The sequence below is a fragment of the Larimichthys crocea genome, chromosome I (assembly GCF_000972845.2).
Source record: "Larimichthys crocea isolate SSNF chromosome I, L_crocea_2.0, whole genome shotgun sequence".
Classification (NCBI taxonomy): Eukaryota; Metazoa; Chordata; class Actinopteri; family Sciaenidae; genus Larimichthys; species Larimichthys crocea.
In genome coordinates this window covers 28,131,281-28,200,312 of record NC_040011.1, presented here as the reverse complement: position 1 = coordinate 28,200,312, position 69,032 = coordinate 28,131,281, and the positions used below count along the sequence as shown (strand labels likewise).

Genomic DNA, 69,032 nt, shown 5'->3' with positions numbered 1-69,032 from the left:
CAAGCAGCGATGGTTGGGCCCTCGCACATGTTGAAATGTGCATAATATCGGTCTTAATCACCACAAGAAGTTTCAGACAGCTCTGAGAAGGTGCTTCCTGCCGATTTCTTCTTTGAATCTTTTTATGGATCGCCACGCCCACACAGTTTCCCAAAAATTCATAATTTTGATAACTCTTACTCAGGATGTCTATATGAACACACCTACCAAGTTTGAAGTCAATTGGAATAAATCCCTAGGAGGAGTTCGTTCAAACATGACCCCTTCTCAACCAACCAGAAACACCAAAAATGGTGATTTTCTTTCTTAAATATCTTGTTTCCTGTTCATTGTAGCCCATTGCTCCAAGAGACTTTTTTGTAGGTCTTGCCATGTTCCACAATTCGTCTGAGGTTTCATAACTGTGTCCGAAACTGTGGCGGGGCTGCCTCAAAGAAAAGTTCAAGGGGGCGCTATAGAGCTAGAGATATTATGCAATTTTTTCATTGTTGACTTTGAGATTTTAATAACTTTTCATTGTCGAGGCCTTAAGAACACACACGGCAAGTTTCAAACACATATAGGATGAAAGCCCTAAGAGGAGTTCGTTCAAATACGACCCCTGGAAATGACCCCAAAAACACGAAACGGACAAATTTGGAACATAATGGACGCCGTATGCTTCGCTGTAGCCAAGAGAATTTTTTGTGTGTCTCGGTATGTTACATACTCCCTCCAAATTTCGTACACCTGGATGAAACCGTGGCGAGGGGCCCCTCCGAAAACATACATCTAGGTACGTCCATGTGCGAGACCCCTGAAATCCGTAATTTTACACCCGACTTTGGGGGGGTAGGCAAATTTTCGTGAGTTTTCAAGTACATATAGGCCGTCTAAAATGCGATTTACTTGTAAACATTTGAAATCCAATAGGGCCTCGCACAGCGTGCCGTGCTTGGGCCCTAATAATAGCCAGCAATCCAATGGTATTATGTAAACACCCCCACCTGAATTCTGTCACGTTAACACACACTCCTCGCTCAAGTGCACACTCATGTGGGGTAAGCTCATCTTGTCTCTCGCTCTTTATTAATACAGGATTATATTTATTCTCAATCCCAAACTCACACCACAATCCACAGGCTCCTCTTAAAAGTACACGCACTGTCTGTCAAGGACTGTCAAATGTAGCAAGGCAGTCAGGTAAGCTGTGTGCCAACAACAGGAGGCAGAGGAGTTTCATTCTTTTTGAATGTCCATGGAGGCCTGCTGTTCATCCGGTTGCTGACAAGGACTTTACCAGACAGCAGGTGGATTACAATCAGACAAGAATAGAGTTTTGTATATCCAGTCTCATGAAGGTAAGACAAGAATTAAACTATGATAGCATTTAGAGCAAGAGGATAACAAGTGATAACAATCTGCGTAAGAAATGGTTTGTATTGATCAGCCATATGAGTTGTCATAGATAGATTATATCTAATTCATGTTTGACTTGAACAGACTTTATTCTGATGAGAGTCATTATGCTGGAAGTCTTAAAATAAAGCATTGGACAGCGACAATTTGAGTTTTATTCTTGAAGAATAGTACAGGGCTCACAGAGTCATCAGAGTCTGTAGGCAATGCACTGACATAGTAGGATAAGAACGTACTTAAACAGTATTTCAGCGGTTTCAGAGTAAGGAGGCTTAAATCCTCTAAACATGTACATTAGCTATGATTAGGTCCCTACATGTGGCATTATTTTCATCCAAAATGTCAAACAGATCTCAGACTGACTGCTTTGTCTTTATTCCCCTATATAATCCCCTATTTTTTTCTTCTTTAAACCATGACATAACTCTAATACTCTAATAATCCTTCTCTCCCAGATGTTTCCTTGGTCCGCTGTGTTCTCCATTGAGCCTAAAGTTCCTGGCCAACGTAGCAGTGAGGAATTGGTCACCAACACTCTGATGCTGGAGCTGGGGGCAATGGTGAAGCGCACTGAACGCATCCGCTTAGAGCGGGAGACAGAGGGTTGGCGCCGCCGTCGCAGCTCCACCTCCACAGCTGATTACAGCTGGCTGGCCAACACCCCGACAACACAGCCCTACGAGCTGACACCCAAGGACCTGCTGGAACTGCAGGAGCTCTGTACCAAGATCCCTCCTGCACAGTGTGGCCCTTTGATTGTCAGGTGAGTTTCCAATATTCAACAACTTTGTACCACTGCATGTTCACCATTGTCCTGTTTGGCAAGGATTGTGGTAGTGTCCTACCAGGGGCATAGCTACAGAAAACAGTATCCACATGGTGGCTTCATGGCTGCTGTCTTTTATGCCTGTTGGACTTTGTTTTTGTTTAATTTATCCTGTAAATGTGTGTGTTATTATAGATCGGGTTGCTCCAGATAATCAGTTATTCCTCCCACTGCAGGTTCAGGAGGTTGGTGTCACAGATGGAGCCTGAGGTTCACGAGGTCCCCCGACTGTTTCGCACTGTGCTACATGACTGCGTGGACGAGATCAATGGAAATGATGAAGTACAGCACGCCGTCTTTGAGAAGCAGGAACGCAGCAAGAGCCTCTCTTTTGATGTTTTCCGTACCAAGCTCCGCACGGGTCACTTCTTCAAAGGCATGAGAGGCTCCAGAGGAAACCTGCAGCAGGAGGTGGATTGGTCGGATGAGGAGGAGGATGGAGAAGGGGAGGAGGAGGCCATCAAGGCCAGGGCGAGGAAAGGAAGGAGCAGGAGTATGCCAGAGATCAGCCCTATGGAGCAGAGTGCCCATGGGTGAGAGAAGGGATGGGGGGGGGAGTCAGGGGAAAGACAATACAGAAAGGATGGTGGGAGGGAGAAGAGGAGCACCTGTAAAGGAGTTCTGGTAGGGGGAGCAGGGTCAGTTTATTGTAAATATGGGGAGGAGGGAAGAATGGGATGTTGAGGAAAGAGGGAAGGTAGCGTTCAGTGAAAAAAGTGGACAGAATAGATGTGAACAAAGGAGGAGAAGAGTCTAGAAACATGTTTAATTGTAAATAACTAGTCCATCACAAAAAACATTATTGGTTTGGTTTTAAGGTTCTGACACATGTGGTTAGCACAGGTATAAAAAAAGACTATGGGTCTGCAGCCATGCTATCATTTGTCGAGATCTAACTCAAAACCACAGATGTCAACCTGCGTGCATCATCTGGGGACCATGAATGCCTGTATAAAATATGAAGTTTCAGTCGGGACTAAAATGGTGGACCTACCAGCTGTTCAGCCATCCACAGAGCTAAACTGCCAGCAGCACTAAAATGTGCTGCACGGGATTTCATTGAAAATGTCTTGCGTTGCTAACTCTTACATGCTTCAGGTGTAGCCTTAAAACCAAACAGCTTATGGAAAGAAAGAACAGGTCTTTATGAATCATACACGTGTCATAAACTGTCTCTGAAAACATGTTATGCAACACACAGGACAGCTGTCTTCTGCAGGGTTCAAGGCCATTCATCTGTATATTCAGCTGTCACAGTTCACAGAATCATCTGTAATCCTTCTTTTTTTTTTAATATAAGTACAGTTGTGTAACATTTGAGACTAAATGGGACTTGTGGATTTTGGTCCATTGTTATCTGTTAAGTGTACATTTTTAAGTCTAGTAGCCTTGAAGAGTTTCTACAAAAGGATTAAAAAGATACCTGAACCGTTACTTTACTTTTTTATGTATGTAAATATTTCTGGGGGCCTGTACTGTGATAAATAAATAAATAAATACCCTATTTGTGGTGTAAACGGGCTAAATATAGCACACAAAACTGCTTAACTCTGTTGACTCGTCTTAGCCTCCTGGCCCAGCATGGCTAATTATATCACTGGTTAATCCTCTTAACCCAAGAAAGGCTCAGCCATGAATGCCAGCACCCTATTATTATTTTATTAATATGCACTTTCTTATCAATACATCATTATCACTATTTGCACTTTATACAGTGAATTCAAGGCATTTGGCTAAAAAAAAAAAAAAAACAGACAAGAAAGGAAAAAAATAGGAAGAATGCTTCATTTCTTCTTAAAAAGCTGTGGTCATTTAAATAACATGGTGCGTTAGAGAGGTAAAGAGGGAAAGCAACTACAACAGTGACATCCAACCAGACACTTCAGGGATTCTGGCTGATTGGGTCACTTTATCAGTGGGCCTTCACAACCAGCTTCACCCCTTCATAAGCACTGATGTCAAACCTGAATTCAGATACTTGACTTATATGCTGAAGCCTCTCTGCAGCACTGAATGTGCAAGGTTCGCACCTCTTTTTTTTTGTTTTTAACCATTTAACCTTGTCGCACAGCCGGCGACCAAACAGTTTCATTTAAAACAGCCTTGTTACATAACTTATCAACATTTCGTGCAGCTCATACCAGCAAAGTTCCCTTCGGTCGTCTGTAACAGCACTCTTGTGCCTTCAGGACACAAAATGCTGGACTCAGTGTCTCTGTATTGTGTCACAGTTCTACAAGAGTACCCATTTGGCAAATAAACTTTGAAAGCAAAATAAAACAAATGAATATAAAAAATATTTCACATCATTACTGAATGGTGGTAAGTGGAGATTTGCTGATAAACAGGTGACACCGTCATGCTCTTCAATAAAAAAAGACAGTGAACTAAGAAGAAAAAGTATCTCACGATAAACTCCAGTTCTGTAGTTTGGCTTAGAAACAATAACAACCTGTGGTTTCAGGGGCTAAACAAGAAAAACCAAATGAAAACTAAAAAGACAGTTTGCAGAATCAAACCATTAAATTATAGCCATTTTGATTAAATGTTTATGAATAATTGGTCAAAGTACAATACAGAGCATTTTTATGCTCTCTCTCTCTATACAAACTGGGGTTTTAGATAATTTAATCTTTTATTTGAACAGAGTTCGACATCTTCATTCTTCACTGAACTGTCGAATTAAGATCAAGAGTCTGTGGCTTAAGAACGACTGAAAAGTCTGCATTAATCGTAAAGTCTCCCAAGTCTCCATCAAACTGTCACTTTGACAGAGAAGTCTGTCCTTCAAACATGTTGTCTGGACACGTCGTCTCAGTCCAGCTTTCCCCTCCTTCCATGTGCTTTTTCACCCTTCGCCCAGCCACTCCTCCTTTCATTAAGCGAAGAAGACGACAAAGATGATGAAAAACACGATGAGGACGAGGAAGATTTTGATCATCAACCAGCGGTTGGAGGACACTGATTGGAAGTATTTGAGGATCTCTGTGTGGGCGGCCTCCACGTTCAGCTGGGTGTCCTCTACGTTAGCATCGATCCTGTGAGAGAAGTGAGACAGAACGTTTAGAGACAGATGCAAATTATGTTCTTTGATCTATAATCAATTTTCTGTTCGATATTTTGGGAAATATGATAGTTGGACGAGAGGATCGATGCCAGTTAGCTTAGCTTAGCTTAGTAAGACTAGTAACAGAGGGAAAGAGATGCTGCATCTGGCCAAGAATTCATTTCAGCATGCAACTCCCCATAAACCCACAGCTATTTAGTCTTTACATGTAGGTTTTTGTACAACAAATGATAATAAGTTCATTAGTACCTTAGGATAGCCTTGAGTGTGGTCTTTTTTAGCCTCTGTGCCAATCTAAGCCAACCTGGCTTGAGCTTTATCTTAAAATGTTAGACTATGCCTAGCAAACATCTCGTCATCTTTCTCATTTCATCGACCCTCCAACCACCATTCCTGGCTAATCTTACCTTTGGATGGTCTCTTCTTGCTCCTTGACCATGTGTGCCAGCTGCTGGAATATAGAGCCCAGTTCCACGATGGTGCTCTCAATATTCTGCATGGTGTCTGCACGGCTCTGGATGTACGAGTCCTGTGAAGGCACAGCCAGAAAGAAGGGTTTTAAAAAAAGGGTCATGTTCACAGTGCATACTTATGGATGCCAAACTGTGCACCAAGAAGCTAGAAAATTGGACGTACACTTCATCCCTCTATCTATCTATGTGACTTTCACAAATATACACCAACCTGCTCATCAATAAGCTGGAGCTGCATGGGATTGGTCTGAGAGTCCATATCGATGGCTACATCCCCCATACTCCTGGATTCATCCTGCATCAGGACTGAGCTCTCTGAGGGGAGACAACAAGCAAAACACACACACACACACAGATTGAACAAGATCAGACAGAACTCAAAAAGGTAGAGGGGAAAAGCAGAAAGAACAGCGGGCACATACAGTAACTAGTTATACCCGCTGGGAGAGTCAAACGTTCCAGGGAAATACCTTTTAAATTTGAGGTTGTATTGCCCTGGTAGTCATAGCGTGGCTCACGAGCTGCATGCGGCTCCTGGGCCCCTTTTTTGCGGCTCCCTAAAATATTTTTTAATTTTTGCATTATAGATGACCAGATACAGTAATAATCATTCACAAGGGTTTCGAGCAGTTACCTATTACAACAGCTGTTCGAAATATACACTGCCAGTCCAAATGTCTCTGAGGGTCTATGAAATTTCAACCACTTTGCTCAGTTTTAATAAGCTAATATTAAAACATAAAATAACAGGTGTACATAAACCTTTATAACTAAAGAACGACTGCTTTATTGTTGTAATAAAACATTATAAGCTCGTCTCTTCTTTGTCATAATCAAAATTTTCCTACTCCAAAGATGACCTTCAGTTTTGATTAGAGTTGTATAATTTAAAGACAGTTATACATATAGTTTATTACAGATGCCTAATTATAGCGATAATTAAATTAATTTAAAATTAGATATGGTAATAAAAATAAAAATATAATATACATTTTAATTCACATATCAATTCATTATCTATATTTTACTGCACAATATCAGCGGTGAGCACCAGATTTAAGCGAAAAGGCTGAAATATAGGCTCTTCATAAACATTTGACTGGCAGTATAAACGCCTGCTCAGGAGGCAGGCTGTTCCCTGTGCTAATTATTGGGTCTCTGGTAAGAAGCCTGTTTAGCAAGATATTTAGCTATTCGTTTATCAAAATGGTAACATGAGCAGGAGCCAGGCATGTCGAATATTGTCTCAAAGCCAAAACAAATAAACAATTAAAAGGTGTGTTCACTCTATTAAACTTTTTAAAGCTGCACAAGTTTATGTCAGATGAACGGAGGAAGAGCAAGATATCTTTAAAGTAGTCGGGATGACAGGATGCAACTCGAGTTTGTGCTGCACAATGAGACCAAATGAAACCCTTACCCTTTTCTGCAAAACAGGAGATTATTTTTAGGTCGTGATTTGAATATAATACCGTCGCTTGTTGGAACTGAGAAAGTTCAAACCCAGTGAACCCAATCAGCACAAAATGTGGTCAAGAAATAACTAAAAATTTTAAAAAATAGAGTGAACACGCCCTTATGAAGCTACAAAAGCATGTTGTGTTTACCTGTTGATGCCATTACTTTAACGCGAGACCCTTGCAAGAAAAGTCATAGTGTGTACAAGTGTGAAGCTAAGATGTGGATAGACTTACTGAAGTTGTTGGCCATCAGAGGAGAAGACGAGACAGGAGGCTGGGAGAACTGCTCTCTCCTGCTGCGCTGCTGCTTCAGGTTCTGCAGGAAAAGACAAATGATGGAGAGATTGAACGGGACTGAGAAGAAACCAGTGCCTCGTTTTTTTTAGTATTTTCTGCCTTTGAATGATAAAGTATATCAAATATTTCTCACCTCTGTTCTGACTTCTAGGACTGATTTAAAATCATTGGACATGGAAGCCAGTTTGGACTGTGGTAAACAAATGACACAGCAAAGTTAAACAGTGCAGTGTGATTCAGCTGTTTGTTACAGAGCACCAACATGTGAACAAAAACATCTGGTTAACAAAAGGTTATTTGTAACTTTACAATGAGATGGCTTCTTCTATCTTACTGTACATGAACAAAAGCAAAACTTGATTCAAAAGAAAACAAAATGTTGACATAAAGAATATTTAGACAAACTTTAGTTTAACCGTGTTTCTTTTTTCTTTTTGATAAAACTAAGCACAGTTTACTAAGTTTTAAATAATCCCATTCACATAATATATAATGAATCACACTGAGTATACCTGTAATGACACCACTATAGTGTTAGAGTGTGTTTGGATATGTCGGCCGCCTGGAGCTCCACGAGACCTCACCAAGTCCTGCAGCTGTGCTATCTGTTTGTTTAGACTGTTGATGTCCTAAAAAACATGAGGTAAACAGAGTATATATATTATTATGCATTTATGGGATATACAGAGCTGCTCCATTATGTTAATAATGTATAGTATGTCTGCAAGAAACACATTTCATGGTATGTTCAGCTCACTTGTTTAATGATGTACGTTAGCTCCTCGATCTCCACTGCCTTGTCGTCAAATAGAGATTTTCTTTTTGCCACTAAAACATCAAAACGACAACATGAGGAATCAGCACTGAACATTATGACACACAAACACAAGAGAAGATTTTTTTTTTGGGAACATTTTAAATAATACTGCCAAAATAACATTAAAAGACACTTACAAATGGTGAGCTTTTCCAGTTTGGCGAATGTATTGCTCAGGTCTTTTCCAATTCTCCTACAAGGAAACAATGTCATTGTCATTGACATATCTGTCAGAATACTGGAAGCACGCTTATTTACATTCCTACTGGGAGTTAGATTAGATCCGTTTCATCCCTGTGCTATGCTAGAAACTTTCCACAGACCAACCTCTCCACATCAGTCTCCTCATTTAACTCACAATGACGCTATTAACATTATAAAAAAAACGAACTTTGCGTACAATAAGGACGTGGATGATAAAGTGTGAATACAAACAACGCAACACCCAAAATCAACAGGCACATTCTGCAAATATTTATGAGCTGTTGAAACGAGAGAAAAACAAACCATCAGGAACTTACTTGGCCATGACTGTGAAGTCACTGCGCTGCCTGAGGGCGCTGAGAGCTGGTTTACTGGGCTGGACTCCATTCTGCCAGGAGGAGGTGACGAGTAGAGAGAATGAAATGTGTCACTATGAGCACTTGTGATTATAGTCCATCTGATACTGGATTATTGAAGACGATTGTTTTCGAGACTGAAGTCACATTTGTCAGCAGTTGGTGGATTTACAGTAAAATCAGGTCTCACCACAGTCAAAAGACGACAACAATGATGCTGATTTTGTAACTTTACATATTTTTTTGCCAGTTAACTTCTCTGTTGAACCAAAACTAAACACAGAGAAAGAAGTAAATAAGGAACCAAAACCAAAACTAACATTTATCAGCTAATCAGAGACTACAATACAAACACAACATTGTACTTGCTATAAAACTGCTTAATTATACATGAATTTATCCTGTTATTATTGTGCTGTGCCAACATACCGGTCTGCCCTGGAGAGATTTACAGGCTGACTGGAACTCGAGGGTCCGGTCACGGCACGTCATCCTGCCGCCGGTTGTAGGTCACCAGCCCGCTGTAGACCAGAGACCACCCGGGACTTGTGGGGTTTGTGGTGGATAAACAGGAAGACCTCCCGGTGCGTGGACAAACTCACATCCAAGGTGGAGTATCCGTCACGGGCATGTGTACACGCATGTCTGCGGCGATGAGAAGACGGGTCAAAACAATGTCAAGGTTCACGTGTTTACATTGATATTGTTATTTAAGTAATAAAAACAAATTTTTGATCAGGCCGGTTAGACAGAAAACAGCCAACCGGTACCGTTAGCCAACAGCAACACGACCTGGAGACCGGTTAAACCACAACAACCCGGCAACATGACGACTAACTGCCACAGCTGACAAATAACAGGCGGGTAAATATATATATCACCAGGTAACGATGGTTGTCTCATGTGTGGACCGGTTCCGTGTGTACAGGCCCATCACGACACAGCTGATCACGGCCTGACCGGCTAACCGCTACCGAAAGCTAACCGGGCTTTCATTCGGCACCGTCCGCTTCACCTCGGTTAAACTCGACATAAACCAAACACCCGACGTTTAATCTCGTTTAAAACACACGATAGGATAGTTCCCGACTTACTTGAATCGACATTACTTCATATTTCGAAGAGCCCTCGATGTTTCTGGTGGAAACTAATCAGCCCAGGAGTTAAAGTTCCGATCCGGGTCATTTCCGGCACTGACGTCACTGCCACGTCTACTTTAGCCGTGGTGGAAAATCCCTGCAGGCGCCGCGCGGCGCCGCCAGGGGTCGCCACGTCTCCTGTTTACGGTCACACAGAACAACGACACACATGTAGTTCATGTGACATGAACAAGAAAATACAAAGCAACAACCTGACACAGAGATTCCCATAGACCACTGCTTCCTAGCCTGGATGGGGTCATAAGGAACATCAACACACATTTTCCTATTTTAACCTGTTTTTAATGTTGTATTCTTGTAATTTGATATACTTTTATGGTTCTTTTTTGTTTGTTTTTGTTATTTGCTGTCTACTTTTATTTATTGTAAGGTGTCCTTGGGTGACAGAAAGGCACCTATGAAATAAAATGTATTATTATTATTATTATTATTATTACTTATTATTATTATTATTGCCAAAGCTTCACAGTGTCCTGTGAGGCCTTCTTGATTGTTTTTTACTGGTTTTAGGGCTTTAACAGACAATACTACATCATACTGTCTTGTATTTTTATATTGTCATGTTTTAAATGACTATTGCTATTACCATGATCTTAAATCTATCCTGTATACCACTTTGTAAATTCTCTTTTTTTCAACTTAAATGTATTATTCCAACAAAAAATGACCAGAAATGGCAAAAAGGTTTATTATATTGTTAAATAAAATGTTTTAAAGTGATGTTATGTAATATGCTAAATCATAATATTAAGATAAAAATGAGTCACTTCAGACTGATGCAAGCAAAACGTGATGTGTCATTAGTGATGTTATGCAGATCAAAGAGAAATGAACCATTAAATTGGAGGGAGCAGATGGAGAATGTGATTGTCTGCTACATCAGGTGAGTCGACCTGCAGGTATGGTATGGACAGAGAGATAACATCCAGCTCGCTCTCTGATCTCCTCTCACTCCTACTGGTACCCGCATCCTCCGTCTGACAGGATTGAGCATGCCCAGACCACAACTATGCCCTCGCCTATCTACCTGCTAGACCCCCAACCACAAAAAACCCAACCCTCCACCCTCCCCCTATGCCCTGAACCACCCTTCACCCTTCATCGACCTCATCTACACCACCCTTCACCTTTAATACCTCACTATAGTCCAAAACACTCCCCTTTCACACTTTATTTTATGTTTTAATCTGTTCAAATCTGAACAAAACAAGTCACATTTTGTCTTGTCAGGACAGAAGTGAATCTCTTATCTCTGTCCTTCTTCTATGAATTACATTTAATTGTTAAATTATATTCCAGTCTATCGTATATATTCTTAAATTGTTCTTATTTTTAGCCATGCTAGCACAGCCATGTTGGCAGTCCTGCCTATGCTGCCTGCCGGCTAATCTAAAAATCGTCAAAGACGTGGATCATCAGTGGAGCTGAGGCTGGCTGAATGATACCTGGGTGCTCAAACAAGCTATCTGTAACTGCACCTACCTGTCAATCAAAGCATTCATGCTGTTAATTCTGTATAACTTTAAGCCTTGACATAATTTGAACGAGTCAGTTATATATAAATTCACCCTCAGTACAGTTGTCATGAACGGGGAAATTAGCTATAGAGACCAAAACTGTTCTTTGTACCAGGCTGTAAACATGTTTATTTCTGCTGTGAAGTTGGACATTTGAACACGGGGGCTTATGGAGACGTTTGTGGACGTTTAAGGAACTGCAGTTTTTGGCAGTTCTGCATTCATGGAGGTTGCCGCTTGGTGCCACCATGAGGTTAACATTTGTGGCTGTGAAATGTCACAGACTGTGGTGCAAACATTATCTTACCTGAGGATGAATCACTTTATCATCCTCAGACATCATCAGGTCAAAATATTTATTGTCCTGTACTTTGGTTTATGACCAAACTAATCCCTCAGCTGTTCACTGTTCACTAGTCACTGCTGATGTTGGCACGCTAACCCACTAAACTATGATTAATCGCCAGCATGTTAGCTCACAGCACCTCTGTGCATTAGTGCATCCTAGCAATGTCAATGATTAGCTTTAAGTCATGTAGTATCGTTTATGTCAGGGCTTTTACATACTCAATCATTACACTTATAGATATTGTACAACAACCTCTGGCAAACTAGACTTGATTATGTTCATGCCAGTTGAGCAAAACATTTGGATTTAGATAAACATTAAGGTTGTCATGTTCACACTAAACTGCCAACCCACTGACTTTGCAGATAGGCTACTGTTTCCCATGTAACATGAACTGTAAATCTTTTATCAAGGTTGATGTCCTTCAGTGGACTGAGACAGACAAGGCCTGTGGATCCATGTTTCTGTTGGAGATAACGCTGCTTGTTTGTCCTGTAAAATAAAAAAATAAAGTTCTTTGTGTTCACAGAGACTCACTTTCCTGTCAGTTTAACAGAGAACCAGCAAACACACATGCCTTTTCTTTACACTGCACATACTGAACACGACCTCTCTCAGTCTTTTATCTCTGTCTCTCTCTCTCACACACACACACACACACGTACACACACATAGGAGTGCTGATATCATCTAACAAAACACACTTACAGGCCAGATAGCGTCCAGTACCTGCTTCAACACAGCTGCTGCTACAAAAGCAGGGAGGAAACCATGGCTGGAGTTATTAGAAAAACACGACTATGGACGCACAGAAAGCAAGGTGGAAAAATACAGGAAGTCCTGATACAAGTGCAAAGACTGAGAGAGAGAGAGACAGGGAGAGAGAGATGGATGAAGTGAGAGGTGTAGAGGGATGGAGGGAGAGTTGAAAGCACACATAGAAAGTCAAATTAATGCATGAAATTGTCAAAATGTGAGCAGAGACAGTGTTTCTGCCTCTCCATTATCATTATTCACCACTACGATGACACATTTTTAGGGGTTTCTGTCAAGTGTAGAGATTTTGGAGTAAAGGCATCTTCTCTGTATTGAGATGAATGACTCACTGTGTTCCCTTCTCTCTCTCTCTCTGTCTCTGTCTCCCTAATCTTGCAGCTATATTTAGTCCTGGCATAATGCCCTTCCAGACAGATAAGTTGGCAGCAGCATCCTCTCCTCTCTCATTATGTCCTGTCCTTCTTCACACTCTGTAAAGGCTAATGATGGCCAATTTAAAATGCTGCTAAACATGCCATCAATCATCGGTAATATTGTCAGGGAAGCTTGTCTATTTACAGCCAGTAACTGTGATACAAAGAGGCTGGCATTAACCTATTAACCTTCCTTTGGTTTAAGTCTGTAATGTGGGATGATAGTGAGGACTGAGCATCACATTGCCAGCAAGTTTCATCATCACTTTCATCATCCTTGTCGTCATATTAGTCGTCATCGATGCCAGGAGGATTAAAGGCACAGTGCTCGGCAAAGGAGTGCAGACAGGTACACTGTGCACAGAATATACAGTTCATGTCTCCTCTCCCAGGCTCTGAGATGCTCACACTTGCATCACACTGTAACTTTTTGTTAAACAGCAGCCATTGTGGCTGCAATTTTTCAATTTGTCGTCATGTCAAGAGGAAGTTTTCTTCCATCCTTGTGTTTTCCTGTTGTTTCTCCTCCTTTTGTGCTTCTGTCTACTAGCTTGTCTGTCTGTCGGTGTGTGTTGCTGGTTGTGGTCCTCCTGTTTCCCTCTCACCTGCCTAATCACCTCAACATCAGTGCCTCATCAACCAATCAGCACCTGGTGCAGTAAAGACCAGTTCAACCATCCAGATTGTTCAGTCTCCCTCATGGTAACACCACTATGGCCAACTCTGGATTTTTGTAACTTTTTGACTTGAACTAGTACAATAAACACAGGTGTTACCAATAATACTAACTAGGGTTCAGTTCCATTGGCTCCCCCACCTGCACCACACATTCCCTTAGTGTCATTATCAAACTGTTCTAATGTGATTCAGTCTCTGGTTGTTGTTGTTAGTATATTGAGTCCTTGAGTCCATTCATTTATGTTAAAACTTGCCAACATTAGCTAACATCTGCATCACAGGCTAACGGTCATAGCAGACCAAGTAAGGCTGTAGTAGAAAACGTGTGATTGTACTGAACTGAGGAAACGTGTATTTTATTGCTCCTGAATCCAACTGTTCATTTGTGAAACGATGACTTTTGTGTTTCCATAAATTACAAATTGTTGCTTTAATGAATTAATTGACACATGAATTAAAACCCTATGCTGTAAAAATATTCATCACCAGTAAAAAAAAATGTACTTTGTGAACAGCTTTTTATGTTGTAGCTGCTCAAAGTGGAGTAGGTTTTAACTATTTTACATGCAGCTGGGCAGGTTAATCTATAGAAAGACATAACATTTTATTTGTGAGTGATGATGCGTGGGCTGGATGAGAGTGACTGAATGTACTCCAGGTTTAATGTGTGCTTTCACTTGACGTATTTTGTTTGAGGTGATCTGCAGTTTAGCATTTGTTTTACATAGCTTTATGTTTTATGTATTGCATGCTTCACCTGACAAATTTAAAGTCAAGGCTGAAGATGAAGTAGAACTGGTCATGTATTTTATTTGCAACTAACTAACTAACTAACTAATAAATAACTAATAAAAAGTACAATAATTGCCTCTGTAATGTAATAGACATATAAAGTATCGAGTAAAGTACAAGTGCCTCATAAAAGAGCTTAGTAATTTTCCATCACACAATGTGGGGCTGCACACCTTTGTACTCGACGAGCTTCTGACTCAGCAGTCCAAATAAGAGGAGGAGAGGGAACAATATTATGTCTCATAACACCACCTCACATCACACACACACTTTCTCTGTACCCAACTCCCAGGGTGTCACTGTAATCAAAAGCTGTTTACCTTTCATTACGCTCAAATGAGCGATTAAAACAAAAGAGATGAGGTCAAAACGTGGGCATGGCAGTGTGGATAAACAGCGACAGGAAGAAAACGAAAGGTTTATACGAAAAATAAGACATTTCCTTTAATAACATCTGTAACATCACGGTTGTATCCTGGTGTCATTTTCAATATATTTGACGATGCAGTATACACTTTTATGTGGACATTGAATCGATTAATTGGCATTTATATACTAATACAACATAAAATGGCATTTGTTTCTACAAAGACATCATAATAGGGCACAAATGGTGTAGCAGCAAAAAAAGAGTGTAGGTTTTTTTTTAATCTTTATACATAGGCTACAGTAGTACAAGGTATTTGCAGAGAAGAGATTCATTGCAAAGTACAGCTAAAATGAAGTTACTAATACGTCTCTAAAGTATGCACAAGGTCACGGCTGGATATTAGAGATAATAAAATGTTATATAGTTTAGTTAAGGGTCTCTATAGGCTGAGACACTGGAGGCAAGAACAGGGCTACCTTTACAGTACGATGTAGACTGTGCAGATACAAAGCACATTGATGTTTGATACTGACACAGGACCAGGACATTTGAATAGGATATTAATATGTCCAAGCTTTATTATCTTAGAGTTGTTATGCTGAAATGATACTGATGATGTTATTGTCAGTATTAGTACTTTAAAATTAAATAAAAACACAATTTGGTCACAAGAAGTAACAACCGGAGCCTCGTAGGCTCTCAAATAGTTAGCTCAGCACCCCAACTCTTTTAGGGTGGAATGTCTTTGATAAGTCGTACAAGTCTACACGAGTGGAGCTTTTCAGTTCAAGAGTTCATTTGCTCCTTCAGCTCTGCCTTCAACAGAAGTTATTATTTTTCCAGTGGACTAATGTACATTATGTGCTTTGCAATCTCAAACACAAGTGCAATCTGTACTGAGGTTCAGGCACGCTTAGGTTTCCCAAAACATTTGTTTGCTTGTTAACAAAATTACTAAGAAATAGAGGCTTAGAAACAACTGGGAAAAATTAATACATGAGCAGATTGAATTTTAAAAATGGTTATTCGCTTTCTTGCTTCGAGTTATATGAAAAAATTGACACCACTCTCATGTATGTCCAATATGTATGTATGTCCAGTTAGCTTAGCTTAGCATAAAGACTGTAAACAAAGGGAAACTGTTAGCGTGGCTCTGTCCAAAAGTAACAAAATCAGCCTATGAGCACTTCTAAATCTCACTATATCTGGCATATTAAAACCATATAAAAGCCAAAGTGTAAAACTGACACCTTCCTGTGCTTTGCAGTTTATGTGCCGGACTATATCTTGGCTGAAAGCAGTGACTTCCTGGAGTGTCTGCCTGTTGTAAAAATTCAGAGCCAACAAATAGTTTGGCACATAACCCATGCAAAACCACAACTTATCATTTTCACACTACAAATTAAACAAAAGATGTGAATTAGTGAGTTTTAGAGAGCCTTAGAAGCGGTTTCCCCTTGTTTACAGTGTTTATGCTAAGCTAAGATAACTAATGGCTGGCTTCATCTTCATGTTTACTGTACAAACACGACAGCTGTATCAATTTTCTCTGACTCTCAGCAAGAAAGCAAGTAAGTGTATTTCCCAAAATGTCAAACTATTTCTTTACAGCCAGACATTGTTACGACTACTACTGAGGTTACAAACGCTTTGAGAAACCATCTCCTGTTCCACATTATCACACAGTGTCTAGGTCTGTACTCAGAGGAGACCAGTTTATTCTTCTCATATGAAAAATGCTTCCCTTCAGATTATTAAAACGCACACAGAAAAACTCCTATAGGTTCCTCTAAACCTGTGATGATCACTACAGATCTGCTGCAGCTCCACACCTCTACACTGCTATGCTTATTGCTAAATGTAAATAAATCACATTATTATCACAAAAGAGGTCTGAAATAACACAGAGAAAGTAACAACAATGCTCTAATACTTGGTCATTAATATGTTATGATATAGAGGTAGTGATTGAAGCATTGATTGACAGTAATAACAAACACTGAACAATGGACTCGAGCGTGAAAAAAACAACCACCTCATCTCGTATAAAGAGAGTATAAATACAGAGCTTATCACACCGGCCACTGAAACAAAGTTCTTTTGCTCAAGGCTGACACACAAACAATTCAGACTCTGGACTGCAGGGAGCGTACGAATATGAATCGTGGAGCTGAGACGTCACTGGTTAAATGTTCTCAGTAAAATTTAGCTCAGGACAAAAGATCTCCATGACCTGCCATTATGGGGCCTCTGAGCTCTGGCTTTAGCCCGTCATGCTGACTGACAAGCTGCTCAAGACATCATCCATTCTGAGACCGTCTCAGTTCAAATCGCTGTTCCCACCCAGCAGTCATGAACTAACATGGAGTTAAACCGTGAGATTCAGTCAGAATATAAACAAGTTATGTTCCACATGAATAATACTCTTTCCATCCCGGCTCTAACGTGCAACAAAAACAGCTATGTTTTCATTTCACTGCACTGGGAACAGCTCTTTGCTTGGTTTCTGTGTGCTGCAGACAACACTGCCCCACTGATTGTTTGAATTACACATTATAATGTATATAGTCTCCCTGCAGCTTGTGTGAGCCGTCTCTGTTTAAATTCAACACATTTGGGTATCGGTTTAAATGCCGAGTGTGTTTATAGCCGGCCACCCAGCGTGACTCTTTATGTAGACGGATTAAAGATGAACAGAAACAAAACAAAGACACACTCTGCAATATAGAATATCTTTTCAATCAACGCGACAGAATTATAATAAAATATAAAACAGAGGCATATAATACATTATCAAATGAAGACTTTGCAGTAAATTGCAAATATAAAGAACTGACATATATCTGCACACTTGGTGTGCCACCAACAAAAGCTTATGGCTACCTGCATTCATTTCACATTACATGTGTGTGTACATATACATGTATGTGTGCTTGCTATAGCACAGAGGGACGGTGTGTGTGTGTGTGTGTGTGTGTGTGTGTGTGTGTGTCTGCATTTGCAGTGTTGTCTGTGTTCCTGGTATTATATGTGTGAATGTTTGTGTGTGTGAAGCAGTGGACAGCCGCCAGGCCTCATTATTGTCATTCTCCTCACTGCCTAAAAGAGAGGCAAAGAGAGGCAAAGTGGCTGCTTTGAATCGAGGAGCCGAGGAAAGATGGAGACAAAAGGCCCAAATTAAACAAATGCTGGAAAGAGGCTTGGAGAGCCAGCCCGTGGTCATGCGCTTTGAATGAGAACAGCTGCAGGGATAACCCATCTGGGTCTTTCAGAGGGGAGACCACACAGATACACTGCATCCCAGCATTCAGCTCAACTATAGGTCCATGCACACCGGGGTGCCAGTTCATGTGCATGTCCTGTGTTCTCCTGGTATGTCTGAGTGTGGATGTGGCCATGTATAATCTATTGCAGTTGTTTTTTTTAAATCCTCTGCACAAAAATCGGCCTTGATGTCACCCTGGAATCTGCCTCCATGTGCAGTTTGCTGCGTGGAAAACAAAATCACGACATCCACTGAAGCGTCAACGTGTAGGACACCTGCGTAAGACTGATCCACTTCATGTCTGTTATTCTTGTTGTATTTATAAGTTCGGCTGCGGTCCAAAAGAACTTCTCTGAGTCTAAACCACAGCAAAGCACGTCTTTCAAAGTCACCGTCATGCTGCCATTTTTCATCCCTCCACTCATGGGATGTGTGTTGTGACTCTACATGTCTGTACATGCATGTGAACTGACAGAAGCTTTGCCACAGAAGCAAGGAGGCGGTAAGATGTTTAACTGCACACACATACACACACACATGTAGATCTATATTCCGGCTGTAATGCTGCACTTGTTGCTAGACTAGAAGAGCGCTGCTACAGATTCTTGTGTGTGCTTCTGCTAATGTTTCCTTCAGCCTGAGGTACTGGATGTCCAAGCGTCTGTTCCATGTTCCATGGCACTGATGCTGAGAGTGGGCGATGAATCAGCAGGGATTGGTGGAAACAAGGAGGTGAAAAGAAAGTGGGTGGACACATCAAGTCCTCATGACATCACACCTGGAACAATAAACAAGAGAGAGAAGGTTTGGCATTGAGTCTGAAAGATGGTGGTCTGATTCTCACACATATGATGGAGTATACAATTTGTATGGACCCATATGGGCATGGACCCATATTGAGGGCAATTTGGGGTTCATTGTCTTTCCCAAAGACACTTAAACATGAGTTACAGCCTTTCTCAGCAAAGCTCTCTCACTGCATCAAAAGCTTAAACCACTGATCACCTTGCCTAACTTGCAGAATCTCTAAAACCTGCAGAGGAAATTGTTACATTTTGTGACAGGTGTTGGGTTAACCATTACAGAGGAGCAATGGGAAGATGCTCTGGTCTGTTTATATTAGGCACAGCCTGATGCATTTCAAGATGCTTCATTGATTACATTTTTTAAAAAGTTAAAGCTAAAATGTATCCTCATTTAAATTCCCAAATTCTTACATTTTTGTGGCTCTATTTTTAAATACCCTAGACCCGTGTCTGTGGTCTGACCTGCAGCGGTGAGGGTTGAGCCTGCGATCTTTCCGGCTGCAGCTCTCAGCTTTGATGGTGCAGTGGCACTGACAAGACGTTACATCCAATGCCCACTTCCTCCCTCTGCAGGGGCGACAACGATGCCTCGGAGATGGCGACGGAGAGGGAGATGGCGAGGGAGAGGAAGAGACACTGGTGGGAAGAGGTGATGGTGGAGGAGGTGATGGTGGAGGAAGAGTTGTAGGAAGAAGAGTTGTAGGAGCATGGGTCCTGGATGGAAGAAGGGTGTAAAGAACCGTGTGGTTAGCTGCAGAATTTAATCATTAAGCCAATAACAAGAGCTTACAGCAAGTTTTAAATTTATATAAAAGTTTCATGACAAGCTGTCTAATAACTATTGAGAAACGCCATTTAATAACTGCAGATGTCCAATCTTATGGCGGTGCTGCCAAAAAAGAGGTCAGGGAATCATCTAAGGTGTAGACTTCCTATTAAGTTGACCTTAAATATTTAATAAATTTCATGTTGAGATAGAGTCCATGTTGAGATATTTCAGTTTGGACAGAGTGGTGTCTGCTGTATCTGGAGCTATTCTGCTACTGATCCTAATCCACGTCACACGCACAGCTAAAAACAAAATGCAAGTCTTGTTTAAACATGCACAGTCTGAAACGAGCTCACACAATGCAGTGTGTGTGGGAGATGTGTGACTAACGTGGGATACTGTTTCCTTTGCTGCTAACAAACTTTCTGCTCTTTTCCGCTTACTGGTCGGTCTGTCTTTCTGTCCGTTACCATGGCTATGAGGCCTTCATTTTCTGCTCTAAACGCTCGGTACTTTCTGAGTCTGAGAAAGTTCCCTGCGTCAGTTGGTCCATTAACTAGTCCTGCCTCAGTCTTCCCGGGAGGCTGGCAGTCTTAATGAAGTTACTTAATGAGGCAGAGAGGGGCCATCTTTATTCAGATCCCGATGACCACGCCTGCCGCTGGCATGGGCAGAGGAGGTAGCATTTGGAAGCAAATTACAAAGATTTCACCCCTGCCAGAGTCTGAATAAAGCTTGTTCTGAGTGATGAATGGGTGCTGAGGAACATCACACCCAAACTGAGCCACCTCTGGCCCCCTGAAGGCCGGAAATGATTGACAGCAAAGTGGAGGGGAAGCAGATGAAGTCATGGTACGTGAAGCAGAAAGACACACATGCCCTCAGCTCACCTGTTCCTCTCTGATCACAGTGTAACCAGCTCATAGTTTCAAAATGTTGCTTTTGTCCTTGAATATTTCTAACTGATGTTCTTCATAGAGTCCTAAATTATATAATTAATACATCTGATCACAGTAAATATGAACAGTGGCTGTTGCTACACACTGTGTTGTTCCTATTATAAAGCCTACTAGTCTTTTATGCTTAGTGTAACACAGAGGTTAGAGTGAACTTGATTTCCTGTGCGTGTGTTCGTGTGTGTGTGTGTGTGTGTGTGTGTGTGTGTGTGTGTGTGTGTGTGGGGTTAGTGAGTAAGACCTTGACTGCTGTGGCTGTAAAACAAATTGTCCTTCAGTAATAATGCAGACCAGATAACCAATTTTTTCCCCCCCTAATCAAAACATTCACACTGACACTGGTGTAAAATTAAAGCCATAAATGAGTTATAAAATCAAATATGTGTACTGATTATTCAACATACGCAGCTCCAAAGGCTCCAGTTGTCTTGTGTCTGGACTTTCCCCTCTCTTTTTTCTTGTCTTTTCTCGCTGGCTTCAGATTGGGCCTGGACAGATCAGACAAAACAAAATGTCACACACATTAAAACCAAATTAAAACGAGCCTCCCTGCACCTCCGGAGTGAATGAACATGTCTCACTTGAGTGTTGGCTAAAAATGTTAGTAGTTAGTTAGATAGTTTCTGATTTAAATCAGACTTTTTGCAAATTTTACTCAGACTAACTTCTTGTTTAGCTGCTTTTAACATTTAAAAAGTTAGCTTCTATTGTAGAAAAACAACTTGTTATCTGCACATTATTATTGGAAAATGTTTAAACACTACCCCAGCCTAAGTCCTGATATATCTCAAAATGTTGTTTTCACAAAAAGCTTAGCTTTTAACTAATGTCCTAGAACAAACATTTAGGCCTTGAAAAAATATAATAAATCTCCTTTTCAAAACAGGAAGCTCACATCGGAGTCTGAGCGAAGTGAGCTTCACATACTCTGCGTTCTCTTGTTTATAATATCCAACATCATCTTTGATATTTGTCTGTTAGCAGGATTTTATTTTGCAACTTCATCCAACTTAGATTATTTTTAACTTGTTATATTATACAGTGACATAAGTACAGTGAGTTTTTAATATTTCTCTCATAAGATATACTTATTAATAGTTTAGTTTCAACATCAGGGAGATTATCATTTAAAGTATCAGAGACCGAAAGGTAACAAGAAAATTCACTAATTTAGAACAATACATTTATTTTTAAATACTTTTGATACCTGAATGTATTTTAAAGGTTGTAGGACCAGTATATTTAGCCCTGTACTCTTGTTTTTATACTTTACTTGAGTATTTTAGTTACACATTACTTTATCAGTACTTCACAGGGAGTAGTATTGCTACATTTACTCAAGAAAAATCTGCTTTTCCACCACTGTGTAGAACAGATCACTGACCAGAAGGCTCCAATAAATGTCAATAATTATAATCACATTGCCTTGTTGAAAAATCAACAAAAAGAGGGTAAAACATTGAGATTCGTGCAGGCTATCAGGAGAGAGACACTCCCTAAAAAAATCATAGAAGCTTATTAGCTTTGTATTTTGGGACATTTTGAGTCCTCTATAGAGACACTGTCTGATTTGTTTTAATATATTCTGGTGCCCTGAACAGCAAAGTGCATCTGCCCACAGCTTTACTTTTTGTCTGTCTGAGTTAACTTCCCTCCCTCTCTGTTCAAATCCCATCTGCTGCAAACCATGTTAAACAATATCAAATTATGTGGGAAGCGCTAACCATCTTAGCTCTGAAATTATTAACAGACTGTGCTTCTGCTGCTGCTGCTGCTGCTGCTGCTGTTGTTGTCTTTGGGGCTCTAATTTACTATCAGGGATGCGTGACTCTGCTCCGTCAGTCTGTGAGAGAGCACATGGCAGGGGAGATAAAAATCATCACTATGGTGACAACAGGATGCGGGCCGTCCCAGGGGATGCTGGGAGAGAGTCACACAGATGCTAACTCACTGAGTGGCACACACACGTAAACACACAGAAACAAATATTCACACACAAAAACTTTCACATACATTTATACTAAAACATAAAGAAAGTACACATGTGCACATAGGGATTAAGGAAAACAGTCTTATAGAAACATGAGCTCTGAGCTGGGTAAAAGGAAATGCACACACACACACATACATTGGAATCCTTTATTTATGTCCACGTCCTAACAGGAAGCACGGGGACATAAACATTAAAGATGCAATCATGTGATTGTCTGGTTGGACCTGCCAGTATGAAGTACACAAACAAACATCCAACAGAAATTTTTTCACAGTTTACAGCTGTGAGTCTCAGCCCCGCCAACAAAACGTGAACAGAAGGTCTCTTCACTTTCAGCTGGGCTAAAGTCAGACATTTTGAACGGGCTGTAACAGTTTTCCATCATGTGTCAAGTCCACTAAAACTTCAAACTTGTTTGGTTTGAAACAGACCGGCACAATAAACAACTTTTCACCTTGAATGTTTTTGTGTATCTGGTTTGATTCCACCTTTACCACATTACCATGTTTCCCGACATTTAAAACTATCTCAAAAAGACATAAAGTTACATACACTCCTGCTGCTATAAGGTCATACACACGTGCTAAACTACACTCCTCCTCATCACTGCTCTGTATTAAATCTGATGGGACACTGGCTCATATGTTCTGGTTCTGTACCAGCCTTTCATTGTTACTCTGATGTTTACCAGCATGATCCTCTTCCTGACCTAGAAACAGCCATTTTAGGCTGGTCTCGACAGTCACTGGAGAGCTTTATCGATCCAGTATGGCATGGTCATTACAAAAAAAAAAAAGTAATCCTTAAGGTCTGGAATAAAGAGCTCACCCCTTGTTTTGAAGTTCTCTAGCACTTTATACATGGAGAAAAATATGATTTGTTGGAGGAAGGCAAACAGGTTTAAACAGATATGGCAGCCATTTCTTGATTACATCTCAGCACAGAGGGGACCCTCATGACTCCTCAACAACTTTTTTTTTTCAGTGAAATATTTCTTTATTGCATACTGTAATTATACATTTTGTAACTGTATAAATTGATGACCATAGACACCTATGCAGGAGAGTACACAGTTTTGCTAGTGAGGGTTTTTGTTTGTTTTGTCTTTTAATGTTCATTTGTTAATGTTCTGTCTTTTTGTCCCATCCTGTGTGTTGGTGAGGCGATGTGGTGGCTGCTGTGCCACCTATTTTTATTTTTTTTAAAGTTAGATTTGTTGTTGTCAGGTAATGCAGCTGCAACAAACATATCTCTGTTGATGTTGTATTAAAGGCACTTCACAGTCGTCTGCAGAAAAGCCTTGTATCTGACCTGTATAACCTAAATTGTACTTGGTATCCTGCTAGTTTTATGTTGGGCTTTTGCTGTTTAAATGCACCATTTATAGAAGGGTGAGCAAGATGACTGTCAGGAAAGCAAACACTGGCATGTTTCATGGGTTCATTTAATCATTTCTTGCATTTAAAAAGTGAGACGTGGGCTTGAGATGTTGAATAAACCAAAACGACAAGGTGTTTGAAAGTGTGCAGTAAATATGAGGAAAAAGTTGTCGATAAGTGTAACATTTATGGCCACTTGGGGTTCATCTGAACTGTTTTTAACTGAAACTCTCTGAACCTCCTCCTCATCAGTAACATCAGCAGCAGAATTATAAGAGCATCATTAGAGGACATGGCTGCACAGACAGGGTTTTATAAAGTCATTAGAGACGCTGGAACATGAGATTTTACGACAGCAGCTCACTCACACGCAATTAAACATGAACAGACGAGAAGAAGAAGTGAAATGTTACCTTGTAGTTGGTGTTAAATGTTCTTTTAATCTGCACACAGATAAAATAGATGGTGTCAGTATAAAAGTGCATAAACTACAAGGATACTGCACATAAACAGACATTCAAAGTGTGTTTTATTACCTGCACTCACACTGGCTGTGCTCGACGAAGGGCAGCTCAATGAGCTCATGTTTCATGAAGGAGGTTCTCATCAGCTGCACACAGATCAGAATAAATTAAACTGCAAACATCCTCTCAGTGTTTTCATTAATAATCTACTGTTCTAGGCAGGTAGGGATTTAGTGCTTGTCTCGGTGTATACCTCCATGGTCAGTGTGTGTGTGAGTGAAGGAACACACTCCAGGGCCTCGTCTGCACAGCAGCCACCACATCGCCTCACCGACACACAGGATGGGACAAAGAGATGGTGCGTCTCCTCTGGCAACTCCCGCCACACCTCCACCAGAGTGTCTCGAGGCTCACAGCCACTCCTCGAATAAACCTCTAACCACCGCCGCACTGGTGGAGACAAATCACTACAGTCACAATGATTTCATTTATGAAGGCCAGGACAGAGAAGGACTCTTTGTAGGAACAAGGGACGTACCTTCTCGACCTTCTCTGGATTTTGGGGAGTCTGCCGGCCGCCAGTGAGCAAGCTGGAGGGAGAAATAAAAACTTATTGTGAAAAGTGTTTCACTGTTTCAATAAATTTAGAGTTTCCAGGTCAGGTTGACCCGTTAGAAAGCATTCAGCACATCAGGGTCAAGATGAGTTGTAGCAAAAACTCGACACAAAAATGTGGGAAAGTGGAAGAAACAGTCAAAATGTGGGCAAAAACAACACTTTACTATCCTTAAAATAGGCTTAATGTGTTTGAAGCTTATTCCTGTGATTTATACTATGAACATATGCAATATATAATCATGTCAGCCTAAAAAAACAAAATGAATTTATCAAATATTTTGAAATGGAAACACCTAGCATGAAAAACATGAAAAACTGAAATTGATCGATGAAAAAAAGAGATGAAATTTAAACTAAAGTAAGATTTTAGTCACGAATAAGTCATATTAGGAAGTGAGTAAAGATGATAGGCACATGAAATACAAAGATTGCCATCACATGTATATTTCTTAATGAATTAAGTTTACAAATGTGTCAGACAGTGTAATGTGTGCAAAGTGTGCATATATCTGCTGTTATTGAGCTAATGCACACAACCTCTCGTTTGACACGGTTGTAAACCTGTAAAGAAAAAAAAACTGCTGATGCATGTCGGCAGATCAAAGTATTTCCTGTTAATGAACACCACAGTACTTCACATCTGCCATCTGAACATGAAAAGCTCATTAATACATGGTGAAAGTGAAAACTGCTTTAGATGACAACTAAATCAAACATGCCTCAGTTTAGGCTCTGTTATAAATTACAGTATTTAATGTGCAGACGTCACTGAAAATGTCTATGACTGCGTGTCTCTGTCCTTGAGGTGTACCTGCTACCTTTGCCCTCAAGACTATCACCTGATTATGACATTTGAGACACTTTCAGTAGTAACGCAGTGGTAGATAGTGAGAATATCAGCCACTGTTACGGTCAGGGTGTTGAAGGGATTTGAAGAGCTGAAGGGAGCAGTTTTGTAAATATAATATTTTCTTTCAGTTGTTTTTCGTGTTGTCCAGATGCAGTTTACTCTCACATAAAGCTCCTTGTGGTCACCTCTAGGAGGGAAAAAAACATCACAGGGGGAGAGAAACTAAACACATTTCTTCAAGTACTCAAGTGCAGTTTTAAGTGCTTGACTAAACACCTTATACTACCACTTAACAAAATTTTAAAGGGAAACACATAATAACCTCATATACCGTATTAACCCAGTGGTTGCCAACCTGTTTGCTTGTGACCCCCTTCAAAATAAAAGCAGCGAGTAACTAGGGCCTCTGACATGTTTCAGATGTTTATGAGTCATTGTCTCTTCTCAGATGGTTTCATTAAAGACTGCAGGAATATTTCACAAGTAACAGCACAAATCTCACAAGCCCTCAGATTTATTTGGTAACCATTTGGAGGGGCCTGAGCTCCATGTTGGGAACCACTGACTAATGTACTGAGTGCAGATAAAGCAAATTTGCTTTGAGCAGCTCTGACAATAAAAATTGGTGCTGACACATGGACATAATGTTTAATATTATATCTGTCACAGTGGACATTTACTTTTGAAATTTTTAATTATGCTTAAGTAGGATTTTGAATATAGGACTTGTTGTATTTTACCTACCACAGAAAGAGAAACTCAGCTTTATAGCTTCACACACTGCTGTTATTGGACTTCTGTGTGTGTGTGAAGACCAAGGCCACTTGTAAGGGAATGTAGACTTTGTCCAGTTGCCCCTTTTAACTGCTCCACCCCCTTCTACCCACCCACCCACCCACTCTCTCTCTCACACACACACACACACACACACACACACACACACACACACACACACACACACACACAGGTTTGGCCCACATTGATTGTGAGCTAAGCTGGGACTGAGGCCATTTTGTGACTGGCAGGATGTGAGCTTAAGTAAGTGTGTCTTTGCTGTATCAGTTTTTGAGACAAGGATAAGATTACATCCTTTTGGCAGCCATATCTGCAAGGAGCTGGCTCAGACACACTCACATCACAGTGCCATCTGCACTGGTATTGATATCTGTCTACTGTCTAACTCCCAGCCAGTCCCAGAGCACACTATACAGATGGACCAAGTGTATGTGTGTCCTACACACCATCTCTCACACACTGAGCTACATCACAAGAGGAAGAAACAGGATGACCCCTTTTCCAGATAAAGCTGTCAGAGAAGCAGGCAGCATGAAAGCAAAGAGCCTCAGGTGAGAGACAACAGCTGTGAGCAGGTGATGAGGCCTGTTGGTGTGTCATGTAGTGTCTGGGATGATACATCACTAAAACACACAGACAGAGCTGCACAAAGTCAGGGCTGGATCCCACACCCTTGCAGAGCACTGCCTGTTCCTGATATAAGTCTCCAGACATAAATAAAAAAACACAGCACTTGCAAGTTTCCCCATGTTCATGTGTCTGCTGCTGCCGCTGCCACTGGGTGTGTGCGTGAGAAATGAGCACATATGTCACATCGAGTACATTTTATCATTTCTTATGAATGATGACCCTGTTTAAAAATAACACAAAGCAAAACTCCAAGAACCTAAAGGATTACTGGTACCACTTTGTAACAAGGCACCCTTTATAACCATGTATAAGTGTTTGTTCATGGCTTTAGAGCTGAAATGATTGGTCGAATGTCCTATTAGTCAGTTTACAAAAGTCATCTATCAACCATATATATCAATCATTGTCCTTTTCCAGCTTGCTAGCTGGATATCTAATTGAATATCTATATCTATCTATGATGTCTGTAATTGAAAACAGAACCCACAAATTATAATAATGATTAGTTCTTGATTAATGTTTGATAACTCATTTACTAGTGCTTATACGCCATTAATAACAACAATGACAGCCTTCTTCTTTTTAGCTAGCACTTTAGTTCATCGTGGACTCAGTTGAAGGAATAATTCAAAACATTTTGGGTAATGCAGTCGAGGTAGATGAGAAGATTGATACCCATGATCTCGAATATGTCCTGCAAATGTGAAGCGACTGCCTGCAGCCGGTTAGCATAGCTTAGCACACAAGCTAAAAAACCAGCTAGCTGGGCTCTGTCATCCTCAAAATGATGTCTTTGAGCAACTCTAAAGCTCTATGATTAAAACGTTATACTGTATTTTCCTAAACCTCATGAAAAGGTGTGTGTAAAAAATCACAATTCAACATTTTATGGTGATTATCGTTAACATAGCCAGCTTGCTAGCATTTCTTAGAGAGCTATAGTTGCCAAGCAACCATCGTAGACTCCAGGAAGAAGACTAGCTTTGAAGCCAGTTGGACATAGTGACGTCCATCACGTGATGCACTTCCCCCTGTAAACTTATATTGTGAAAGAAGTGGCTTTAAAACAGTGGATAGAGTTTTTTCAGTGTGCAATGACTCATTTGATCCATTCAGTCTGATAACATTTGTAAAGTCTAGAAGAGCTGCATGATTAAATCCTGTTATGCCCATCCAAGTTAGCGGAGGGTTAACCCAGAATGTGAAAGATTCAGGTACTTTTATATCCAGAAATCAAACTTTTTTTTTGGCCAACTGAGCAGTTTCCATAAGAATGGACGCCATGCCTCTAACACTATATCCAGATTTTGTTAGTACTCTAAATTAAGCTTACCAGAGTGCTTTCTTCTAATCAAACTTATAACAAACATTAAGAATAAGCCATACTTCCCAAAGTGACAAACTCTTCCTTTAATTTCAGTATTATTAATGAAGACAAAGTGCCATGTTAGATAAGGATTTTGCACAACCTGGCAACCCAAAAGTTGTTCATAAAAATGGCTTATATAAAGCTTTGGTAAATTATTTATTACAGCTTATTAAGTCTGTACAAGGTGCCTTACTATCAGAAATCTTGATAGTGAGTTAAGTCAATAAACACCACAATGTCACTATAAAGTCACTGTTAAGCAACCACAAACAAACCATAACATCATACAGGGATTTTATAGTGAATTTTCCTGTCAGTGGACCTGAGGTGACAGGTGTCATTGACCTAGGGGATAACTTCCACAAAGCTTAAAGTCCCACATGTTCTCATTTAACAGAGCTATTATGCTAATGAGCACCAATATAAGCTTTATAAGCTCATAGCTGATGGCAGGCTGGCCACTTTCAGACATGCAGTCTTTTGAGGTTAAATACATACCTTGGCATGGGAAGTCGGTATTCTGGTGAGCAGCAGGAATTGAAACATTCCTAGAATAACTTGAAGCATAATCCCCATTGTGCAGGAGTCCGAAGGGGCACGCAAAAAATATTTTTGGACCAATCCAAAAAAAAAAAGAAAAAGAAAAAAGAAATGAAAATAAAGGTGGCTTGTAGGAGCAAAACGTCCGATTAAAGACGCAGGAAATCACGCTTTCATTCTCCAGTCTCTCCTTCCTGAAAGGACACCCAGGGTGGCATCCTCAGGGCTGGAATAAAAACTTTATCTTGTTGTGTTTGAGACTAAATTATATGTCTGAACTATAGATTCCAACCTGAACTCTAATGATAGTTTGATATTTTTTTCAATTATTGAGACACTGGAGCAGGCTCAAAATTAAAACAACGCTCCCTCCAGTACAGACAGAAAATATACCACTCTCAAGTAATAATTTAATATCTAAGCGTGGTTTCATAACCTTAAACTGTGAGTGATGCCTCCCTGTATTATTTCAGGGCATCGTCAGTCTGTTGGTCCTGATCCCATGAAACCGGTCTCAGGGTCCGGCGAGGTTGACGTGACTGGAGGAACATCCAGATTCCCGCTGAAACGTGGTGCGATCATAAAATCCTCAGTGTGGCTGAAAATAAAAAGAAATCACATCATCCGGTTATAAGACGTTTTATCCGGCAAGGATCCGACGTGCAGAGGGGGACAGTGCCGCATATTCCGCTCCCTTGCTCGGTCACAGTCTCACACTGTCGCTCCCCATGAAAATGTGACGTTTCCCCTTCAGGCGCATCTTCCCGTTTTTTTATTTTTATTTTTATCCCTTTATAAATAAGACTACAATAACATCCTCCACTGACATGGCAGCACAGCTCCAACAGAGCTGGTAGAGCAGCAGTCTGCAGGCAGAGAGGTCTGGAAAGGTATGGTGATTGGTTTTCTCCTTTGCCCTTGAGAGCGTAACCATTGCGCTGCCAACTTTTTCCAAACAGGACAGGCGCACTGAATACAGGTGCTGCCTCTATATTGGTCCCAAAGTGGATGGTCGAGAGCATCCTGGGACCTTTTTACAGGTGGGGAACTGGATTGTAACAGCCACTGAGGACACTGAAGCATGTCCTGGATATTATTTCTGGAAATCTAGGCATTAGTTTGAATTCTACTGCTGATTTTTGCACTCAAAGAGGTAAAATAATCGGCAGATTTTTTGATGAATCAACAAAACAGAACATGAATCTGCAAGCTTTGATAATAGATTAACCATTCAAGTCGCCTTTTAAGAAAAAAAATGCAAAAACTTGCTGCACACATGCTCAGTTTTTCTCAGTATCTTTTTTTTTATTATTATTGATTTGGATGCAATTTCTTAGGAAGTTGTCTGGAAAGGTGGTACAAAATCTAAAAGAATGTGTTTGTCCACAGACTGTTCTAGAAAACATAAACACACTGTGTGTTACACAACACTTTAAAGGTGACACAAGACTATATATTGTATGATCGTGTGTATGTTGTATGTTAGAAGCCATGTAATGTGATTCAAAATGTATTGGAGCATATCAAAGCTCACTTTATATGCTCCATTATATTTCATAATCAAACATAACATTTAATCTTAGTTTGGGAAATAATGTCAAAGAGTTGTACGGATGGAAACCCTCAAAAAGATCTACAGAGCCAAAATGGCAGCAGTGGTCCTTTGACGCTCACAGCACTGAAAATTTGTGTGAAGGCCTTAAACTTGGGCCTAAGAAGTGTTGCAGGTCCTGGATCAGGCTCCATGCCGCTGATATAACAGTATAGATGCGCAGGGAAATCCCACTCAGAAGGTGGAGACTGTAGTAAGACTATTGTAAGTTATGGCGCCGGCATGAACTAAGATGGCGTCCGGATGTGCGAATCTGGCGATTAGAAAATCCAAATATATAGGAACCAAAGTAAAAAGTACTGGTACCATTGTTTCTAGGAGTGGGAGTAGAACAGGCCAGCTGGTGTATTAAAAAAAAGTTGAGTCGCCTTGTCTTCAGTTTGGCTCCAGAGCCAACTCTGGTTTATCTCTTGAAAAAGAATGAGCTCTATCACCTAAACTCTGCTCCTCCTCAGAGGATTATTTTTTTATGACTCTTTAAATCTTTTTTGGGACCTTTCAAAACCTCTGTAACACATCCTTACTTTATCCTTGACACAGACCTCTAATCTCCAACAAGACAAGCAAATAATTCAGTTATATGGAAAATAAAGCCTCATGAATCTTGTCTCTGTCAACTTTCTTCATTCAGCTCAAACTGAAGCAGCTCAATGGAATTCAGCCATTGTTCATTTTATTATTTACACTTTTCCCCACTTTGACTTCTTCTTCTGTCTGTCTGTCTGTCCTGTCTGGAAACATCCTAGGAGATAAACCCATGAAATGAAGTGCATGAAAAACCAAAATGATAAAGAATGTGCAAAGGTCAGAGTCAATATTTTATTGAAAAATATGAGTGTGTATATAATGATCATATAGAAATCAGAGGGCCTGATTTGACTTTCCCTCTGCAGCTCATTGAACTGAAGATAAAAGTCAATTAAAACTGTCTCCACAGCTGGTTTTCTTGTGTTCTTGTGTACTGCCTCTCTCATGAGGGCTGTCTTCCATTAGTGTGTGTGCATCTGTGTTTTAGGCATGCCGACACCAGAATCTCAGTCATTATGGTGTGTTTGGGTTATGACACACCACATGAGGGTAAGGGTGTCTATAAGCTATGCAGAGATGTGTTATCTCCTGCTGAAGTCTCAAAGTCTCAGGACAGTGGCAGTGAAGGAAAGAGAAAAAAACAAACTAAATCAACCCTCTTTTCCATGATGTCACCATCATGTGCACCCTGGATGTTTTTCTGAATTGTTTCATAACTTTCATGTGAATGTAAATATGCAAATAAACTATGTTGCTATGTGCTGTGTCTGTAAAGTCACATCTGGAGCTCCAAATGAGATTACAGGTTCAAATTCACTCTTTGGCCAATGAGATAATGGAAAATAATCTACCGAATTCTGAAGTAGGGCAGATAAATAATTAGCTAATTATAACAATACTGAAGTGTCTGTGCGGTTGCTCATTAAAAGGCAACCGTCATACATCTGGATGTCTGAGCCTCTAGGCCAGCGAGTGGAAATTACTGTAGCAAAATGCTTTATAAACTTTTAATGTGATTTCTTTATAAAATAATCTTCAGTTGAATGTAAGAAAAACTATAGAAGGAAGTCTGAATGTTTGAAATGGTGTATCTGTCGTCTCTTCTTTATCACAAAACCAGAACCAAAGCGTATGTGAACGAGAGACAAAACAAACGGGAAGTAATGATTGATGAGGACAAGCTGATCTTTTAATCATTTCCCTTTGACATCCCTTCAGGGACAGAGGAAAGGCAGGCAAAAGTAGAAAAACAATCTCTAAAATCCTAAAAAACCGAAAGGTAATATGGTAAATGTTGATTCTGGAGGAACTTTCAACCATAAATATGAATAATTTTTCTCTTAAACTCCCACATTTGTGGAAGTGTCACTCTTTTAAAGTCATAATAAAGATTTATATACATTTCAAGTGAATTAACCTTTTATTTCACGTTGGCTCTAAATGCCAGTGCAGCCGCTCTACAGTAACACTCACACTCAACGGAGAGAACGATGAGCACTTGGACCACTACTGTGAAACCATTATTACCGAAGCTCTCTCCTCAATCATCTCCCCGAACAGGCTGATGAAACCTGAGAACGTTAGAGAGTTCATGTGTGCAAAATGATTATAATAAATATAAAAGCTTCTTTTGACTTCAAACATACTGACATTACAACCGTCTGTCTTTTGGCAGCAATTCACTGATCTGTGAGCCCCTCATGTTGTGTGACACTAACACAGAAATGAGGCTGAGGACAGTTCTTAAGAGGCATTTTCATCAAGTTTCATCACTTCAAATATTCTACCAACTATAAACCAGTCCAGTCTGTACACAGTCCAGCTTGCTCATGAAGAAACACTATGTGTATGACCAGATGAAACCGTCCCTCATAACACCCATGCATCTTCAAGTGAGCACAAACGTCAACAAAAAAACTTAAAAATCCTAAAACTTGTACCACATTCAGTCTGCCGCCATCCACTTGCCGGCAGTTCAAACTCTCCTACTTGTCCTCTCCATCGCTGCGCAATTTGTATTTCTCCAAAAACTCAGCGCGCTTCTGCCGCAGGATTTCTGTCTGTTTCTTAAAACCGTTGGCCCTGGAAAACAATCCAAAAAGATTTAATACTACAAACCAAATGTGCCATCGGACTGAAGAAAAACACATGTTAATTCACAGCTGCACTCACCTGGCCCTCTCTTTGGATTCGTTGTAAATTTCTGCGATAGCTTTGTCTTTTTTGTCCATGAAGTTATTGTGAACGTCTTCCAGTTTTCTGAAAGAGTCGAGGAAACGTTTGAGTTAAGACACCCTTCACAGAATAAGTTTGCTTAACCTAAAAACTCGCTGCTCAGCAGGCGCTCTGAATGCCCGGCTGTATTTATGAGTTTGTGCAGCTGTTAAAACAGCTCTGCAGATCACAAAGATGTGAATCCCCATTAACACAAGTGGCACAGAGTCCGTGTGTGAAAACAAAGCCAAGGACACAAGTCATGAGGTGGTGGCAGGACACATGGCACAGAGACACGTCCACAAACAATTCCATTCACCCCGATGTGAGTGTACCGCAAAAAGAAACATGAACTCGGGAGACAAGATAGCTGCAGAGGGAACACAGTTAAAACCAATCGAGACTTTAGTTGATTAAAAAAACGACAGTCAGAAACATGCTGTTTTTCTTACCTGAAGAAAATTACATGCACCCCGATGCTGAGCACCATGCCGATGACGCAGTATCCCACCAAGCGGAATTCCCTTTTCCTTCTCCTCTGCTTCTCCTCTGGCGTGATCTCCTGTCCATAAGGCTGTCGAAACTGCTCCCAGTAACGCATACTCTCCTGAGTATCCGTGCTGATGGTAAAGTAGTTGAAGAAGGATCATGAGATATGGTCCGAAAACTAGTTAATCCTTTGTGTAGACACAACATTGAAAGCACAAGTTTCTAGATTTGTGCACAAGGTTGAACAGAACTTGAAACATCAAACTATGCAGTGGCTGCATCAAAGATTGTTTTTCTGCCAATAATTGCAGGGGAAATTTTCCTTCTTTGGGAAAGTACAGAGGTGAATTTTTTACTTTTTACTTGGCATTCAGCATTACAGCACTGCTTTCAGTTAATAAATCTTTACAGGAATATCATGCCCAATGATAGTGTTACAGCAAGAAGACACTATACCTAATCCTAACTTGGATTACAACTATGAACATCAGACAATTGTCTTTTTTTAAAGAGTCTGACGGAAGGTCAAGTTACGAAAGACAAAACAGATTGTGTGAATCTTCACCTGGCTCTGTAGTTGGTGTGACTGGAGGTAGATCTGAAGGCCTGGCCTCCACTGTATGGATGTCTAATTTTGACATCGTACTCCTTCCTGCTCAGGTCCTTGCTCAGCACTCGATAGGCCTCGTTTAGTTCCACAAACTGACCGTGCAGTGTTGGGTTGGATGGATCGCTGTCTGGGTGCAGCTGCATGAGGAGTGGGTCAATTATAGTAACGCACACAACACACAAAATATAGTTTCTCTGTTCAAAAAAATGCATAAATCTGTATAGCCTGCACAGAACCATGAGTTTTTCTCTACAGGGTGAGTAGTGTCATTCCTCAATCATACCAGAACCACAAGGTAAATACACATGCACATCCTTCTTTACACTAAGAGCCACAAAATGAAAACAAACAGTCAGGACGCCCACTGTGGGAACAGTTTAAAAAATACAAAGTAGGCTGTGAAAGGCTGCCCTCATGTGGTCAGACATTTCTCAGTAAATGCACAGTTTGGTAACAAATTAGGACCCTACCTTCTTAGATTTGTCAAAAAATGCATTTTTAATTTCATCCATGCTGGCATCGGACTTGACTCCCAAGAGATCGTAGTAGTTCACAGCTTTTCTGTGGTGACAAAGCAAAGGAGTCAAAACCAAACAGGCACACAGACCTGTACAAAGCAGAGTACATAAACATGATCACCAAGTTGTTTTGAGATATTCTGATTAAATTCAACACACACACACACACACACACACACACACACACACACACTAAACACATAAGTATACCTGTGTGCATAACTTTGGGAGAGCAGGCGCAGCCCACTCTTGCAGCACCAAAGACAACTTTGACATAGACGCAACTGAGCCTCCAACTGCATGATGGCAAATTTCTGTGCAGAGAAGACAGATGTCAACATCAGCAATGATACAAAGACAGACGATTACAGGAGAAGCGCAGGAAGACATCTGAAATCTGAAATTTACATTCAATATAACCAAGTGTTTCTCACACTTTTCACACTGCATACCACCTTAGAAAATATTGGGCTTTCAAAGTACCATCATAATGACTGATGTTAATATAAAGCAGCGTAGACCGACCCGTTTCAGCTGAGAAGATTGTTTATTGTTGAAACCGGTTCAAGAACCAGAGCTCATTTAGTCCTGATCCACACTTCTATTCCTGAGTCTATTTCCTGAGTCTTTGAACTACTTATTTCACTGCTTACTATTTATTTTTTTGTCACATTTGAGCTCATGTATGTGCACAACCGACAAGAGTGTGACTACGTAGCAGGATGATGACCAAACATTTCAGGAAATGCAAAACTTACTTTAAATTACATTCAAGTGATCCCATAGTTTATTTGTATTAGAGACTTTGTAGTATTTTGATAGTATATTGTGTTTTTAAATTAATTTAATTCAGGGAGGTCACGTACCACCAGTGGTACTTGTACCATAGTTTGAGAAACAGTGACACTACCCATTGCCTATATGTTACTGAAATTTGCTCCTGATCCTGTTTAATTATAGAGCTGTCAATCACAGCCATTCAGCTTGAGAAACATATTGATGATATTCACATAAAGACACAGACTGCTGATGGTCAAAGTGGTTACTATTATTCACCTTTCAGTGTGTTTCCATTGAAACTGATGTGGTCAGCAGAGGTCCTCTCATCTGTTCACACGTGACCTGACTTAGGACAACAACAGAGGACGAGAGGAGTGAAATATTTTTAGAAGGAGGACTTTACCAACAACACTACAAACAAACAACACTGCCAGCTGACCCCAGGACTCTCTTATTAACACTTATTACATGTTAATACATAAAACTTGTCATTTACTTTGACATCGTGCAGCTTTGTTGTTATTTCTGTGCAATAAGTTTGACATGCTTTGAATTAAAAATGACTTTCATCAGCTGCACCACCAGAAACACGGTGACTTCTGTGTTTGCACATGGATGATTAAATGAAATAAAGAGTCAATTAAAGAGCAGACACAGCAAACAGGAACACTTTGTGCTGCTAACTTACCTAGCCGCTGCATTAAGTTAGCATTTCTGTGCTACCGATTTAATTAGCGGTGTTGGATAAAAGATTAAGAACACGAATTAAACATGATAAAAAATATATATAAAGCCAGCATTTAAACAGAGAAAGGGGTCATACCCGCAGAGCTCAGTTTCATAACAAGCTGTTTCTGTTGAGCACTTACACAAACACTCAGCTAGGCAAGCTAGCCGGAGGAACACCGGATACTGCGAGTGTTCCCCTTCAAAATAAAAGCACCGTACTGTGGTGACACGTCGTGCTACTAAAATCCAGTTTAAAAAAAGTAGACAAAATAATGAAATATAAAAATATAATTATGTTATCTGACTTTTATGGCACAAAATAAGCCTAATATTAAAATGTAATTTATATGAATAATAATTATATGATTTATTACAATAGTAAACAGTGCTGTTTAACTGTAGCACATAACCCAGGATTATTGTTTAGATTGTAACCGGAAGTTGTTGTTGATTTTAGGTAGTTTGACACGCCCCTGCACATGCATCGTTTCTGCAGATTTTTAGCCCCGTTGTTGCTGTTTTCACCTTCAATGATGAAATACAGGATTAATGCAACGGCCCGAGACTTACCAGGCCATATGTTGAATATAAAACATCACATGCGCATAAAGAAACACACATTTTACACAGCTGTCTGTGCAGTGTTTCACCTGCAGTCCGGACTCTCGGTCACTGGGTGGTGATGATGAACACATTTTGCCATCAGTCAAATAAAGAGGAAGAAGCTGCTCTCTTGCAAACGCTTCCACCTCGGAAGGTAAGACAAAATAACACAGTATGATGGCTGTCCAGGCTGCTTTAGTTTACTCGTTACAAATGACTGGTGGTGTTATCACTTTACATAATAATAATGTGTGTGATTTGCACGAAGTGTACGTGTTTCTGTCTGTGTCCAGCTCGAGGATGAACTCAAACTGAAGTTGTCACTTCGACCTGTTAAAAGTCTGAACAGTTCACAACATTGAAGCCAACTCAAGCCACTGTAACCTGAAGCATTAGTTTAGTTCATAAGTCTTTAAGCTCTCTGTAGCTTTGAAAAAAATAAGGAAATAGATCATTTTTTTATTTTATGTGTTTATGTTTTTTCTTTCAAAGGAAACACCTCTTATTTTATAAATGAAGGTGATACACTGACGCTAAAATAACTTTAAAAAAAGTGTTTTAATATTTTCTTCAATCAAAATAAACGCCACGTCTACACGTCACGTCTACAGCCGGTGTTTTGGTTTAACGAGCGACCGTGTTAACCGCCGAATGTGACAGTTATCGTACGTGGTTGTCGTAGTTACGACAGGTGTTGAAACAGGAAGAACCTCTCTTGGTTTGTTTCTTTAATTGTGTTATTAATGTTACAGTGACAGAAACATCCCTGACTAGTTTTTGGCGTGTTGGTTGACAGCTACGTATAATTCTTCATCTTTCAACAGCTCTAGTAACCATGACAACCACGGCTAACTGTCTCCAGTTAACATGGTCACTCGTTAAACCGAAACACCGGTGGCTAGTATTGAGTTTTCGACTCTCCTATTTGTTTGCTTTTACTTAGAAGCAGAGATGGAGTGACATTGAAAACCTCTCCAAACCTGACAAACTGTTCGAAACATGGAAACTTACATCATGCTTATACTTTTATTTGGTGGGAAAGGGACCAAAATGACTCTTTAGATAGTGGAGTCAGCCTTCACAATCCCACTGTGTTCAAACAAACCATCTGTGACAGCACCCACCTGTACTTTAAGCCTTAATATAATATGAACAGGTGGATCAGGTAGATGAAGTGAGAACACTTGTGTAGGTGGGATATGACTTTTAAAGGGCTTCTAAAAGTCCCTTTGTGTGCATTAAAAGGCTAAATATGTGATCCCTGAAAATTGAATTTGTGTGTTCTTTATTGTGTTTGAGCAGAGGATGGAGAGGTCAAAGAATCTATATTCCCTGACGTGTACACGGTTTACAGTTTCTGTCTCCTTCCTGTGGATTTTATTTATTTACTTAATAACACCTGCTGTTGCTATTTTTCTGTGTGGTTTTCAGATCTGCGACAGCGTCACTGAGTGGAGAAATAAGTGAAGATACCAATGACACTCCACAGTGTGAGATGATGGACTCTGAGGTGTCTGTGCTGCTGCACTGTGCGGCCTGGAGTGGGCTGCTGGAGTCTCAAGTACAAGTGGAGCTCTCTGAAAGGTAGACCTCTGACCCATACACTTCACTGTTATTATAAGGCCTTTCTACTGAACAACATAATGCCTTAACCCAAGGTGACAGAGGTGAAGCACATCATACATTAAGTAATTAAAGTAATTGTGGTGACCTGAAAAGTGTGTTTCACTTCCTGTCGCTCTTCCCAGCTTTAACAGAAAGACAGATCCAGCTCTGGAGCGTCAAATAGAGGAGGTGTGGACAGAGCGGGTGTCCAAGGAGCCGTGGCTTTTCAATGGGTCCAAATTCAGACTGCACTCTTTCTGCTTGGCATCATCATCCTCTGTTTCTCCCAAACACCCATCCTGCACTCGTTCACTCGTAGACCGTGCAGAGGATCAAAAAGTGGAGTGTACCAGTGATTTTGCTGCTCAAAACAGTTGTCACATTCCTGTGGATCAGGCAGAAAATACAGATCATCAAGAGGCTGCACCGCTCCTCACTCTGAGACTAGGCCTGACATGCTACAAGGACTACCTGGGAACAAACTGGTCGTGTCAAGTGACGGAGCTCCGTCAGCTTGGAGAGGTCGAGTTCAATGATCCTCTGGCACTGCTGGCTCAGCCGCTGGGTGTGGGTGGCGTTGTGTGTACAGATGACAGTAAGGTAGTGTTCATCAGGAGGAGCCAGAAGGTGGCAGAGGCAGGGGGGCTCCTGGACATCCCCGGAGGTCACCCAGAGCCAAAGGTGAGGAGAAATAAAGTGAATGAAGTGTCACTTACTTGCTTGATGTGTTATTTACATCATTGCTGCCTTCCTCAGGTAGTGTGTGAACGTCTGGGCCGGGAGGTGTGTGAGGAGCAGATCAGGGTGGACATGATGCAACAGAGGCCTGTCGTCTCAGAGCTGTTCTCGTCCGTGTGCGCTGAGATCAGGGACGAGGTGAGGTGGTCTGCAAAACCACTGTAAACTTACTTCATGCCAAATTGATTCAACCAACTAATGCTTAGCATGAAGAAAGTGCAGATGATTGAAATGTTAATTATTCTTTACAGGCCCACTTGACCATTTTTTGGAGTCTTTTCCTGTCTCTCTCTGTGATTTGCTCCCCAGCAGCAATCAGTTTGATCAATCAATCAATTAGTGGTCAATCATGTAGACTAAGAAATGTCAGATAATAGTAAAAATGTCATTCACAGGTTCCCAGATATCTTCAAATCACTAATTTTGTCCAAAGGTCAAAGATATTCCATTTACTGTCACATAAGACAAAGAAAAGCATCAAATTCTCACATTTGGGAAGCTGCAATCTCAGCTTTCATGTAAATTTAGTATTCAGATGCAGATGTTTATTTATAGATATTACGGAAGCTGAAACAGGGAAGATTTTTTGTTGATTATATGAATTTAGACAATTCATTTATCATTATGGTTGAGGATAATTTTGTTTCGAGTAATCGATGAATTGTTCCAGTGCTAGTCTGAACAGGTTAAAGGTCAGACTGTTTCTGTCCATCAGTGATAAATTAAGAAGTCTTAAACTCAAAAGACTCACTAAAAACAGTAAAACAATTGTGAAAAAATGCACTTCCATGTGCAGAATGTTCATTTAAATTAAAGCATTTTAGTTAGTTAATTAGTCCTGGGGAACACTGGCAGGGTTCAGTCAGCATTTGAACATGACCAGTTGTTATAAAGAACAGAGAGCTAAGACTGATGTTCAGGTTACAAATTATTTTAATTTAATCTCTCACTTTCTTCATCCCTTCTCCCCACTTTCCATCCACAGGTGAATATTCCTCTGAGCTCCCTCGGACAACCTGTCCTCATGGGTGTCGCTCTGAATCACACCAGCGCTGGCAGACCGAGTGCTGAGTTCTACGTCAGGTACTCGTTCAGTTTTAATCCCTGTTTTGTCATTCACCTGTGATTCTCATGATGGAGTCATTAAAAGTTACTCAAGAAAATGATGATTAAAAAAAATTAGAATAGTTTATAATTGTCTTTATATTACCTGTGACTCTGTGACCTGGCAGCCGATACGTATATCTGCTGTAGTCTTTGATGATTAGATGGTGTGAGATATTTGCAGAGAAAGGTTGCGAGTTTGCCTAGAATTTCCTTATAAAGATAAATATAATGGCTATATAATATATAATATCTAGTCTTTTATATCTGTGTCCTCAGTTGTTCGTTGATGTCTGATGAAGTCAGAAAGTTGTACTGGAAAGGAGGAGCAGAGGCCAATGAATCCACAGATATCGTCTTCCTCAGCACAGCAGTGAGTAATCTATTGTCACTGATGTACAATGAGCTTGCTTGGTTTGGTAGCTGAATTAGGGGGAATGTACAGCATACAACAGGATGTAGTTCAAATGATGGTAAATATCTCTATTTTCATATATCTGAGAATTGTTAAGACTGTTTTTGTGTTGTCTGTTTGTAGGAGGTGTTGCAGTTGGACAGAAGCAGCCCTCTGTGGTCGGAGCTGTGTCCTTCAGCTAAAGGAGCCGTGCTGCTTTATCAGGCAGTGAAGCCTGACGGACAGCGATGTCAGAAAAGACCACATGACACTCAGCTGATCGTATCAGAGGACGGATGACAGATGATCACATACATACATACATACATACACACATACACACATATACACACATATATACACATATTCTTTGACTTAAACACTCTCAGACCAGTACTGTTGTTAAAACTGTGCAAAATACTGTATATTTTTCAGGAGTTGTAATACTGTAGTAAAAACACAATTTCTAAAAAATATTTTGAATAAAAATCTTGAAAAGTGACCTGATTCTCAGTGTCAAAATGATTGAAATACTACAAAACTGATTGGCCAAAGCATCGAGTGCAACTTATACTTATAAGACTTAAATGACATCAGTAGATATATTGTCTTTGTAAACACAGCGAGAGCAGCATCTGTTTCTTCTTGCTCCAGGTTTCCTCATCAGTAAGCTCCATAACCTCCGTGACCAAAGTCTCTGTAATAGTAGCTCTGGTCCTGATAAGCCACGTTCCACTGAAATGGAAATAACACAAAAGAACAATGTGATTTAAAGGTGGCTGTTGCTGTGTCACTTAGCATCTGAAAGCAGCTAAACAAGCTCTGAACCACAGCCACAACCAGATGTATAATAAAAAAATTATTAGGTAATTAAGGTATTTTTATTTATTATTTTAGGTATATTTATTTTTATTTTCTTCTGACTAAATTGTAGTCTCGGGTGAGTGAACAGTCCACCTGCTCAAATCACTGACAGACTGACTTGGTGTAACTTTTCTACCATAAAATTAAATTTTAATGCTACATTGACATGTTTCATTCCCACTTATGGCACTTGAGTCACACGCCAACAACTATTTTCCTGATTTTGGTGAAACTGGATCAGTTAACTCAAATTATTAACTGAGTTTCTCTGAGCTGCCGTGAGCTCAGAGCACCGGGGGATAGTTTGTGTTTGTGCCACAGGCCTTTTGGACCCCCATTTCTTTTCTGAAGTGAATAATTGAACTGAGAAAGATGTGACATGTTTTAGATATAATATAAAGTTTGACACTACATAAATACATACATGGTAAAAAAAAAAAACAACTTGTCCTCATATTGTCTGTCCTTAAACCTCCATTTAAACCATGTCTACAGCAGGTATAGAATAAAATAGAATAAGTAGAATAGAAAATCGAATAAATCAGATGATTTCTAAGCGAAGCTGATGACATAGCTACAGCCCTGGATAATGTTATGAAGTTTGTGTTTGTTTTCGATGTTGTATGGGGATTTTACAGCACTCACATATCTTGGCTGCTGAGTCCACGGCTGCATGTTGAGTCTTGTGTCGTTCCACCCTACAGACACAACAATGAAATCAACTAACATATTTAAAAAAAAAAATCAAAGTCTCCCAAAATGCAGCCTGCCATTTCTCACTGACCATTAAGCCTGGTCCAGTGCATCCTGTGTGAGGGTGGAGGACCGTGAGGGTGGGGTCTTTTCTTGTGAGCTCCATGTTTCTTCTTCTCCGGTTTGAGGATGGGGGGCAGCAGTCTGCGAGCCTCGTCTTTATATTCCTGCAGGAGCGTCTGTGCCTGTTCCTGAGGCAGCTCGGTATACTGCAGCTCCTCCAGCAGGTCACTCTGCTGCTCAGGAAGACTGCAGCTCACTGGAGAAGAGTAGGAAATTTTAAATTGTGGTAGCATGGCAGCACTGGATCCATTCATATGACTCTGCTCTAATTATTTTTAGCATCGGCAGTGACTGTAGTGCATTTCCTCAGAGAATGGACTGGTTACACGTGTTAAACCACTGAATTACATGACAGAAGTACATAAAAAGAGTCTTTACTCTCTGTAGAGTGACTTCCAATGACATTACATTAAAGGTTTCCCTCTGGCCTAAACTGGGACTAAGGTATCTTCTTATTAATCACTACAATCAGAGTCAGACCTTGGAGCTTAAGCAGGGCGGTCTCAGGGATCTGTTCTCCGTCAGTTGTTTGATGCTGGGACAGTCGTCTCTTCCACTCGTCTGCTGAGGGAAAAACCACCACCACCCGGCGCCTGAAGCCAGTGAACAGCTGCAGCTTGTAATGCCGTGCAGAGAAGAGGATGTTACACTGGACAACAGAGAGATGACAAAGAGAATGATGATTAGAGAGCTGAGGAGGTGTAATACGATGTTACTGAGACAAAATCTATGTGTTCAGCAGTGAAGAGTTACCTGATCGAGGATATAGTTGCCAGGAGTCTGTGCAGCCATCTTAATCAAATCGGTTAGACAGTGAGAGGCCTGCTGCAGCCTGCTTTCCCTCTGCCCACCACTCTACACACACATTGCACAGTTTTGAATCAGCGGGACAGAAATTAAACATCATCTTTGAATGTATTCATAAAAAACATGAAGACTGGAGGTTTGACTGACAATCATACACGCAAGCAGCTCCTCTGTGCCCAACAGCCTGTACTGTTTCTCTGGATGCTGTTTCATGTGATTCCTGGCCCAGTGGCTCTTCCCAGAACCGGGAAGGCCGACCATCAACAACACCTGGAGAGAAAGAGAGATTCAAATGTAACAACTTCTTTTATATCATGTCTGAAAATAACCAAGCATCCAGATTGAAATGTCTCAAGAGCATTGCCATGAACTTTTGGAGAGACATTCATGAGCCCCAGAGGATGAATCCTACTGACCATGAGGCTGACATTTGTGGTTTTGAGTGGAGTAATCTCTCAGTATGAACTAGTATTTGGGATTCCTGTGTTCTTCGAGTGCCCCTTTTTTTTTTACCAAAGTTTCTTTATCACTGCATGGAAGCTTAAAAATACCTTATGTTAGTGTAAATTGTGTGTTTAACCTTTCCATTTTCCAGCACAGCTACAGTTTCTCACCTCACACTGTGCTCTGGAGGTACGAGCCAACTTGGTGCGCACCCTCTGCCCAGCAGGAAGAGCTGCCAGCGGCGTAAACCCTGGAGGGCTGGGGTACCAGGGAGGAGCAGTGGTGTTCAGGTTGAATGTGACTGAACAACTCTTACAGAGGACGTGAGGGAACAGTGCCTGATCTGGTGTTTTAGAGGCGCCCAGTGAAAAGGCCACACCCATGAAGCGACCGTTCTTATGGAAAGAGAGATTGACAGCACCATCTGTGGAGAAAGACTGTCACACACACACACACACACACACACACACGCACACACACACACACACACACGAGATTAGAAACAAGAAATGTCTGCTAATTCTAACAAGACTAGACTCTGTGGGACAAGACAACAAGAGTACAAGTACAAATCAGAGCCTCCACATTCAAAACACGACTCAAAACTCAACTTAACTACTTTTGTTTTGTTGTGTGTTGTCTGATGATTTTAACTCATGTATAGTGTCTCTATAAGTAAAATCACTCACAGCATAACAGCCAATGATGTCGCCCTCTGAGAAAGGTTCTCCAAACTCTTCCTCCGTCCCACCTGATACTTTTTTACCACGCCCGTCATAAGCAAAAGAGAATTCATCTTCACCTGAGATGTGACAGACAGAAAGCCAGAGGGACAAAGAAGCAACGTACTTTCAGAAGAGGTGCTTGTGGGAAAAAGTTGAAATGAACCTACTAAAGAATCACATCCTTACCCAGCAGTAGAGAGGCGTTGTCCGTTGACCAGCCAACTCTCAGGCCGTAGGTACTCATGTCTTCTTGATCCTCCAGCTGTGTGGCCAACAACTTCCTCTCCAGCCTCACCTCAAAGCCCACGCTGCCCCGCAGCACCCCGTGAGTGAGTCTGCAGCCTGACCACAGCGAGGGAAACCGAGCCCAGAACCGCGGCTGACCGGACGCGCGGTCAGGACCCACTTCGAAGTGGAGGTGAGAGTTATCTGTGAAACGAACGAGGAAAGCCAGCGATTCAAAACGCCTCTGCCTTTCTTGACAAAGTAAACAAACTATACTAACTGAAACATTCTCCTGCAGACAGAAAGACAGTGAGCACTGTTGAAGACTCACATGGATCCAGTCTGACTTTATCTTCATCTTCCTCCTCCGTCTCCTCTCGGTCTGCTGGAGGCTGTGGTGATTTGGCTCTGAGAGAAGAGGCAGAGACATGAACACCCTTCTCATAAAAAGCTCCCTAGAGAGATTGTTGTGATAGTTTCACTATTAAAATGTTGTTTCCCCATTATAAACATATTAACACATTTATTTCTCAACTGATTAAACCCATGTGCTGTAGCCAATGTGTGAAGCTTCATCTCATGTTACCTCTTGTATCGTATCTCCTCCTTGAACTCGTAGAAAGCTCTCCCTCTGCATGCCTCCTCTGGTGACTGAACTCCATCTCCTTGCTGCATCTCCTCCATCTCCTCCTTCTCCTCCTCTGCTGCTGCTTGGTACACCGGTACACTCTCTGGTTCTGGTACTGTCTGTGTGGCAGAGTCTGTGAACTCTCTGGCTCGGTCTACTTCACGCCGCGCAGTGACACACACAGCTTCAGCCGGTGGTGGTGGTGGTAATGGGGACGGAGCGCGGAGGTGCACGGTGTCGGTCGGTTCCGATGGTGTCGGCTGGGTCAGCTCTCCCTCGCCGTTTACTTCAGCTTGTCCAGCCTGTAGAGCAGAACACAGCCGGTCCACCAGCTCCGCCTTCAGCCCCTTCACGTCTAAACCCAGCTCTTTAAGTCTGGACCGCAGCTCGGCCACTTTTAACTTCTTGATGTCCGCCAGCTTCATTGTCAGAGTAAAGTAACGTGTTGTTGACACAGTCCGCAGTTACTTCAGGATCAAAACATCAGTTCAATATGCTGCCCTGCTTTGTGATTGGCTCTCCTCTTCTTCTGCTTTTAAATGTTTCCAGCAAGAAGTCTCTACAGCCACCACATGGTCATAAAAGTTACTCCACCCCGTCTGTGAGGTGGCAGTGTTGGGTATAGTTACTTTGGAGAGTAGTTACTTAGGTTACAACGTTACTATCAATTAAAAGTAATCCCTCACGTTACAACGTTACCATCAATTAAAAAGTTAACCCCCGTTTACAAAACCCACCCAAAATTAAAAGCGCCTCGCACATGCTGCAACTTTACTGACACAGACACACAGCTTTAGATTTAACATTTAGATTTAGATTTAACATTTAGATTTATCATTTAGATTTAACATTTAGATTTAGATTTAGATTTAACATTTAGATTTAGCATTTAGATTTTACATTTAACATCTGGATTTAAATATTTAAGTTCACAAATATTGTTTTAAATGTGCAAAAAAGTGACTCTCAAAAATTCAAACCAGTTTTTTAAACATTGTTTGAAACTAAATGTGACAAAATGTTGCTGTTATTTTCAGCGAGCCGCTTTACAAACGGCACCACATAACCATACTTATATTTACTCTTCAAAGTAGTGATTAAAACGTAGCAGAAGAAGATTTTCTAAACATCTGTCCGACTTGTCGATTTCTCTTAGGAATAAGAACGAGACTCCCAAGGCTGAAAAGCCTCTCCACGGGTGCGCTGAAGGGTGATGGGGTATTGAAATTCCTAAAGCTACGGATTACTTAAAAAAAACCAAATGAGGTTACTGCAGTTCATCAAACGTCCACTTGAGGCTGGCTACAGAACGAGTCAGTCTCCATAAGCCCCCGTGTTAAAATTGTTATGGAGAAATTGCTGAAGTCAAAGGTCAATGGTGAGGTCAGGAAGGAAGAAAGTGTTCAGGAGCCTCTGATGTCTTACGCTGTAATATTTATTAATGCTTGGCCAAGGAGAATTAAAGACACTCTCAAAGTACATCAGAAGTGCCTGAGTCAGTTTCACATTCTGCCCAACTCGAGCTGGTGGATAAACTTTAAACCCCAAGAACACATCACAAATACTATACGCCCAGAATTAGTCAAAGAGATTGTTTTTACCCATGGAGGTGTTATTATCAGCATATTCTAGTCTGGAGACACAGATGTCTGTTTACGCAGATTGGAACATCAACGGCAAGCTATCTATTATGTCTAGGACGGCAGCAACAGGTCCCTGACCACCACAGTGATAAGATAGGCACCTACTGTTCTCAATCAAAGCCAAACAATGAATACTGCTGAGGACCTCAAGGCCCACACGTGACCTCGTGTAACCTAAGGATAGAAAATTCCATAACAAAAATTTACTTAACAGCAGAAATAAAGGGTAGCAGTGTAGTGAGGCCTGGAGCCTGTGAATCATGCCGGAAGACAGGCACAAGGCCTGACTGTGGGTCGAACAGTGTGTGAAACTGACGTTACAAAACAGGCATAGCAAGTTTCACAGAGGCACCTGAGAGTTGCACCATTATGTCATAGATGGAAGATTAAAAAAATGGGCTGATTTTATGCCATGGGGGTATAACATCTGAGGGTATAAAAGGAGATGTTTGGGGACAGACAGATCAGTCTACCCATGGGAGACTCTGGCTTTGTTAATAAAGCTAATCTACAGCCAACTTTGACTTTGAATCCTGCGTCTTTTATTGAAGACTTATACAATTCGACTGATTGAAGCAGAATTCGAACTTCGAAGAATCTGACCGATTTTTGACCCATCACCACTTTGATTGACAGGTGTGTGCCATTACAAAGTACCTGGCCGTCATTCAGCCTGCCTTAGGTCCACCAATGATCCACGTCTTTGCTGATTTTTAGATTAGCCTCTAGGATGAAGAGCCAGGACTGCCAACATGGCGGCAGCCAGCACCCTAATTCGGAGATTCAAAACGGCCCTTCAGAAACCTGTGGGTGTCACATATATGCCCATATTCTGTGTCAGTTGTAGCGTTAAAGATTGCTTGTTTGAGGCTTTAGGTCCACCCACACTCTATGTCTTTGTCCATTTTTAGTTTTGCCTTTTAGTGACAACAGTAATGTTCACATTTGGTTAACAAGCCCACCATGGCTATATACCTGGATCAGTCAGAACTGAAGAAGCCTCTGGGATGAAAGGTGAAACGTCTTCATGGGTCTACAACCACATCCAGTTGTCCCAGATTTAACAGTTCTCAAAGTTACTACATCTTGTGTTGATATATATCTGTATTTCTAAATATATTTATGTATATTTATCCACCTCAGTGCACTACTTTTTCCCAGTGAACAATATAACAAAATGTACATATGAGGTTAAAATCATTCTCTCATGCCAACATATGGCCAATGGATTAGAGATGTCATTAGTCATGTCCACCTAGAAAAAAATCAGTGTGTCTACCAGAACGTAATCTCAGTTTTCTCTGCTCTGTTAGTGTATCTTATCTATTTATGTTGTGTTTTCTATGTTTCAATCATGTTCTTTTTCAAGAGACGTAAGGTATGGCACAGCCTACCGGTAGTATTCTCAAAGCTTTAAAAGACAGACTTATCAGTCAGTATAGATGCATGTATGTTCTTTTTTAGTATAAGTTATGAAAACATTGTTTCAGGATGGGAAGTTTTTTATTAGACAAACAAGACACATGCAAAAAACATGAATATGGATGAGGAGCAACAGTTATAACAGGTAAAAAGCAAGACTATTGTCAGTTAGAATACAAAAGACATGTCATATATTAAAATTCATTTCAAGTGACATGTCACTGTCTCATCTCTCTTTACTTCAGATTTCTTGCTCTACTGTCTGTGTGTCATTACAGCCTCTTGGTCAGTGATAACAGGAGAGAAGTTTAGAAAAAAAAACTTTCAGTAAAGTTAGTAACTTATGTCCTGTTCACTGACACTTTTGGGCTCCACACAAATCTCTCTCAATATGAAAACTATCACAGATCCTTAAAGCTTTTCTACAAGTACCATTTGAGAGGATTCGACTGCTTCATTAACACCCCGAGAGGCCGCGTCAACACAAACAGTATCATGGCAAAAATCGTCACAAGAAGAGAGAAGGTCAGCAGTGATTATTTTTTTCCGTTACACAACAGAACAATCAGGTCATGCTCACACAGTGAGCCTATATCTCGTACATGGTGGCTCAGTCACACTCTTACCACATGCTTAACAATAAAAGCAGCATAGCGCTACATCTGAATATTAGACTCAGAAACAGTCAACAAAAACGTATTCTCCCTGATGAGGACACAACTGTGCAAAATGTCAGACCCCCAGCTGAAATGTAAACAACCATGCATATTAAATATATTTAAATGAGAAAAAAACACCATCTGTCCGCTTGTGATCAAATCACACGGATAGGCGATAGCTTCAAAATAACACTGTGGTTAATGAATACATCTGCTTCAACTATTCTGATATCTTCTGTAAAATCTCTTTTGACCCAAGACAGAGCTGAGATTAGTCCCAGTTAGTTCACACTGTTGCCACAGAGATAAGCTCTGTTTTCATGAAAACACAGCTCACAGCGTTTAAATACCTTTACATTTACCAACACTCCCTTTTTTAATATCAGCTGCTATTTTTCATTTAGAAAAACAGACGCTCAGTTCTGTGACCAAGTAAATACACAAACTGGGGATAAGTCACTGATAATGGGTGATGGGTGCTTGAATGAGGCAGTGTAATGTAATTTAAGTGATGATGAGCCTGTTAAAACATCATATCATTATATAATATAGCCCGATCAATAGTGGATAACAATATTTGAGATTTAGAATAATGTATATCGGCTGATAATAACCAGATTCTTTGGTTCTAAAATAATTATTTCAGATTTTACAGAGTAGGAATGAGCTCTCTGGAGGACAAACTGTATAATTTGTAAATGACCTGAAAATATCTTTGGCATTCATTTCCTAACACCTCTTGTTACTTATTGGCTGATTTATTGATCAGGCTCTATCATATAACATGATGAATTATATCAAAATAAAAGCATGTCCATAAACCATACTTGTACGTCCACAAAAAACAAATTGTAGATAGTGGAGTTAAGTGTTTCATCTTATATCACCACCTCATACAGTCTGAGTTAGACTAAGACGGTGGGTGTGGTTGGAGGAGGTGAGGGCGAGCCGCTGTCGGATGGACTGTGTCCCAGCAGCAGCTCCTTCTCTCGGGGACGACACGGCCTGCTGATGTGCTGGCTGTGGGAGTGGTAGAGACGCAGGAAAGCCAGGATGGACTGAGCCAGCCACAGAGCTGTCACACACCACAGAGATGCCTGAGGGCACAGGGTGTGATTAATGAAGCGTACAGTCACACTTAAATAGTGAAAACATCATAAACTGAAGAGTTATAAATGCTGGTGTGTGTGTGTGTGTGTAGATAGTTTTTTTAGGTCTGTAGGAAGGATTGAGTATGTAGAGCCGAAGGAGTAGCTACATTCATGGGTAAAGCCACAAAAATCAGTATGAATGAGATGAACACAGCTGTTTAATGTTTAAAATCGCCTTCCTCTCACTTTGAAATAATCCGACTGAAACTAATGAAGAGGAACAAAATGGGAAATCAGCATGATTATCAAGCTAAATGAGATCAGCTCCAGCTAATTACCGTTAATTCAGTAACGAAAAGCTGGTCTTTCCTCTGGTTAATGTGCTCCTGGCAGCTGATGCCTGTGTGCAGCCATTATGTAAGACCACTGTACACAAGCTGACTGTGTTAGTTCAACTCGATCAGCTGATTTCATTAACTTCACAGTTGTGAATTGTTGTGAAGTAAATGTACATCAAAGACTGTGCTGTTTCATCCTATTTAGCCCAAAAAGGTGATGGGACATCTTTAAATGTAGTTATTTTAGTCTTTATTTATTTGCAAATGTTGACTAAGATTCAATTCTTTCTACACAGACATGTCATTTACATTTTATAAATGCTATTAAACCCCAAAGTTTTCCACCTTTACTACAAAATAAACTCAAAAGGCAACAAATCATTGACTTGTACCAATGAACCTGCTAGTTATACCACGTCTGCTTACAAAAACTATTAATAATGTCAAAAGAAATAGTGAGGAGTTAGTTTTAGAAAAATGTGTGAGCGCTCTTACCTGTGCCAGACTAAGCTCTGTGTAGAAAGAGGAGGTGTCCACATCCAGGTAGAGAGGAACAGACTGGGACTCTGCACAGCTGAACACAAACAAGCATAGCAGGATGAGAAACTGCTGTGACATTTCATCAGTCCAACATCAACACTGGATCAAAAAACTGTGAAGATGTAACACAGATGATGAGCCATTTGAATAAATATATCTGTGATTGTATTCCTAAAATCAAACAATGTACCTGTACGGCCGTGTGTTGTTATCTGTCACGGTGTCACACCAGGAGACCAGACCCAGTGACAGGAGCATACTGGCCCCTCCAGACAGGAAGAGCACACACACACTGAGCAACACCGTCAGGAAGGACGAGAACAGGGTGCTGAGCAGAAACACACATCAGACATACAGTGTGTTAGATAAAAACAGCAACTTAATAAAAAGATATTTGTTTGTTATGTGGATGGACACACCCACAAGAGTATGAAATATAGCATGGAAATTTACTTAATCATTTTTCAAGCAAAGATGCAGCATGTTCTCTTGTTCCTGCTTTAAATGTGAAGATTTGCTGCTTTTCTTTGTCATATATCATAACAGTAATAATAGCTTTCTTGTTATAGTCAAGTGAAATAGCAACAGAGAGCCAGGAACTGGCACCCTGATACACTAACAGCCACTAAAGCTGTTGTTCATTTAGGGAGTATGTTGACATGTCTGCATAAAATGCATAATAATGTGTTTCTGTTTCTATTTACACCAACTGGCCACTTCTTTAGGTACACCTGTACAACTCTGCCATAAATTCAACTTTTATGAAAATTATAATGCCTCAGTCTTTGCTGACACTGTCAGAGTGGTATTAATTTAACTATTATTACTTGCAGATGGCCTTATTAATTATTTAATTATTTAACTGAATACCTTATCACAATTTATACTTTAGATATAAACATTGACTAAATAAAATATATTAGTTGGTTATGTGGATGAACACGCCCTCTAGAGCATGAAATACAGCATAGAAACAATCATTTATATCATTTTCCAAGCAGCATGTTCTCCTGTTCCTGCTTAAATGTGATATAACTAAATATGGTTGGACTGTTGGTCAGATAAGGCAGAACCTTGGACTATATTATGTTAATACTAAAATGTGCACAATTATTGGAGCTCACACCAAGCTATATACTACAGAAAGGACTATATATATAGAGGGATAATATATTACTCTTTATATATAGATGTGCATTTATTTTGGATATACTTCCTGAGGAATGCAGTAATATTATATAACGTTATTTCTGACCTCTATTATACATTTAAACTAGCACTTTTTTACCTCTACAATCACCATTACACTTCTACTACTGCAGCACGTAGTACAAGTACTTTCACTTTTGAGTAACTATATTTAATGGTACTGCATAAAATAAATAGAAGTCCTGCATTCAAGTAAAAGTACACAAGTATGCAGTACTTAAATGTACTATTACTGCATGCCTTGCAGCTATCACCGCTGCTGTAACAGTAAAGTTATCCGAGCTGATGTGCGTCAGTCCGCGGACTTACTCGTCATGTCGTCCGTGCAGATAGAAGAGGCACCTCCAGCCCTGCGCGGCGCCGTACAGCACCGTGAAAATACCCACAAATGTGGCGAACTGACAGGCTGCAGGTGGGCCCCACTCCTGTACCACCAGGTGAGAAACATCTCCCTGTTGTCCCGTCAGCTCGGGCCGGGTCTCTGTCCTCCAGTAGCCGGTTGAGAAGAGTGCGCAGCGGCCTTTAAACGCGGAGCCATTGAGAGCCATGGGGACGACCACCAGCAAACCCGCCACGATCGACACGGCGTGAGCCGTGCAGTGCGCCAGCAACAACCGCCGGTCCAGCTCCATGTTCAGTCAGATGCAACTAAAAGTATTCACGATGTAAACAAAATGTAATGTTGGCACACCCCCGTTTATTTCCCATGTAACGGTTCACCGTGCTGATGGGGTATTTAAAGAAACTAGGGCGGGGTCGTCGCTCCGCATTCCGGCCAGAGAGGAGGAGGCGGAGGCACAGAGGTCTCACTCCGCCTCAAGCTCCAGCAACCAGATACAGGAAAAGACCACTGGTCCTCAAACTGTGGGGCGTGTACCACTGGTGGTCCGCAACTGAAAATCTTTTTTAATGAAATAAATTAATTTAGCATATTATACCATCAGAATACTAATAAACTATGAGACAACTGAAATGCCATTTATGATAAGTTTTGCACTTCCTGTAATGTTTTATTTCAGTATTTTGAATCAGAAAATACTCTAAAAATCTAAGATATACTAGAAATAGAAAAAAATATAATAAAATAGCAAATAAAATAAAAAGTTATATACACAAAATACATCTGTCGAGTATACATATAGCATGTTGGATCATTTGTATCATGCACATATAATCATATAATGTCAAGCTACAAATAAACCACTCCTAAAAGGAAACTGCAACCAAAATGGAATATTTCTATCAAGTCTGATCAAAAATAAAAATCAATATAAGTAAGAAATTAAAAGGCAGATATATAAAGTTAAGGAATCCAGGAAGATAATTTTAGAAAGTGTTGTAACTTTTGGGGATAAATCTATCTATCTATCTATCTATCTATCTATCTATCTATCTGTCTATCTATCTATCTATCTATCTAGAAATAACAAATGGAAATACAAAACAAGAACAAAATAAATGGGACAAAAACAAATTCTTTAGTGGAAGCAATTATTACTCTTGTTTCTAATTATTTGAATTATGGATCATTTGGAAAACATTACCTTAAACAGTTTTTTATTTTATTTCACCACAGGTCCAGTTGTCATTTCAAAGTGTCCCTTTTTTGTGGTCTAAAATCTCCGCTACTTACGGAGCAGAGTGACATATCCTTAAACACAAACATCTTTGATCATTGGGACTACAATTTCCTCCAGCAGTGACGTAGTCCTGACGTCTGTGACGTCTGTGTTTGCCAACTGGCCTCATTTTATCAGCGCATGCCAATGAGAAGTTAATCCCCCTCAGGCTGATTATCTGGATGAGCTCTCTGATGAAGGCTTTGATCAATGGCGTTAATCAGCAGACTATTCAGGCTTGGCAGTGTGGGCTGTGGGTTGTTTATGATCTTTGCCCAATTTTGGTTTCACCTACAAACATTTAAAGTTAATTTGCAAATCCTAAACCTTTCAAATGAAACTATTCATGTGGATTGCTCTCTTTTTATGTTGTGTTTTATAATCCTGATTGCATATAGCTACGCAGCTGTTACAAGAGCAATGTTTTCATGACCCAGCATCCCACAGAGTCACGCTGGTCTCATTGCAAACACAGCAATTCTCAGATTGTGTGGCACCATATGAGTCTAATTTCCTGCAGTTAAATAAGTTAGATAGGACAGAAAAGCAGCAGTGCTCTGGGTACAGAGGACTACAGCAGGCTTATAGGTTCACACTGCATTTTAGGTCTTTTTAATTACCCCAGAAGCGCCCACTTTAGATGGGACTGTTTGGTGGGGAGGAATGTGGGGTGGAGCTGCTGGAGCCAGGGCGAAATTCCTCTCTGACACTGGTAATCTCATCCTACTGATAAACCAGTTGATCAGTGAAGCTACCACACAAGAAATACTGTATAGCCATCCCAGTTTTATTTAGTGCAAGCTTTGAAACTTATTGTTACAAAGAAACAAGGTGATGTGAGGTAACTCGCAGTAAGGTTTTTGCCAGAGCCTTCTTCACACAAATCACATTTAGTTGGAAAGTTAAGAACATATCAGTCACAAGGGTGATGTGAGTATGTAAAAGTAACAAATAAAAGTCACCTTCAGCTTGTTTTTAGAGTGAATTACCACAGAATTGAATGAACATGAGGACACTTAACTGGAACGTTATGAGTCTCATAAGGTTGCTATATAGGGCAGACTGTAGTTACAAACAAGGCCGGTACACATTCAGCTCAACTAGAATAAGAACAGTTAAGTGTGAGAAGAGAAAATGAATTGAACTGTTAATAAATGACTTTTTTTTTATACATTACATTAGATTACAATGTCAGATTAATAATAATAATTATCCATGTTTGCATTTGTAAATACAAACACAGGTTTATGTTTATGTTATGACTCTGTTACCTTTAATCTTTAATTAATTCATGTGTAAACCAGCTACATATTTCTGAATTTCTCCACATGAAGATCTACTAAGAGATCTTTGTATTGGCCTAAAACTGGTCTGATTTAAAGACAGTGAGTCTAAAGAGTATTCTTCTAGTGAAAATTTTTTAATTTGTACTTTAATGAGACATTTTGAGTTTAATCGGCACATGGGAGATGTTTGCCTTCAGGGCTGTCTGGCAGAAAGCCTTCATTAGACTATCATTAGATTATCTATATCTGTCAGAGCAAATTATAAAAAGAGCTCCTAAAGAGAAAGTCTGGTTCGTCTGGAGAGATTAGTCTGGTTCTTCACAATTGCCAAGCAGTTTTTGGTGATTCAACCTAGCCAGAAATGGTTTGATCTACCAAGAAGTAAGCCTTTTTAGCAGAAATCCCTCAGGGCAATCTTCACATTTCACATATATTCATGCCCACTTTGCAGTTTTTATCTCCACTCCTACTTAATTTGATTTGAAATCTACCTCTACTCCCACTACAGTCATACTGTATATAACCAGCATACATATACCCCCAAGTCAGTTACGCTCTGTATGTTTGTCTGTTGTTTTATCTAAATGTATATGTACATGTTCATATCTATTCATACAGTAATAATTCTCAATACTTTTATATAGTTGTAGGAACTTTATCACTTGAACAGTGTATAGAACATTCATACATACTTTTCACCTTCTATTTAAATATAAGCTATTGAGAATTTTATATTATTGTTTTTTTTACCTAAAACTTTTATAGTATTATATTTTACTTCTTTAGCTTATTTTTCTTCTTTATGTGTAGGGCTGTTACACAATTATTGTGCTGTTACTGCTGAGCTGACCGGTTGCTTATTATTTTTACATGGCTTAGAACTATATGTCCCTCAACTAGTTCTTCTATTTATACCATATCTACCTCATGCCTTTGTATATAACATGTGTCTGTTCCCTTTACTACCTATGTCACTGTATTGTTGACACGGTGTTAACCTGCATATGACAAATAAACTTGCTGTGTCAATCCACAGTCAAATGTGCTCTAATAGGAAAAAGAACAATTTTGTTCTCGGTATCAAAATGCCGAAACCCGGGATCGAACCTAAGACCTTTAGATCTTCAGTCTAACGCTCTCCCACTGTATAATCTCCTCCAATCACGTTGCCCCATTTCCATCTTTCTCCATCTTTGCCGTCAGCCAATCACAGTGGTCCTTCTCCAAAATTGCTGGGACGGACCAATCGCAGCCCACCATTTCCATCTTTGCCGTCAGCCAATCACAGTGGTCCTTCTCCAAAATTGCTGGGACGGACCAATCACGGCCCCCCATTTCCATCTTTGCCGTCAGCCAATCATGATGGCGCTCCTCCAAAATTCAGTCGGCCGGACTTCAGGTGTCGAAAGGTAAATGTATCACTAATATCATTGTATTCTGTCAACCATCTAGCAAAAAGAAAACACACTCGTAATATTGTATTCAGTCAACTAGGTAGCTAGGCAGATATGAATGATATATTAAAGAGAGAAATTACTATTAAAAGAAACTACGTATCGCATCGCCATAGACGTTAGTGTTTCTGGGTTCAAACGTGACATTTAGAGTCTCGTATCGTTTCCACCATCGTTACATACTGTTACAGTAACCGCTATGAAATGTATTTTAAACTCTTTCAGACTTTTTCTATGGCGCGATGTAAATATGTCTACCGGTAGTATTCACTTCTGTTGTAACCAAAGCCTTTAATATGCACACTGCTGCTACTAGAACTAGTTAATAATAAGCTACGGTATGAATGAAATCTGTGTAGTATTCACGTCTGTTGTAGTAAATATATAATATGTAGGCTACTGCTATTAGTTAATAATTAGCTGTGAACTTGTGTGTGTGCATAAATATATGTATATTAGTAAGTTAAAAAATAGTACACATTTGTTCATGTTATGAACAAATATTAGCTGTTTTAGTATAAATATTCTTTCCCTGTTAATGGCAGATGGCTTCCAAACAAAAATATACCATATACCATCAGGTATATGAGTGATGGCTAAAACCATATGTCCATCACTAGTTGTTCTATTTATACCATATCTACCTCATGCCTTTGTATATAACATGTGTCTGTTTCCTTCACTACCAATGTCATTGTTTCTCGGTATCAAAATGCCGAAACCCGGGATCGAACCAGGGACCTTTAGATCTTCAGTCTAACGCTCTCCCAACTGAGCTATTTCGGCGGTGATAAGTCATCAGTGTCTATGTCGTAGTCATAGATTGAAGATGAATCGAAGACGGTGAGTTGGTTTATTTGTGATTAATTAGACTTAAACGGTGATAAGTCTTCATGTGGTTGTTAGGGTAACTTTGTGTCTCCATGGTTCTGGGTTGGTAACACGGCAACGGGCAACAGCACGCAGCACAGTGACGTAATACTCACGCCCATATCCAGCGCAGAGGCTGCTGGGAAGAAAGGTCAAGAATCGATGGCAGCGGAAGGTACGGACTGACTGCAGCTTCAAAGATCACCGCTGTGTACGAGGGACTAGAAATACCAAAACTACTACGTAACCACTTCAAACGAGACCTGTACGCGTCGCTGTTCACAGCTTAGCATCGGTTATTCGTAGATATCGTCCGTTTTTCTGCAGTCGACACAGCGGCTAGCTGCCGTTAGCTGGCTAGCAGCGCATTGTTATTGTTTCAGCTTCGTGTGGCGGCCGGATATAAACACCAAACCCCGGCGTGCCCCAGCCGAGGCCGGGGTCCGGGACTGCCTGAGTGATGTTTTTCTGTCCGTCCCGGGAAGATGGATGAGAAGTCCAGCAGCATCAGCCACCACCGGCTCCTGATCGTCCTGCTCATGGTGTTGCTGTTTGGCGTCATTATGATCCAGTATGTTTGCCCGAGCAGGTCCGAGTGCCACATGTTACACCATCTGGGATCCTGGTTTAAAGACGGCGGTGCGTCTGGCTCCCGAAGCAGGGGTAATGAGATCCAAGACGGGCTCCAAAGAGATCCGTACATCGCAGAAGATGGAGCTCTGGTCCGCTTTGTCCCTCGCTTCAACTTCACCAAAGTTGATTTAAATCGTGTTGTAGACTTCAACATAAAGGGGGATGATGTTATAGTGTTTCTGCACATTCAAAAAACAGGTGGCACCACGTTTGGTCGACATCTTGTGCGAAATATTCAGCTGGAGAGGCCCTGCGAGTGTCACGCAGGTCAAAAGAAATGTACCTGCTTTCGGCCAGGCAAAAAAGAAACTTGGCTCTTTTCCCGGTTCTCCACCGGCTGGAGCTGCGGGCTTCATGCGGACTGGACTGAGCTGACCAGCTGCGTCCCTTCACGCATGGACTCGGGAGAGGTCCCGGAGAACCTGCCCAGGTTGGTGAGGGAGGGACTGGAATCAAAGTATCACTATACATTGTTTACACGATTTAAACCTCATGATGAGCAGTACCCTTTAACACTGCAAGTTCTAAATATCCTCTAAGATGATCTTAAGTTTTCTCAGGCCTACTATGCAAACACTTCTAGTACATATAGACTTATGTTGTGGTTGCAGCGAAAATGAATCACATTAACACTTTGAGTTGGCTTGTTACTGACCCAATGTTCTCTTTTCCTCTCCAGTAGGAACTATTATTATATAACCATCTTAAGAGACCCAGTATCGCGCTACCTGAGCGAATGGCGTCACGTGCAACGTGGTGCCACATGGAAGGCCTCCTTACACGTGTGTGATGGACGTTCACCGACGCTGTCTGAGCTCCCAAGCTGCTACTCTGGGGACGACTGGTCAGGTTGCTCGCTGCAGGAGTTCATGGACTGCCCCTACAACCTGGCCAACAACCGGCAGACCCGCATGCTGGCTGACCTCAGCCTGGTGGGTTGCTATAACGTCTCTGCCATGAGCGAGGAAGAACGCTGGGCGGTACTTCTAGAGAGCGCCAAACGTAACCTACGTGGCATGGCCTTCTTTGGGCTGACCGAGTACCAGCGGAAGACCCAGTATTTGTTTGAGCGCACCTTCAACTTGGAGTTCATCGCACCCTTCACGCAGCTTAATGGTACACGCGCCTCCAGTGTCGAGGTACCTTCTGAGACGCAGCACAGAATCCTCCAGCTGAACCGATGGGACGTCGAGCTATATGAGTATGCCCGTGACCTTTTCCTGCAGCGTTTCCAGGTGGCGAGGCAGCAGGAGCGCAGGCAGGCCAGGCAGAGGCGGCAGCAGGAGAGGAGGCGGCTCCGTGGAAGGTTCACAACAAAGCAAGGGACGCAGCTGAAGCCCACAGAAACACCACGCCAGCCTGACAGACACTCGGTAGTAACTGAGGAGCAGGACAGGGGGAAGGCTGATGGAGACAATGTGGAGTCAGAAATGCTCCTCCCAGACTGGTGGGATCTGGATGAGAACAGCACGATGGAGGACTACATGGACAATGTGGAACAGTGGTAGTGACAGGAACAGGAAGTAGGATGTCTTAATAATAAGTGTGCCAAGTTCTGCCTTGTCTGATCTTAATGAAGTTATTTTGAATATATGCCTTCCACTACATTTTCTTTTATTCACGCCATGAACTTGTGTCATTATTCTATTTATTGATTCTGATTGTATTTCTTTGCCACAACTGACATTCATAATGGATACATTTACAGAAAGAGAGGCTGCTTTAGGTACCTGCAATCCGATACCTGTCATACTTTTCTCCTGGGTTCTTGTGACGTAGCTTGACATGAGGAGATGTTTATTTTTTCTTTGTTTAAAAAAAGAACAGTGTAACACTTGTTGTTTCTATAAATAATACACTACTATTTGTGATTTACAATCTGTATGTTTGCCAAATTGTTGTCTTGTCTGAAATGCGTACATTTTAAAATGTACCTGTGATTTTAAAATTTTCTTTTAAGTAACAGAAAAGACAAACAGAGTTTTCATAGATACCTCAATGTGTAGCATTAACTGCTAATGTTGTAAAATAACTGAATGTTTTTATATAAAAATGCTTTTACATTCACAAGAAGTATTCTTTTGTTCTTGAAATATCTCCTTTTTGTGTCTGATTATTTGCACAAAGGATTGCAGGCTTTTGTGTTGTACTTGTAAACCTCTGGAGCACCAGCAGGGAGTGCTGAAGCGATTTGAACCTTCCTGATTTTGGTTGGATGAGATTTGAACCTTTTCTTTTTTTTTTCGGTCTGTGTGATCCTCAGGATTTAACAGAGAGGTCAGCTGTGACAGCTGCTCCTAAATATTTGAAGAATTATTCAGCGATACACTGAAAATGAAAATGCTCACGACTTTATGGAGATTACTGGGTTACTTTTTATTGGCAGAAAATCTTGAGGGAGGAAACACAGTATATGCTGTTTATATTTTTTGACATGTAGACAGTTATGTTTTAGTGTGCATTTAAATTTAGATTCACAAACCTGAATTCTGTCTTTTTATTGTTGCCTCTTTTAAACAGCACAGACCCATCATTACAGCCAAATAGCCATCTGTGGCTTGTAACAGGGAAACATGCTACTCTGCTAACTTAATTATTGATCAATTGAACTTGTGACATACAGTGTTTTAGCAGGCCTGCTTTCAGCTCACAATCAGATTTTAGATTAGATATTTATTGGTTTATCTATATCTATTAGATATTGTATATATATATCCTATATACACACCCCCCCCCCCCCCCCCCCCCCCCCCCCCCCCCCCCCCCCTCCCACCACACACAAACAAAACACACACACACACAGCCAAACAAGCTGTAGGTTTTATTGTGAAAAACCAATGTTCAATTTGTTCTGGACATCTACTAGAAACACGGCGGACTCCGTGAAAGAGCTTCTGGAATATTGAGTATAGTCTTATTGAAAGGTAACAAAAACATAATGATTGTTTAATAATTCTTATTTTTCCCTTTTGTAATGAAAACATACTGATGCAGATGATATTACATTGTTTTCATTATTCTGTTAACAGAGGCCCCTGAATGTCACACACAAACTGACGTTTTAAATTTGAACGTTAGCTCGTTAACGTCAATCAAAACCGTCAACTTTTGACAGCTATTTTAGACATAAACCTAACAATATACTCATACAGGAGAGTGATACAAAAGTAAAATACGTCTTTTTATTAAAATAAACGACCTAAACATGTCCAACCTTGAGCTTTAAGTCCTTAAAATGGCAGCACACGGTTGATTTGAGCTAAACTGACCAGGTAGGTTGAAACATGTTGCCTTCACTGACCCTCAGTTATAACCAGGGAAGCCAATGTATGCCTATCTTACAGGCTAAAGCTACCTGCTAGGTGTTAATGTCAAACTACCTGGATACCTGCTGTGTTATTATTATTATATATATTTTTTTTTATTTCCCCAAAATGCTAATGATGTTACCTGGTAAACGAAAGCAAACACACACACACACCCTCTCTCTCTTTCCCAACTCCTCCCTCACCATTTTGCCCTTCCTCTGATTTTTTTTTTCAAATCTGTTATTCTGCTGTGTGTTCAGTCCGTGTTGCAGCTAACATTTCAGCTGCCAGCCTAGCCCCGCTTTTTTCTGTCTCTCTTTCTTTCTTCCTTCCTTTCTTTCGGTAACACGTTGTGTTTTTTTTTTTTATTTTACTTGCTTCGATATTATTATTATTATTATTTCTAGCTGACGATAACGCGCTGTTCCCTCATTCCTCGTTCACTTTCAGGCAATACTGATTGTGTATCAGCCCCGTGAACGCGTCTTTGTGGAAAATAACCATCATATAATTATTTTAATTCGACGTTAATATAAAAGGAAGACGTCTGAATCTGAATCACATTGGACCTGTAAACAGGTAAGAGGCTGAGCTCCGTCTGTCTGTCTGGCGCAGTTGAGTTTGGAGTAATATTAATACCACCTAGTTTTATATTTAATCCACGCTGCAGTCATTTACGGTGCCTGTTGCGCGGTAGCTCCATTTGTTATTGTTAGAAACGCGGGTGTAATTGCGGTGTTGCACATAGACATGAGCATGCTTTGGGTAGGTCTGCATGCATACAGATAATATCACAGTCTGGGATCTGCGCACAAGTCTTTATAGCGTCAGTGTTTCAAGTGCAAGTTGTTTGAAATCAATATGGAATAACTTTCTGAGTCTGTTCGCTGTACATTGTTGTTTTTTCTGTATATATTATTAATATTCTGTCACATCTGACAGAAAGGAAGAGCAAGCTGCAGGTATGTTGCTTCCTGGTTTTCTGCAGCCAGCCTCCATGCATGCATGCAGTGCAGGGAGGTTGAATATTGTCCTTGTTTATCCTTCGGGGTCAGACACTCCAGCAGTGCTGGAGGAAGTACCTATAAACCACTCTTTAAGTTTAATATATGTTATATTTACTCTGCTTAAGTATTAAAAGCCATTTTCTAAAGTAAAACTACAGGTCAGCCTACATTATTAAGAATTAATTGAGATTTTAAAGAACAAAATTCAGTGTTCTTCCCTTCCTTCTTTCCTTCCTTCATTCGTCAGTCCGTCCCTCCTACCTCCCTTCCTTCCCCACATTAACAACCCAGTCATTAAACTCCTAAAGTATTATTATTTAATTACATTACATCACTGCACTCAAGCCACTATGGTATACCGTGTTGTTGTTAGTTGCCTACATACTGTATACTATACACACTTCCTGTGGACGTATTCCCGCCGTCTTGTCTCATTTAACAACGCTGCCAGTCAAGACAAGTTCAGGTTCCCTCCAGCTTGTGGACTCTGCACCAGTTAGGCTAGTTTTTCTTTACTTAATATAAACACAAACGCTTACAGCCACATTTCCCACAGAACCTGTTTTTATTTCCACTCTCAAACAGAAACACATTAACTTGCCCGCGGGATGCTTCATCTTTTATGGGTGCAAATAAAATCATTCACAGACAAATGCAGCAGCAATAACAAATCAAAAATGTTATGCTGACAATACGTTATTGGTGCAGCTTTAATATCTACAGTTTCACTGTTAAATTTCATTATCTCACAACAGGGACGTCATTCTCAGCTCAAATCCAGCGTTATGCTGATGAAAATGACACAGATTTTTTAAATTAAAACTTTAAATGCAGCAGACAAACCAAACTGCATTGAGTGTTTCACGTTTTGTGTAGGCTGTGTTGTCCTCTGTGATGGAGTAGGCTTTTTGTATGTTTGAATGGGAACTGTGCTGCTTTAATGAGCTGAAAGGATTACTGATACTTAACCCAATTACTTTGCCCCGTCCCTCCAGGCTGCCGGCTTTCACTCTCATTGTGATTTATGGATCTTCCACCTTGTGCTTTTTAATCAATCACCTGGTTATTGAGAGTATCCTGTTTGGTACTCGACCTTGTCATTGCTATCAAAAGTCTGTTTACTGAGCCGTCACACATCGATCTTTAGTTGTTTTCATAGCTGCAGTATTTGCTTCACAACTACCTATGGCTCTGAAAGGGGAATTCACTGAGTTTTTAGGAATGGGGAAACTCCAGATAAATAAATAAAAAACTCTGACAGGAAACTCACAGAAACCCTGTGTGAAAGCAAAACTGACAAACAGATCTGATGGCTCAAAGTGTTTAAACACTAAAATCACCCACGGTCTTTCCCCAGCCAGTGAAACACTGAACTCAATAGTTTTATGGTCTTTCTCTATGTCAACCTGTATTTCCCTAAAATTTGAAAAATGTTTCATTTTTAATTTTAATTTTATTTTATTTAATTTTAAATCTTTAAACTTAAAGTTTTAAGCAGCAAGCACAGCGTGTCTTCCAGTTTTTTAAATTCTGTTATTTCCCCTGTCATCCCGTTGTAATAAAACTTTACTTTCCTTAATTAATCTAGAGCGAATTCTAATAAATTAATCTAGCACTATGACTCATTTCAGTCCCTCAATTTTAAATGCCATTTTAACTTCGTAACTTCTTTTAGTGTATTAACTGTAAGTAAAATATTTACTTTCCTGTTGTTATAATTATTTTCTTTGTTGAATTCTGGTTTTACCCAGTGCTCTTAGTCTAAAGAGATTCATGATAAATTCACCAACAAAGCCAAAATATATACACAACTGTTGCCGACGCTGCAAATGTACAGCATCAAGCATGCTTCGATTTTCTTGTGTAACACCTTATATTACCATTTATCTCATTTACGCAAATCTTAATCTAGGGGAATTCAAAAGCAGAACATTAATCATTTCTAAACGACCAATATTTCCATCCACCATTAACAATTTTCATCTGTGCATACCATGATTAGTAAACAAACTAAGAAAAATCTAAGAGGAGAAATATTAAGTCTCTATTTACAGAATATGGCTGTAATGGAATAAAATATAATCTGAAAATAACAACATTTATGGTTTTGTTACCTTAGAATGAGCCTTTAATATTGAACTGCAGTGTTTCTACAGTAGCTCAGAATGGACAAACACTGGCTCTAGATTTTGCTTTTTGCATGTTAGCTTCTCATTCGTGCTAGGGAAAGGGTGAGGAGACAGGGTTGCAATCAACATCTGAATTGCCAGATGCCACTAAATCCTACTCGCTGGTCTTTTAATGTGTCACCTTGCCTTTCACTAAGTGCCTGACCCTTCACAGTCATATTGGTATAAGGCTGTTTATTAGCGTGGGCAGATAAGGTGCAGGGCTGTTTGTCGAGGTGGCACCCAGCCTACACACTGGCTGTAATGCAGACGTCAGAGCTCCGGTGAAGGTTACACTGCCGGTAGCCCTTTGGTGCACTGTGTTTGATGAGGGACGCAGTGCGCCGGAGTCAACAGCAGCCACCCTAATCTGTCCTCCTTATAGCCCCCTCCCCTTCATTCTGTGGTTCCACCTACATGTTGACCCCCACCTACCTACTGACTGCTGAAGCCCCTCGTCCCACTGCAGAGACCTGGAGGACAGGCATGCAGCAGCATAATGAGCATTATAAGTAGGACGCTCTATATTTATTCACCATGCCGCATCTTTGCAAATGACTGTTTATGCTGCATTGTAAAGGTCGGGCAAGTTCAGTAGGCCAAGATTATTTCTGTACAAGGTGTACACGCTCTGTGGGAATAGAGTTTTAAGTGTTGCTGTGTGTTAGAGCTGAAACTATTTGTCAGTCTATAGGCAATCAAAAGAAAATGAGTGCAGCTATTTTGATTGAGTTTGAAAATATTGTGGATGATTGTTTAATCATTAGTTTGACCCATACTGTGTATATTCTGAGGTTCCATTTATTTACTATCCTCATATGTATGTATGTTCCGTCTTCATTTAAGAGCTTTAAACCATTCATCGGTGACATGAGCTGTTGTTTCTGGGCTTCAACTAAACAATAATACAGCCTCGAGCGTGTACCATGAAGCCTCTTGTCGTTTGAGCAGAGCTGTTGATCAATGCTTAGCTATAAGAGTACTTAAAGACAAACTTCCCCGCTCTTCTGGCCTCTTCATGTTTTATCTCTGTTGGTAATGTTGTGCAATATTGCAGTTTGGCACACTGAAGGATCTTTGTTTCTGAAGAGCGCAGACTCTAAAGAAACACTGCTGATTGACATAAAACATACACACAGACATATTTTGCTTAATGCAATTCCTGTGACTGTACATGTTAGTCAGAAAGTGTGGCTGTCTTTGTTGGGTTTCTATTAGTCTTTGAAGACACATTTATCTGTATGTTTTTAGCCTGAAACCTGAAGTTTTATATCATAAAGATGGCTATGTACTGTTGGATTACATGTGTGGTTATTATCAGTCCAGTGCTGCTGTTGGTAAATTATTCATTGACTTAACGTGCAGATGGTGTACTCACTCGCACAATCAATCAAAACTCTTGGTGAGGTGACTATGCTATTTAGCCAGTCTGGCTTCATGGATGGCAGCGTCAGCCTGTGGGGCTGTCAGTCCACTTTGATCGGGACTGAAAATAGCTCAACTATTGAGCAACTGCTGAATCGATTTCTCTAAAATTTAGTGCAGACATTCACGGTGACATCCAGTGAACTCTTCACCAAAATTCAAAATTCGTCCAATACATTGGTTATTGTTGGCATGCTAACACACCAAACAAAGACGTTGAACATGGTGAACCTTATTCCTGCTAATGATGCAGACTTTAATATTTAGCGGTACGTGTTAAAGATGCATTAGTACAGCATCACAGAGCTGCTCGATTTTAACTTCGTTTATGTGACGTTAGACTCTGAGCACATGTTTTGTCCTGTAGGTCATCTGTCCTTTTCCATGTACATACCTGACATGGACATGAAACGAACGCAACCCCTAAGCGGGCATGTCACATTTTACTTACTTACACATTGTGCCATGGTGTGACCTCTCTATTTTTAACTGCCCCCATTGTCTTCCAGTGTCGGTATAGGACTTGATAGAGGCCAAAGGCAAGCCAAGCAAGGAAAGGCTTGTTCCCACAGTTGGAGGGTAAAACATCGCACAGCAGTACAGCGAGTGAAAGGTCATTACCGTGTATATTCAAAGCTATGGAGTGCAGTATATACTAGAATGGCTCTGGAGGAGAGCCAGTGTTGCTGCGTAGCTTTCCAAGAACGGTTGTAATGGCAACTGTGCGCCATTTGGTGTCTGGTGTGGCGAGAGAGGCGAGGAGAGGGAATAAGGAGTGTTGCTGAGGAGCATTTTGATGATGCGGGTTGCATATTGCTGAGCTGCGTCGGCAGGGGTGTGCATAAAGCAAGGGCACTTCTTGACACTGATGTTGTGGACCTGAATGCAGGACAGGCAAAGCTGCAGGAGGAATGCTTGTCTCGTCCCCCCCTGAGAAAAGTTTCTATCGATCTGTAGGTAGGCTGGGAGGAGGAGGAGGCACAGACAAGCATAATGGTTAAGCAAGCAAAGCAATTGCCGTACCTGCTCATCTCCCAGTCCTGCCTCCCTCTCTCCCTTCTTTTTTGGCTGGGATGTGTCTTTGTTCTTGTGTTTGAAGGTGGGTGTATCAATTCAGTTCCCACCTCCCCCTTATCCCTCCTTCTCCTACTCCACTGCGGTGTTCTCCTTCTGGGCTGTCTATCTGCATGCTCCCATACACACACACACGCACACACACACACACACATACTGGTTTCCTCACACTCTCCCCCCCATCGGTTCCTCCGTCTGTGTCTGCCGCCATCAGACGCAGGGACCGATAATATCTGCTCCAACCCCCTCTCCTCCTCTTATTTTTTGTACTCCTCCTCTTCTGCATCTCGCCCATTGTTTATTCACTCTGTGCATTAATGTAAGACAACGCTCCTGTGTTTCATACAGCATAGCCTCAATTTCTTTTTGATTTTTACTCATTTCAAAGTACTGTTTTGTCTTTTTTTAAATGATTATTATTGTTCCTCAGAAGCTAAATTGTACTTTCTTCCAGTGCCACCTCACTGTTTGTTATCTGTATTCAGTTAGTGTCCAGACACGTCACTCCCTCAGAGTGAGCCACACAGCAGGTTGCATGCATCGTCCTTGCATCACACTGCAGCAGTACAGTCTGCTGTTTGAATAAGACATTACTCCTCCACGCCTGAGAGAAGACAAAGCTGGTTTGGAGTCAGCTCAGAGTTGTTGCACAGTTTGAATATTAGCATGTGGCTCAGCCATGACTGTGCTGTACCAGTGAAAAAAGCCTGGCAGGAACAAGGACGGGCTCTGTGGAGGGAGGAGCCGCTGTGGAAACTGCACCGTCATTGGTCGGTGATTTGCTCTGCGTGCCTGCAAAAGTCCCCGCGATTGGTTCGAGCTTTGCATTGAGCACAGCAGCTGCAGTTGTGAAGAACTACCCCCTTCTCTTTCTGCCCTGTCTCTCCTTTTCCTACTTCTTCCCTTCACATTAATAACTGTCTGGGAATCATCGGTGTCGACCACACGTGCCAGCCTTTCAGGCGATTTCAAGGACACTGCTTTTCACACTATATTGCAGCTTCATGTCAAGTCAGTCAATTACTTTCTGCTTTGTGGAGCTCAGGGGAGTTGAAGTGACATCTCTGTCCTGCCTGCAATATCTCTCCATCCTCTCTCTCTCTCTCTCTCTCTCTTTCTCTCTCTCTCTCGTATCACTTAATCAAGACATAGCTTGCCCTTTCCTGTTCATTGCTGCCTCCCTCCCTCTCGTATGCTCTGTTCCCCTATTTGTTTGTCCTCGCTTTATTCTCTTTGGCTCTTTCCCTTCCACCCTCCTGCCTCGTGGTCTTCATCGCCCTCCCGTTTACTCACACGAGCTGGTAGCTTTCCGTTTTTTTCTCTTTTAACAGGCTGTGTGTTTCGTCACTGCTTTGAATTAATGTTTGCCTTTCTGGGTTTTTTTTTTTTTTTTACAGTCTGCAGCAGGACAGCAAGCAAGGACATGCAGAAGAGAGGTCATTGAAGAGGATGACAACAGAGAAAC

At 40.7% G+C, this 69,032-nt stretch overlaps 8 protein-coding genes and 1 non-coding gene across 15 annotated transcripts; 3 read left to right on the top strand and 6 right to left on the bottom strand.

The window, feature by feature from the left end:
• Positions 1-994: 994 nt before the first annotated feature.
• Positions 995-3,975, top strand: zgc:162144 (RD3 domain-containing protein). Its single transcript, XM_010739208.3, has 3 exons — positions 995-1,340; positions 1,854-2,161; positions 2,401-3,975. The coding sequence occupies exons 1-3, from the start codon at positions 1,335-1,337 to the stop codon at positions 2,759-2,761; spliced, it is 675 nt and encodes a 224-aa protein (XP_010737510.1). The 5' UTR covers positions 995-1,334; the 3' UTR covers positions 2,762-3,975.
• Positions 3,976-3,995: 20 nt separating this feature from the next.
• stx5a (syntaxin 5A) lies at positions 3,996-10,126 on the bottom strand. Of its 2 annotated transcripts, XM_019253544.2 has the most exons (12): positions 9,993-10,126; positions 9,328-9,543; positions 8,860-8,930; positions 8,476-8,531; positions 8,279-8,349; positions 8,034-8,150; positions 7,655-7,711; positions 7,459-7,540; positions 6,235-6,321; positions 5,976-6,079; positions 5,699-5,820; positions 3,996-5,262 (listed from the first exon to the last, which is right to left on the bottom strand). In XM_019253544.2, exons 2-12 carry the CDS (start codon positions 9,388-9,390, stop codon positions 5,103-5,105), a joined length of 990 nt encoding a protein of 329 aa, XP_019109089.1. In that variant the 5' UTR covers positions 9,391-9,543; positions 9,993-10,126; the 3' UTR covers positions 3,996-5,102. The 2 variants fall into 2 exon arrangements, with proteins under 2 accessions (XP_019109089.1, XP_010737490.1); XM_010739188.3 differs by lacking the exon at positions 6,235-6,321 and having other exon boundaries at positions 5,103-5,262; positions 9,993-10,125.
• Positions 10,127-15,006: 4,880 nt separating this feature from the next.
• On the bottom strand, positions 15,007-30,586 carry vegfba (vascular endothelial growth factor Ba). The gene is made up of 8 exons (XM_010739189.3): positions 29,347-30,586; positions 25,125-25,176; positions 24,840-25,036; positions 24,659-24,732; positions 24,536-24,565; positions 21,155-21,238; positions 19,488-19,739; positions 15,007-18,997 (listed from the first exon to the last, which is right to left on the bottom strand). The coding sequence occupies exons 1-8, from the start codon at positions 29,422-29,424 to the stop codon at positions 18,976-18,978; spliced, it is 789 nt and encodes a 262-aa protein (XP_010737491.3). The 5' UTR covers positions 29,425-30,586; the 3' UTR covers positions 15,007-18,975.
• Positions 30,587-30,863: 277 nt separating this feature from the next.
• dnajc4 (DnaJ (Hsp40) homolog, subfamily C, member 4) lies at positions 30,864-37,067 on the bottom strand. Of its 5 annotated transcripts, XM_027281794.1 has the most exons (9): positions 36,963-37,051; positions 36,416-36,485; positions 35,570-35,673; positions 35,312-35,402; positions 34,797-34,978; positions 34,195-34,362; positions 33,701-33,787; positions 33,469-33,610; positions 30,864-33,099 (listed from the first exon to the last, which is right to left on the bottom strand). In XM_027281794.1, the coding sequence occupies exons 3-8, from the start codon at positions 35,659-35,661 to the stop codon at positions 33,514-33,516; spliced, it is 717 nt and encodes a 238-aa protein (XP_027137595.1). In that variant the 5' UTR covers positions 35,662-35,673; positions 36,416-36,485; positions 36,963-37,051; the 3' UTR covers positions 30,864-33,099; positions 33,469-33,513. The 5 variants fall into 5 exon arrangements, with proteins under 5 accessions (XP_027137595.1, XP_010737493.3, XP_010737492.3 ...); XM_010739191.3 differs by having other exon boundaries at positions 30,864-33,610; positions 37,009-37,067; XM_010739190.3 differs by having other exon boundaries at positions 30,864-33,610.
• A 444-nt stretch (positions 37,068-37,511) lies between these two features.
• nudt22 (nudix (nucleoside diphosphate linked moiety X)-type motif 22) lies at positions 37,512-41,643 on the top strand. The gene is made up of 7 exons (XM_019253484.2): positions 37,512-37,625; positions 38,903-39,055; positions 39,220-39,757; positions 39,833-39,952; positions 40,800-40,897; positions 41,198-41,291; positions 41,457-41,643. The coding sequence occupies exons 2-7, from the start codon at positions 38,967-38,969 to the stop codon at positions 41,610-41,612; spliced, it is 1,095 nt and encodes a 364-aa protein (XP_019109029.2). The 5' UTR covers positions 37,512-37,625; positions 38,903-38,966; the 3' UTR covers positions 41,613-41,643.
• A 317-nt stretch (positions 41,644-41,960) lies between these two features.
• Positions 41,961-46,352, bottom strand: si:ch211-107m4.1 (heterogeneous nuclear ribonucleoprotein U-like protein 2). The gene is made up of 11 exons (XM_019253483.2): positions 45,780-46,352; positions 45,525-45,601; positions 45,155-45,397; positions 44,933-45,045; positions 44,414-44,680; positions 43,947-44,069; positions 43,746-43,847; positions 43,473-43,641; positions 42,961-43,188; positions 42,822-42,874; positions 41,961-42,047 (listed from the first exon to the last, which is right to left on the bottom strand). The coding sequence occupies exons 1-11, from the start codon at positions 46,244-46,246 to the stop codon at positions 41,976-41,978; spliced, it is 1,914 nt and encodes a 637-aa protein (XP_019109028.2). The 5' UTR covers positions 46,247-46,352; the 3' UTR covers positions 41,961-41,975.
• A 2,629-nt stretch (positions 46,353-48,981) lies between these two features.
• On the bottom strand, positions 48,982-53,528 carry zgc:153018 (Transmembrane protein 179-like). Its single transcript, XM_010739193.3, has 4 exons — positions 53,033-53,528; positions 51,705-51,842; positions 51,470-51,548; positions 48,982-50,642 (listed from the first exon to the last, which is right to left on the bottom strand). Exons 1-4 carry the CDS (start codon positions 53,353-53,355, stop codon positions 50,451-50,453), a joined length of 732 nt encoding a protein of 243 aa, XP_010737495.2. The 5' UTR covers positions 53,356-53,528; the 3' UTR covers positions 48,982-50,450.
• Positions 53,529-57,795: 4,267 nt separating this feature from the next.
• Positions 57,796-57,868, bottom strand: trnaf-gaa (transfer RNA phenylalanine (anticodon GAA)). Its single transcript has one exon. It is a non-coding gene; the product is annotated as a tRNA-Phe (tRNA).
• A 125-nt stretch (positions 57,869-57,993) lies between these two features.
• On the top strand, positions 57,994-60,424 carry hs6st2 (heparan sulfate 6-O-sulfotransferase 2). Of its 2 annotated transcripts, none has more exons than XM_019253480.2 (2): positions 57,994-59,015; positions 59,268-60,424. In XM_019253480.2, the coding sequence occupies exons 1-2, from the start codon at positions 58,438-58,440 to the stop codon at positions 60,091-60,093; spliced, it is 1,404 nt and encodes a 467-aa protein (XP_019109025.2). In that variant the 5' UTR covers positions 57,994-58,437; the 3' UTR covers positions 60,094-60,424. The 2 variants fall into 2 exon arrangements, with proteins under 2 accessions (XP_019109025.2, XP_010737496.2); XM_010739194.3 differs by having other exon boundaries at positions 58,002-59,015; positions 59,265-60,424.
• The last annotated feature ends 8,608 nt before the right edge of the window (positions 60,425-69,032 follow it).

Bases quoted from the DNA above. Each gene is read 5' to 3' on its own strand.
- zgc:162144 (XM_010739208.3), top strand. The intron at 2,162-2,400 runs GTGAGTTTCCAA...CTCCCACTGCAG, and splicing joins TGTGGCCCTTTGATTGTCAG to GTTCAGGAGGTTGGTGTCAC.
- stx5a (XM_019253544.2), bottom strand. From the start codon at position 9,390: ATGACGTGCCGTGACCGGACCCTCGAGTTCCAGTCAGCCTGTAAATCT. The intron at 8,532-8,859 runs GTAAGTTCCTGA...GTTTCCTTGTAG, and splicing joins GACTTCACAGTCATGGCCAA to GAGAATTGGAAAAGACCTGA. The intron at 6,080-6,234 runs GTATTTCCCTGG...GTCTCCCCTCAG, and splicing joins TACAACCTCAAATTTAAAAG to AGAGCTCAGTCCTGATGCAG.
- vegfba (XM_010739189.3), bottom strand. From the start codon at position 29,424: ATGGGGATTATGCTTCAAGTTATTCTAGGAATGTTTCAATTCCTGCTG. The intron at 25,177-29,346 runs GTATGTATTTAA...TTCTCCCTCCAG, and splicing joins TACCGACTTCCCATGCCAAG to CTTGCTCACTGGCGGCCGGC. The intron at 24,733-24,839 runs GTATACACCGAG...ATCTGTGTGCAG, and splicing joins CACACACACTGACCATGGAG to CTGATGAGAACCTCCTTCAT.
- dnajc4 (XM_010739191.3), bottom strand. From the start codon at position 35,661: ATGCAGTTGGAGGCTCAGTTGCGTCTATGTCAAAGTTGTCTTTGGTGC. The intron at 35,403-35,569 runs GTATACTTATGT...TTGTCACCACAG, and splicing joins TCCCAAAGTTATGCACACAG to AAAAGCTGTGAACTACTACG. The intron at 34,363-34,796 runs GTGAAGATTCAC...CTTTACCATCAG, and splicing joins CACACCAACTACAGAGCCAG to CACGGATACTCAGGAGAGTA.
- nudt22 (XM_019253484.2), top strand. From the start codon at position 38,967: ATGATGGACTCTGAGGTGTCTGTGCTGCTGCACTGTGCGGCCTGGAGT. The intron at 39,758-39,832 runs GTGAGGAGAAAT...TGCCTTCCTCAG, and splicing joins GAGGTCACCCAGAGCCAAAG to GTAGTGTGTGAACGTCTGGG. The intron at 39,953-40,799 runs GTGAGGTGGTCT...TTCCATCCACAG, and splicing joins GCGCTGAGATCAGGGACGAG to GTGAATATTCCTCTGAGCTC.
- si:ch211-107m4.1 (XM_019253483.2), bottom strand. From the start codon at position 46,246: ATGAAGCTGGCGGACATCAAGAAGTTAAAAGTGGCCGAGCTGCGGTCC. The intron at 44,681-44,932 runs GTGAGTGATTTT...TGTGTGTGACAG, and splicing joins ACATCATTGGCTGTTATGCT to TCTTTCTCCACAGATGGTGC. The intron at 44,070-44,413 runs GTGAGAAACTGT...CTTTCTCTCCAG, and splicing joins CCTCCAGAGCACAGTGTGAG to GTGTTGTTGATGGTCGGCCT.
- zgc:153018 (XM_010739193.3), bottom strand. From the start codon at position 53,355: ATGGAGCTGGACCGGCGGTTGTTGCTGGCGCACTGCACGGCTCACGCC. The intron at 51,843-53,032 runs GTAAGTCCGCGG...GTTTCTGCTCAG, and splicing joins CTGCACGGACGACATGACGA to CACCCTGTTCTCGTCCTTCC. The intron at 51,549-51,704 runs GTACATTGTTTG...GTTTGTGTTCAG, and splicing joins AACAACACACGGCCGTACAG to CTGTGCAGAGTCCCAGTCTG.
- hs6st2 (XM_010739194.3), top strand. From the start codon at position 58,438: ATGGATGAGAAGTCCAGCAGCATCAGCCACCACCGGCTCCTGATCGTC. The intron at 59,016-59,264 runs GTTGGTGAGGGA...TTTCCTCTCCAG, and splicing joins GTCCCGGAGAACCTGCCCAG to TAGGAACTATTATTATATAA.